The sequence below is a fragment of the Caenorhabditis remanei genome, chromosome I, assembly GCF_010183535.1.
Source record: "Caenorhabditis remanei strain PX506 chromosome I, whole genome shotgun sequence".
Taxonomy (NCBI): Eukaryota; Metazoa; Nematoda; class Chromadorea; order Rhabditida; family Rhabditidae; genus Caenorhabditis; species Caenorhabditis remanei.
Genome location: NC_071328.1, coordinates 1,604,287 through 1,663,730, shown reverse-complemented (window position 1 = coordinate 1,663,730; position 59,444 = coordinate 1,604,287). Strand labels below are relative to the sequence as shown.

Genomic DNA, 59,444 nt, shown 5'->3' with positions numbered 1-59,444 from the left:
AACTACAAAAATGTAGAGGGAGACTTTTTCTATAAAATAATATAAAATTTAAAATTATTAAACAAGTTTGAATAGAGTTACAAGCTTGCGAAATTGGTCATTTTTTGGAGATCCCCGTTTTGAAGTTTGACGGACTTAGCGAGTTTAATGTTTAAAAAAGCGTAAACTACTAATCCAAAGCTTTTAAATTGATCTAAATGATTGACGGAGACCGTAAAATAGCAAACTTTTGCACTTGTACCAGACAAGGCGACAAAATGGAACAAAAAGTGCCAAAAATTAGCGGGGAAGAATCAGAAATCAGAGATAATGAAATGAAGATTAGTGGGAAGTCTTTTCCACCGGTTTCTTAGTGAAGTTTGAGAAAAAAGTTTTTGGCTGAAATTTTTTCTAGTAGCCAAAAAAACTACTACAATAAAGAAGAAGCTAATCGGAAGTGGCAACCGGAAAAGCCTTCATCATCTTCTTTTCTCTTCTTCTCAATATATTTTCTTATTTCGAGTAGTGGTCAGTTGTGTATAATGACACCAAATGCATTTGACAGGTTCTTGTTGGTTAGGGGTCTTGTGGGTGAGTGTGTGTATATGTCTTTTGAATAATATATAAATCATATGGAGAAAAAAGAATAGAGACATGGGGGTAATTGGACATCTCTTCTCCCCCACTCTCTCTCAAAATTTTCAATTTGGCAACATTTGAGACATTTTGAATTCTGGGAAAATATGAATTTGAGCTATAGGTCATAAGAGAGATACATCATTGTGTTCAGAAAAAAAAGTAAAAAATAATAGTCAGTAGAAAGAATTGAACCCCGGATGCAAGATTGGTAGCCAGACTCCTTACCAGGTACACCACGAGTGCGGGCCGGCGGCGCGGAACCGAAGGCGGTGATGAAGGTAGCGGTGGCGCGCGGAAAGGGGGAAGTCGACACCTTTATTACAACCCTCGCCGCCGCGCCGCCTCCTCGCCCATTTGGTGTACCTGGTAAGAGGTCTGGCCACGAGAATAGCATCCGGGGTTCGATTCCGAGTAAGTCCTATTATTTTTTGCTTTTTGTAACGAGCATATTGGTATAAAAATCTTTGAATTTAGACTGAAAATAGCCGTGTTTCAATTGAAAAATTTTGAAAATAATACAATTTTTGTTATTCTTCAAAGTTTTTTGGTCCCTGTTCAAGTTTCATGGGTAAATAGACATCTTTGTAAATTGAAAATATGAAACTCGCCATAGCGCAAAAAAAGAATTCGAGGGGAACACATGGAAACAATAAAAGAGTGCTTTAGCAACCGCTGCTCATTGGCTATGAGAAAAAGGGGGAACTCCACGTCATTAAAATTTAGAAGTATGCACTTAAGCAAACGACTTAGAGATTACTGTAATTGTACTAAAGAAAAAAGAAAAAAAAACCTAAAAAGGGGGGAAATAGCCTCACTTATGTCTACACATACTCTTCTACAATATATAATTCATTTACAACTGAAGGCACTCTCCTCAGAGAAGACGTCGACGTCTTCTGAAGATTCTGAAGGGGAAGAAGAAGAAGACAAATCCGTAATCCCCTTTAGCCCCCTGGCGGAAAAAAGAGGAGGCGCCGCCCGTCGAAAAAGTTTTGTGTGCATAATTATAGAGAAAACGGATTGGTGTGGCTTTTTGACAGCAATGGGCGAGGAGAAAGAGAGCATTAAATTGATTGAGGTTTATTGGGGAGTTTGGACAGAAAAAATAGTTGCTCTATGGCTCATTGGGTTTTTTTGTTGAAGAAATTGTGAAAGTATGGGCGGTACGGAGATAGAGCCGGCTAGGGGATGACGTAAAAGGGGGATTTGAAAAAATTGAAAATTTATTTGGCATTCCTATAATAATACTCATAAACCCATATTTGTCAAGGCCCGAATACCCGGCTTCGAAAAATTTTCAAAAACTTTTTTTGCCATTTTTTCAATTTTTCATTCAGTTCTGAACCATAGTAAAATATTTGACTTTTTTTTGCGAAAAACCAATTATCAGGGATTTTTCTGCCCGGAAATGGTCTAAATTGGTCTCTGCTGGCCGAGTTTTTTGTTTTTGTGTTTCTAGGTCACTGGAAGTTCTTCCAGCCATGATTGTTACATTTTATTTGGTGTTGTCAGCCTAAACAATTATGAAAAAAACGTTAACGTGGCCTAGAAACCCAAAAACTAAAAAGTTCGGCCAGCAGTGACCAATTTAGACTATTTTCGGGATGAAAAGCCCGATTAATTGGCGCCAAAATTCAAATTTTTCGAAATGTTTGAATTTTTTTGCAAAAAAGTCAAAATTTTCGTCTATTTGAAGAAAATCTGAGAAATCATCTAAAATGCTCACATTTTCGAGGAAAAATTGAGAAAATGGTGAACAAAAATTCCAAAAAAAAATTTTTTTGTCTGAAACTCAAAAATACCAAATTTTCAGACAATGCCACCTACTAAAAGGGCACAGTGAGCACCGGAGCAACGAATGGAAAGAGCAGGAAGTTTTGAGGTGAGTTGGGGGGGGGGGAGTTTCTATGGTCTTTCTTCTTTTTTACTTCTTTTTTCTCTTTTTTCGGGTGAGCTGTGCTTCACTGAACTCGAATGACCCCCACCACTATAATTTTCGAGTTTTTACTCTATTTAGGCACTCAAATAGAAAAGAAAAAAGAAAAACAATAGATTTCCTATTGTCTGTTTTTGCTTTATAAGACTTTTAGGGTGTTTTTTTTTCCGTAAGGTGGCCTAGAAACCCAAAACTAGTCCCCCTAAAAAGTTTTTTGAAACAAAAAATACGTTGATGGCCTAAGAAATCAGTTGTTGGGAAACTAGGCTGTCGAAAAGAGATTTCAAAAACAATTTTGCGATTTTGGTGGTTGGTGGCTTAGAAACCCTTAAATCCATACTTGCAACGGGCTGGCCCGAAGGCCCGGCTGAAAAATTTGAAATTTTTTCCCAAAAATGTCGAATTTTTGACAATACTTCAGAATTCAATCAAAAGCTAGTTATGCATCAAAAAATTGAAATTTTTAATGTAAAATTTCAAAAAATTCAAAAAATTTGGTAAAAAATAGGTACCTTTTTTTGAAGTCGGGCCTTGAAAATTTTCTACCGGCCCTGGCCTTCGGGCCGGGCCTTAAATTTGCAAGTATGCTTAAACCCCTGAAACCCTTAGTCCTTCCGTTTTTTTGTTGCTGTGCGGTGGAGCGCGTTTGACAACTTTTCGAAATTAGTTCTTTGTTTTTTACAAAAACTTGTGTTTTCTACACAAGTCACACATATTATCACAGAAAAGATCCAGAAAAACGAGAATAATTATTCAAAATCCGATTCTCCACTTGTCCACGAGGAGTACACGGTGGAAAATTGAGTTTTCATTGTTTTTCGTCGATTTTCAACGATTTTTCGAGAATTTCTGGAATAATAACAGAATTTTCGTGAATTTATATGTTTTAAGCAAAAATCGGAATGTCTGAAAAATTTTCGCTGAAACACAAAAAATTTTCTTGTCCACGAGGAGTACACGGTGGAAAATTGAGTTTTGGACGGTTTTTATTGTATTTTTTGGATAAATACTATATTTCCGTGAATTTACATAAGAAATCGAAAAATCTGGTTTAAAAAAATTCCGAACATTTTTTCTGACTTTTCATAAAAACTTTAAAATTTATGGCCGTGGCCTAGAAAACTCCACGGGCACCGTGATGTGCAGTAGAGCACGTTTTCAATAATAAAAACTTTTTTTCAAAAAATTCTTGTGACCGTGACTTATTAGCTTACCACAGATCTTACAACTGCGCTCCACCGAAATCCTCTTGAAAAATGTATCTTTTTCTCTAAGTCTCTCAATTTCGCACACAATTTTTTTCGATTTCGGTAGAGCGCGGTTGTAAGAAGCGTGTCGTGCTAATAACGGCTCTTTTTTTCCAGAAGCTGCGTGCAAGCGCTCGAGGGTCGATGTTCTCGACGGAGCGAATATGCACACCAACAGAAAATGGCGGTGAAACAGCTAGTCGCGAAAATCGAAGTGATACTACTAAACGAGTTATCCGGTTACGTGGAGCGACGCAATGAACCAGATCGACGACTCATTTCTCGTCTAAATCGAGAATTGATTAATATCGATTCGAAAGATGATCGCCCCTCAATATATCATGTACCCTCACCGTCACGGCCGGCGTGGAAAACGTGGAATCTGGATGTGTCGGATCCGGCGAAGTGAGCTTTTCATGGAAAATTCCAAAATTTTGCAGTTATTTGAGCTAAAAAATGAGAAAAACGGACAGGAAATGAGAAAGTTACAGAGTTTCGAAAATTTTCGAAAATCCAAAAAACTTGAGTTTGATGTTTCTCGCTCAGTTTTGACTTTATTCTTCCAAAAACGACATTATTGAATTCAGCTCGTTGAGAGCTTTCATAAAAGTATAATCATGCCTAGGTTTTACTAAATTTGGGTCTCGACACGAAAACTACAGTAACCCAGCCATAACTCCGAATCGAGGCATGATTATACTTTTCTGAAAGCTCTCGGCGAGCTGATTTCAAAACTGTTATTTTTACTAAAATTGGAACAATCCTGAGAGAGATACCGCTATTTAAAATTTTCAAAAATTTTTGAAAATCCAAAAAACTTGAGTTTGATGTTTCTCGCTCAGTTTTGACTTTATTCTTCCAAAAACGACATTATTGAATTCAACTCGTTGAGAGCTTTCAGAAAAGTATAATCAAGCCTAGGATTCAATAAATTAGGGTCTCGACACGAAAACTACAGTAACCCAGCCATTACTCCGAATCGAGGCATGATTATACTTTTCTGAAAGCTCTCGGCGAGCTGATTTCAAAACTGTTATTTTTATTATGATCAGAGCAAATCTGTGTAATTTTTCAAAAATCCCAAAAAATTGAATTTTACTGTACTTTTCGTGCCGAGACCCAAATTTAGTAAAACATAGCCATGATTATACTTCTCTGAAAGCTCTCGGCGAGCCGAGTTCAAATTTCACTAAAACATCGTCTAAAACTTGTTTGCAGAATGCAAAAAGTGCTGGACATGACAGCAGACATAATGCGTCTACCCCGTCACTCTGTCACCGAATCCGACATTCCCGAGATCAAAAGTTCCTCCGATTGGGACGCCCGTCTCATGAGTCTATTCATTTGTGAGAGTATCGGGATAGTGCCGGTACAAGTGAGCGAGTGAGTTTTTTGTAGTCTTTGTAGTCTTTGTAGTCTCCTAAGTTTCTGTATTTGCAGTGCCCGTAGTGATATAATGTCGGTGACGACAGAAGACAGAAGACGTGGCTGCAGTGTCGACTCGTCGGTTTCGCGCTTTGTTCGAGAAGGACCGTATGTCTCATCGTTCCGCGAAAAATCGATACCGTTGGAGGAGACGCCGAGGCTGGGATCAGTTTCGTCGAGTAGTATATGTACTGTTGATACGAGACCTTCGAATGTCTCTTCCCTTCCGCCACTCACCGATTATAATTCTCATGCAAGCAGTATTTTGGTGAGTTTTTAAGGGAGAACTTGAAATTATAGCGTTTACAGAGAAAAAACCAGTTAAAATCGGTTGAAATCGATCAAAATTGACCTAAAATTGTAAAAATGCCCGTGTAGTCTGCGTGAAATCAAAAAAAACCTTTGTGTATTCTACATGAACAAGTGAAATCATGTTTTTTGAAGTTTTTACCAGAAAAATCGGTTGAAATCCGTTTAAATAGGCTGAAAATTGGCTGAAAATTGTGAAAGTGTCCGTGTAGTCCTCGTGGACAAGTTCAGTGTCAGATTTTGAAATTTCTAGTAAAAAAATCGGTTAGTAGGTCAACACAGTTCTTGCAACTGCGCTCCAAGGGAACACTCGAAATTTTAACGTTGACAGGGAAAGAATCTGTTAAAATCGTGAAAAACGCTAAAAATTTGGTTGTACTCCTCGTGAACAACTCAGAACTGCATCGCGAGGCGTAAGATTGCGGGAACGGGATTTCGCTGCGTAGCGACTTTGCCTTCGCCTAGGGATACTAAGTTGTAAAGCTCAATTTTGCCCGGTTTGTACGGTGAAAACGCGCTCTAATAGAATTCTTACAAACTTTTTCTTTTTAACCACTCAACACGCGCTGGCCGAGGATTTTCTTAAGCTATGGTCAACAAAAATGAAATTTGGTAGAAATTTGAAAAATGGGTCGAAAATCACTTTCTTTGATTCTATGCGAAATCTGAGAACTTGCTGCGTAGCGACCTCGGATACGGAGTTGAAGAGCCGATGCAAGATTCTGATATGTACCAGTTTTGATTTTGGAAATCTCAATTTCCAAAATCTGGAAATCCGGAAATTCAGACATCCGGACACCCTTCAACTTCCATATTTTGCAGAGTTCATCAATCACGCCGACACCGCGTGAAGAAGATGAGACGTCGTCGTTTTGTTTCGGAAAAAGTTACCTGACACGTCCGATTTGTGTCGAGGCATTCAGCACCCAGACGCGCCCCAACAAATTAGCGGTGACGGACAGTTGTGGAGGTATTTGATGGAGAACAAGGAAATTTGAAATTAACTTTGGAAACAACTAATTTGCAGGGGTCTACATAACCAACTCGCGAGGGGAAATCGAACAGAATATACTGATAAAGAACTCGTCGGCTAGCTCGGTTTGTGTCGATGAGAAGAATGAGTTGATGTGAGTTTTGGGTAGGGAATTTAAGGGGGGGGGGGACACCACTATTACAAAATTAAAGATTTTTGATATAAAGTCTTGCAGCTACAGTACCGTTATACAGTTTATCCTTTTCAGTTGAAATGACCAACTTTGAGAGGTTGTTACGGTGTCACTGATAGTAAATTATGCATAAACCATCCAGAACAAAGGTAGAACTCCATTTTTGTAGTTGACAACTTTTTTGTACGGACACTCCCTAGAGAGTTATGGTCATTTTAAGACGATCGCATTATTTTGCACTGAAATTGGTCGATACCTAACTTTCTATGGAGTGTCCGTACAAAAAAGTTGTCAACTACAAAAATGAAGTTCTAATTTTGATCTGTACGGTTTATCCATAATTTACTTTGTGGGACAATACCGTAACACCCTCTGGTCATTTTCAACTCAAAAAGGCGAAATTGTATATCTTACTGTACGGTACTGTATTAAACCAGTATAATTCTGTTTTCGAGATAAAGTGGTACAACTTTTTGAAAATTGGTCATCCCACTAAACAAAATATACTGAAAACAACTAAATGTTCAAAGTTCAGATATTGAGTAAGCGTGTAATTCCATTATGCTAGTCGTAATATCTCAAAATCGGCCTGAAGACATATGAGACTGTCTGATTTTCTGAAAATTCAGTTCTAAGCATACTTGTCAATCGGGCTAAGCTTCAAACACAATGCTTTGACATACCAAAATGCAGATCTCAGCGATTTCTATAGCAGTGACATACTACAGACCGGATGGCTAATCTTTAATGTGTCGTGAGCTGGGAAAAACTGCCTAAAACGCGAAAGTGGTTAAAAAGATCATTCTAGTCCGGCTCCGGTCCGTAGTCGGCCACCGATATAGAACTCGTCGAGATCTACATTTTGGTATATTCTTCAACTCGTAATATTGCGTTTGAAGCGAGTTTCGCACCGATTTACTAATGAAAATACTTTTAATCTAACTAACAAAAATTTGCCGGCCGACTTAACCATAGGTCGCTCAAACAGGAAGTAAAAAACATTCAAAAATAGGTGATCAAAAATCTCATTTAAAAAAAGCGCGAAAATAGAAATGCAAAGATCCAAATCTGTTCGCACTTCAAAGAGCAGAAGGAGATGAGGGGCTTGTCCTCTTTTTCCCTCATCCACTTGAGAAAATGATTGAAAACCGAAAAGAGAAAATGGAAAAGATTGTGAGAACTTGAGAAAAGGAAATAAAGTCTAGAAGCGAATGGTGGCCTAGAATCCGATTAAAGTTGAGCGGAATTCCGTTTTCCGCCGGGGTTTTTATAACAAAACAACACCAAAATTGTCTATCAAAAATGATTTTGGTCAGTGTAACTCACTAACTTACACTGACCGAAACTTACAGTGACCAATCCTTTTTCCTCTAGGTACGTCAGCGTAATGCAATCCAAGGGTCGATCCATCCACGTCTTCGACGTAGCCGCCAATTGTCGTAAAGTCGAAGTGATCGCGTGTCCAAGAGACCCAAAAATCGAGATGAGCAGGACGCGATGGATTACGGTAGGACCGCGTGGCCACCTATTTATGACTTCTGGAGATAATATCAAAAGTGCACTGTGGACGTATATAAGGAGTAAGAAGGCGTGGAAACTTTTGAAGGAATCGAGGAAGTCGAGATATCAGTATTTGACGGTGGCTGAGGATCAGGCGGATTATAAGTGAGTTTCTTATAAGGGAAGTCTTTGGAGACGCGGCTTTCAAACGACCTATAATTTTGCTTATAGGTATTTTCGACCGCGGGGAGTCCATTTCTGCAGTCAAAACCTGCTAAATCATTCTGTGAGTCGAGTTATGAGCTCTCAAACTATTCATATGGTCAAGCTTTTTCACATTGAATTCCAATTCGGCAAATAGTATACGCCACCGCGCCATTCCATTTATGTTCCCCAGCAGTTGACCTGTGCTCGTACGGTGCAAAAATGAGAATATCTTGCTTATACTACTTGTCGATTTGAAATACCATGTGAAAAAGCTTAACCATGTGAAAAGTTTGAGAGCTCATAACTCGGCTCATAGAGACATTTAGCAGGTTTTGACTGCAGAAATGGACTCCCCGCGGTCGAAAATACCTATGACCAAATTTGTAGGTAGTTTGAAAGCCACGTCTCCAAAGACTTCTCTTGTTATTCCAATTCTGAAAATTGTGTAATGGAAATTTTCAGAGCGGTGGTGTTACTGACTTGCGATGCTGCAAACAATCGTCTATTGTTATTTGTGATTGACCATTCCATGAGTCTGATAAATGAATATGACCTCAGTAAGACATATCGATTGAATGAACATGTTCATTCGCCGGCGTCTGCTATTGTTGATAAGGTATTTTTGAATTTTTTTGAAATTTTTTTTTGAAAAACGAGAGCTTTTGAATGGTTAAAAAAATCTTGCTGATCCGACTGAAAGTTATACAGAAAACCAATTTGATACAAAGGTTTGATCAACTCTCAAATCATGCGACTTTTTTTTAAATTAGGTCATATCGATAGAGAAAAACGAGAGCTTTCTGATGGTATAAAAATCTCGCTGATCCGACCAAAATTGGCAAAGTTATAAAGAAATTTTGACTACATATACTACAGAATTCAATGAAAAGGCAGTTTTGCATCAACAAATAGGATTTTTTTAACCACTTTTTTTGACACAAAAATATACTGGTTTGTGTTAAACATTATAATTCTCAAAAACCTTCGAATCCCATAAAAATCAACGAAGTTTTTTCCTGAAATATCTGAAATTTTTCGAAAATTAAAAAAAAAAGTTTTCTGGACCAACCCCTGAATCGTCCTTTTTAAGCCGAATGTCTTTAATACAACCATATTTTAGTCGGTTCCGAAGCGTACCAGCTAATACGGTCGCCTCAAAATCGGACAGTACTACACAGGGGTGCGAGGCGTAAGGTCCGCGTTGCGTGCGCGTCGCGTTTTTTATTAAAAGATACAACAAACACACTCTAAACTTGGATTAGGCACTCCGCCAAGTCGTTTTTTGGCACCGTGCCGAAAAACTGTGCGACATAGCGCGTGTACATATCTGTTTGACCCGTTTTGAAAACAGACATTTCGAAACCAGACGTTCAAAAACCATGACCCCCCATATTTTTGTAGAACGGAAACCTCCTGATCCTCGACTACGCCAGTGGCAAACTATGGATCCTTCTATCCGGCGTCAAAGGTGTCCGTCGGTTGAAACAAGTCAGCCTCCCAGAAATTGTACGACCTCAGGAAGCACTCGGAATTTGTTCAAGGGTAACAAATTATCGATTTTTATTATATTTCCCAAGTTCTTATATTCCAGGGCGACGTACTGTACCTAGCCCTTTTCAATCGTCGTGAAATCTTGTGTACCCGGTATCTAGAAGACGGCGTCTTCAAATCTGCACCCGCTACGTCATCACCAATTCAACAGAGACGCAGTTTGAGTCTACCGAGGACTTAATGGGGGAATCCTCTAATTAGTCTATAATTAACGAGCTTATATTAGGCATCATATTGTTTGTCTCAACGGGGAAAGTATTGAAATTTTTAAATGTTTTAAATTCTTTAATTAAAATGATATTATTGTTAATCACTTTTTATGTGCCTTTTTTTGGAAAAATAAATTATGGAAAACTTTTTTTTGAAAAATTGCTATGAAAGGTTCGCGGCGTACAAAATAGTAAACTGCGAAAATTGGGATTTGATTTTTGTGTGATCTACCAAACCAAACGACACAAGAATTTGGCCTCTGGCACTTTTGAGTCCGTAGATTCCGAATCTGAAATAAAATTCTGAAAAATCATTTTGTGAACCGAGTTTTAGCCCGTCAAACTTTTCTGATGGTTTTGAAGCCGCTCAAATCCCGCCAAACACGTTCACGACAAAATGCAGAGAAATCTTGCTACCGTAATCCTCAAATTTGAAATCTCGCTGAAATTACAGAAAAAAGCCTTAAAACTCGATAAATTAACTAAAATTTAAATTTTTGATAAAATAAACGCGTGGCCTAAAAATTTTTTTTCAAAAAATTTCAAAATTTCGATTTTTCAAAATTTCCAAAAAGTCAATCATTCCTATTCTTATACTTGGTCTATCTTCGTGAAAAATGGCTAATAAAGAAAAGTGAGTCCCCCCGTAAGCTCCGCCCCTCTAAGGACCCGTAAGCTCCGCCCTCCCTTTCAGACTTCCAGAAGAAGACATTAACCTACCGTACTATCATGGAGCACTAATGAATCAAGATGCCGATCAACTTCTTGTGGTACTGTACTTTTTCGATTATCGATTGATTTTATCGATTTTTATCGATTTTGTTGTAGAACGACGGTGACTACATGATAGTGATGAAAATGAGTCCAGAGTTGAACAAAATGCAATTATTTCTGACGGTTCGGCTTAAAAAAGGCATCCGGAGGTATGAGATCAAGCGGACACCGTCGAGCGCCAAATTTGCGGTAGGTCAAATCACAGAAAAATGTTTTGAAACTTTTTTGAAAATTTCAGAACAAAAGTGCGTCAAACATTGGTAAACTGGTGGATATGTTGATAAAGGAGACAGTGGAAGTGAAAGGGGAACGTGTTATACTGAAACGGGCGATTCCGAAAGGCAAATTTCAGCTTATGCATAAGGATGTCGACTTTAAAAAGAAGGTGAGGAGGCGCGCCGCGCCTCGCTAGGTATCCCTTTTATCACCACCTCCGCACCGTTTATTTTTTGGCGGCCGTGTGGCGCAATGCCTGCGCTTTTGCCCAGCGTGCGCACCTACCCGGGTTCGACACCCCGCTCCCTTTATTTTCTGTTTTGCAACCTTTTTCTTTTACCAGCTTGGCTCGGGAGCCTATGGTACAGTATACCGGGGTCGATTAACCAAAACCAACACAAAAATCGCTGTGAAAAAGTTGGATACGGAGGGAAACGACGAGGAAATGTTGGCGGAAATGATGAAGGAGGCGAGAGTGATGCAGTTGTACGACCATCCGAATATTGTGAAATTCTATGGATACATTTTGGATGATATCCCCTATTTATTGGTGTTGGAGTACTGTAACGGTGGTTCTGTGGAGGATCGACTCGTGGAGAAGGGAGCCAAGTTGAGCACACAGACCCGGTCCCTGTATACATACCATGCGGCGTGTGGAATCGATTATTTGCATAAGAAGAAGTGGGTTTTTTTTTCACTAGGAGTTGTTTTATCTGAATAGTACCTGAAATTTCCTTTAAATAGAGGCAAAAATCAAAAAGAATGATTGAAAACTCGCAAAGTTACAGATTTTCGAAAAATTTCGAAAATCCCAAAAATTTGAATTCGATGTTTCTCGATCCGTTTAGACGTTATTTTCACGAGGACTACATTTTTAAATTCAGCTCGGCGAGAGCTTTCAGAAAAGTATAATCATGCCTCGATTCGGAGTTATGACTGGGTTACTGTAGTTTTCGTGTCGAGACCCGAATTTTTTAAAATCTAGGCATGATTATATTTTTCTGAAAGCTCTCAACGAGCTGAATGCAAAAATGTGATCCTTAAGAGAATAGAGTAAAAACTGAGCAAGAAACATCGAATTCAAATTTTTTTGGACTTTCGAAAATTTTTCGAAAATCTGTAAGATCTGTTTTTAGCTTCAAAACATGACATTTTTCCAAGTTTCCTATGCAAAAATCGCTTTTTTCATTCTCAGATGCATCCACCGTGACATCGCCGCGCGTAACTGTCTCATCCACAAGGATATCGTGAAAATCGCGGATTTCGGTATGTGCCGCGCGACGTCGATCTACAAAGTGGACCTGAACAAGCCCACAAACATCCGTTGGTTGGCTCCAGAAGTTTGGGACAACGGAGAGACGCGTGCCAACACTGACATCTACGCGTTCGCCGTGATGATGTGGGAGTTCTACGAGGTACCGTATGACACACCGTACAGCGCGTGGAAGGGTTACGTGGTGAAGGTAAGGGCCTAGGAATCCCCCTGATGAGTTTTCTCTTCCAGCAAAAAACTCGTGGTGGGTACCGTCTCCCGACGCCTGCCGGCATGCCTCCAGAGATTGAGGAGATTATGAAGGAGTGTTGGCACGTGGATCCCAATAAGCGTCCGACGGCTTCTGAATTGAAGCAAAAGCTAGAGGAAGCTATCACCAAAGCGGAGGGCTCGACTGGGCTGGAGAAGAGCAAGAGTCAGACGAGCAATCAAAATTAGAACTCAATTAGAAGATTTTATGGAGCAATAAAAACATTTTCAGTGTCTTTTCATTTTTACAGTTGTACAGACTTGCATAAAAAGAAATGGGTTTTGTCACTAGGAGTTGCTTTATTTGAGGAGTACCTAAAATTTTCTTCGAGTAGAGGCAAAAATCAAGAAGAATGCTTGAAAACTCGCAGAGTTACAGAATTTCGAAAAATTTCGAAAAGTATATGTAGAGCAGAGTTGCGCGGAATTCCGACTTCCGAGCTGTTTTTCACTTCCGACTTCCGGCTTCCAACTTCCGTTTTGAAAATTTTACTTCCGACTTACGTTATCAAAATTTTACTTCCGACTTCCGACTTCCATTTTCGGATGTTTACTTCCGACTTCCGTCATTCCATAATTGTGGGTTTTCGGAAAAGTACATCTCGCAGAAATAGAAGAAAAAATGGTCTAAAAAGACAGAAAATGAGCTTTTCTTCAGCCAAAAACTAATTTTTCACTGATTTTCGCGAATTTTATGAACTTTTTCTAGGAGTTTTTGAATCTTTGCGAAAAAATCTACTTCCGACTTCCGACTTCCGACTTCCGGGCGTTTTTTCACTTCCGTCTTCCGTCTTCCGACTTCCGGATTACGAATTTTACTTCCGACTTCCGACTTCCATGTTAGAAAAAATCACTTCCGCGCAACTCTGATGTAGAGGTCTTCTTTCTCAGAATCACTCTGATTTAATTGAAAATAACTTTTTTGAACTGGTCCTTTGGTCTAGCCTGCGTCAACATTTCTCGAGTTTTTGTGGGATTTCAAATATCCGTTCTTCTTTTTTGTGGTTCCAATTTTCCTCATAGATGACCTTCAGGACGAGTTCTCCTCGGTTGTTGATCCCGTCAGCCACAAGATAGAGGGGACCACCTGTCTAGGTTGAAGAGACCTGGGAGATGGCAGAGTTTTCAGTGTAAAGAAAGCAAACTCGAGGCACATTGTAGACGCAGGCTAAGAAGGCACACATGTGACTTTGAAACCCATTTGTTGAATTATTTTTTTTCTTTATCTTTTCAAGAAAACGAAAAAAAATATGGATGAAAGTTTCACGATTTGACAGAAATATGAGAGATGATTGTTTCAGCAAATCATCTATGCTTCTGAAATTTTCGATACTTCTTTTGCTGCTCACGCCGTTAGCAACATCTAAAGAGAAAGGTATGAGTATTGAAAATATGCATACTTGTCACGGGCCAGGGCCGGCCCGCTCGGCCCGTTTTGGAAATTTTGAATAAAAATTCAAAATTCAATAAAAAGGTAAATAAGTATGATAATTTAAGCATTTTTACTCTAAATTTTCGAAAATTTTCAGAAAAGTATGTTACAAAATGAGTACACATTTTTGAATCCGGGCCAAGAGAAATTTCGACCCGGCCCGATTTTTGACAAGTATGAAAATATGGTATTGTTCTCTTTATTCTTGACCAATAACGATTTGGTGAATTTTTATTGAAAAGATTTACCGAAACGCTCATTTACCGGTCATTCATCTAAAATCGTTCAAACTTTATTATACCTATTTTGGGGTGGCACCGTGCACGGTCTTCCACACTGCGAAAAAGAACTGCAAGTTCTTTTGTTTTTTGCACTGAAAATGCAGTATTTTTCAGGTTTTTAGACGTCGCAATGGATGAAAAAGTGTCCCTTCCATAAGAATTGTGAAAAATTATATTTTCTATTTTATGAGCCAAAAAACGCGAGTTTTGGTCAGAAATTGACTTTTTTGATACAGAAAAACCGGTTTTCAGAAAAATATGTATACCCTTTTGGCAGAAAACTGTTTCAAACGACAATTGCAAATAATGTACTTGAGGAGGCTCTGAAAACGTTAAAATTATCAGAAAATATGTATATTGGCTGAAATTGCTGAAAATCTCATTTTTCTGAAAATCAGTTTTTCTGTATCAAAAAAGTCAATTTCTTACCAAAATTTACGTTTTTTGGCTCATAAGATAGAAAATATAATTTTTCACAATTCTTATGGATGGGACACTTTTTTCATCCATTGCGACGTCTTAAAACCAGAAAAATACTGCATTTTCAGTGCAAAAAACAAAACAATTGAACTAAAACGTGAAAAAATCGGCTTCACGTTCCTTGTAGTTCTTTTTCGCAGAGTGGGAGACCGTGAGAAAAATTGAGCGGATTCAATTTTCACAGAATTGAATGATAAGTCAAGAACAGTGAAAGCAGTGGAATTTATAGAAAGTTGGGGTCTAGAATTTTCAACGGCGCGTTGGAGCAAGTTTGCTCGTCTTGCATTGGACTAAAAATCAAACCAAGTGGTTTCTGAAAAGATCACCGTGTTCACGACTTTCACCTTACACTGTGCAGATCTTTATGTTGTTAAATTTCTAAAAATTATAGTTATCATCGTGAATGATCGCTCAGACCAAACACACTGACCAAAGTACCAGCAATTAGAAAAAAAAACCGCAAAGTTATCAGTTTTCAGTGGGGGTCGAACTCAAATTGTTAACAAATTTATCGGTAAACGGTAATTTTTCAATTTTGCTACTACACCGGTATTAAAAAAGAACTTTTCAAATCATGAAAATACATATTTATCTCTTTTCAGGTGAACATATAGAAGAATTCCTGAAAGCCCTTGTGACAGTGACTACGAGAAGCGATGACGTGTTGCTGACATTCAAACAACTCCCAAATCAATTGGATCATTTGATGAAAGTTGCTGTTCCAATAGGGGCTATGAGAAATGTAAATTCTACGCTAGAGGTGAGCAAATGCTACCTGTAACAAATAACGACAAGAGTAAACAAATTCCAAAAAAAATCATCCGAATGTGCGCCAACAAGTTTCATTCTATTTTTCTGACCCGTCTTTATGAGCTATTCCTTGGCGTATACACCTTACAGGAGGACTGAAGTAATATTTTTTAATTTCAGATTCTCATACTTCAGGAAATTTTGAACAACTTTCATCATTGGAGCATGTGCTAAAAATCGCTCTTAACGCCCTAAATTCACGTTTTCCCGGCTCAAAAGGAGCCTAAATGGGAGAGTTTTCCCACGCAAATTTTTGTCCCGTGTAGTCCTCTCGGACAATTGAATTTATATCGTAAAAAAAGAAGAAAAACAGGAAATTTTGTTGAAAAAAGCAAGACAACGAAGAATCGAGAAATAAAAAGAAATAATATTGTCCGAGAGGACTACACGGGACAAAAATATGCGTGGGAAAATTCTTGCATCTAGGCTCCTTTTGAGCCGGAAAACGGGCATTCGAGGCGTTTAGAGCGATATTTGGCACATGCTCCAATGATGAAAGTTGTTCAGAATTTTCTGAAGTATCAGAATCTGAAATAAAAAAATATGACTTCTGTCCTCCTTTAAAGAGATAAAAAAATTGCACTCAAATTGTACTTGGAATCGCACATTTAAAAATGATATTGCAGAAATCAAGCCAAGAATATAAAGTTCTTATGGATTTACAAAACCGAACGAAAGCAATCTTCCAAGAACGCAATGACAGAGGGACAACTGAGGGAAGGTCACATTTATCGCGAATGTGGCAGCCAAATGTGGCAGTTAAATGGAATTATGAAGAAGTAAGCTCCGTTCCTCCAATTCTTTGAACCGTTGTTGAAATCTCTCATTTCAGGCAGTGACACATCCTTTATTTGAGATGGAGTTCTGGACAGAGAAATACCTTGATCCCGAGTCGTTCAAGGAAGACGGGGATATTAGAAACTACAAAGAAGCTTGTCTCACCAGTAATACGTAAGTGGTTGCTACGCAATTCGTCACACGAATTACGATTTTTCAGGGCCCCAAAAAAGATGTTGAAGGTATGAGTTTGAGTACAAGACCCTTTCCGAATTATTACTGTAAAACTCTTTTTAGCATATAATATATCGATTGGTCACCAGCTGTGGAGCCCCTGTCACGTCAGAGGAGGTCAAACTTCTAACAGACCGTCGTGCATATTTAACGAAGGTGCATCTTAATTTGACCGCTGGGGGTCCTTTTCCAGACCCAAGCCGTTACATGATAGGTACTCGGAAAAAGAATTAAATTAAACATAATTTGACGAATTACAGAATTTTCGTCTCTTTCCCAACAGCTCCTCAACAAAACTGTTCTTAATGAAGAACTTTCCGTTTTCCATAAATATTTCATGGGACATGATGACGCAATGGATGTTTTTCTTCACGAGATAAGCCATCGCCCGTCGATTTATCTAGACCTCTATGAAGAACAGTGAGCGGAACAGTAGTCCATTCAGTGGTACCAACAGTTTCTTCAAAACATTTTCAGCTGCCTTCTCCACGCGTTGATCGCCGTATCCAATTTTAATTATGTCTCGGTTGAGGCGTTTGTATCCAGGCTGATCAATGAAATAACAGACCTGGCAAGTTAAATTTTCTTTTGTAAAATCTGTTCATTTCGATATTCAGACGTACTATGCGGCGATTTGCGCGGATGTTTTACATAACGGAGGCGCTCGTTCCATCGAAGTCTATACTGAGGGAATTATTGAGGATGTGAATCGAATTGTCACATTCGCATTGAATTACATCAACGAGTCTCTTGTACGTTTGTTTAAGCATTTCAAGATTTCAACTTGTCTTTGTAGGTTTCGGCTTGGCCGGTAGTTCATCAAGGAATATTATCAAATTATATTGCACAGTCCTTCAAAGTGATAATCCGCGACAGAGCGCGATTGCGACGATCGCTGGCGCGATTCTCGTTTTTCAGCTTAAAACCGATTATACACCGATTTCTCGAAATTTCAGCATTTTCGCTGGTTCAAAAGTAGTAACAAATGTTCTGCGGACAAAAATACATCGTTTAAGTGTAACCTTCTCTCACATTGTCGAAAAATAAGAGAGTTGAAAGACTTTTAAGAAAATCAACTAAAAAAACCATTTTTTGCCATTTTCAGAAGAAATACGAAAAATTGGAGCGATTTCATTTGTTCTCGTTAAGTAACATTTATGAAGATGACTGTTGCGAACATTTTAAGCCTAAATACGTGTTATAATATTCAGAACTGGAATTATTGAATCAATTTTTAAGTTCAACTTTTTTCAAAAAATTCAGTTTTTTGTTAATTTTTCGGTCTAGAAGTACTTGAAAGGATTCAAAATAGCATAACGGCAACTGGAAATACTTAATTAGCAGGAGAAATGCACTTTTTATTGAAAATTCGAGAGTTTTTTGTTTCTCAAAAAAAAAATAAAACTGACTTTTTGGCGTTGAAAAGCGGTATATCATGGTTTGATGGGCACCTATTCACTTCTACGCCTTTTTTTTCGACGAATTCACTCGTTTTATCATAGATCTCGGCAATTTTGCTCGCATGCTCAATTAATTGAATTTCGGGTTACTGTAGAATTTAAAGGGAGGCGACACAAAACTTTAAAAAACGGGAAGCGCGCCAGCTATGTCTGTTGTGCGCATTATCACTTTGAATGACTGTGTATTGTCCGGACGATGCATGACAACCCCAAATTTACAAAACAAGAGATAATGAAACTAGTGACTAATAATACACGTTCAACACTCCTCCACACAGGAATACCCAAGTCAGTGTTTATCGTTCGACCAGATTTTTTGTTTTTCAGGAAAAGGACTCCTAGACTGAGAAATCAAAATGATAAAAATATTCGTTAAAAGCATACTTGTCCACCGGGCCGACACGGGCCGGCGCATAACTCGCGTCAAATTGAACATTATGAGCTGAAAAATATACAAAAATGTAGATCTCGACGAGTTCTATGTCCGTGACCTACTACGGGTCGGATGTCTATTCGTTGATATGCCGCGGGCCGAGAAAAAGTGCCAAAAAAGCCATTCTAGCCCGACCCGCGGTCCATTAACGAATAGTCATCCGGCCCGTAGTAGGTCACGGACATAGAACTCGTCAAGATCTACATTTTGGTATATTTTTGAACTCATAATATTAAGTTTGAAGCGAGTTACGAGCCGGCCCGGTTGACAAGTATGGCTAAAAGTTTGTAACATTCTTTCAGGTATGAATATGAAATAGCAATGTTCCACCGTGATGAAAAATACCAATTTTACTTTAATTCCACGGAAAATACTGATCACTGCTATTCCAAACAAAACGAGACAGGCTTTGACTTTGTGATTGGACGAATTTCTTACAACGCAACAGATGACACACAAAAACGTAACGATCTTAAAACATTGTACAAAAAATATATTGTTTTTGCAGGTGAAGTTAAAGACAAGATATCTCGTCTGGAAAAATACGTTCAGAAGTTGGACCATATGATTAAGCCCGCAATGGAGTAAGTTTTTCACTAACTAGAAAAATATCAGAATAAAAAAAAGCAGACTTGTCACGGGCCGGGCCGGGCCGAAATCAGGAAAAATTTTGGCCCGACCCAACCCGGCCCGGCCCGCCGGGCCGAACTCAGAAAAAATCTCGGCCCGGCTCTTTTGAAACATTTTCAGTTTTTGATTTTTTTTTCTGGAACTTTTTTGAAATTTTAGGAAAAATGTGAATATGTATGATAATTTAAGCATTTTACTCTATTTTTTCAAAAAATTTCAAATAAAATTTGGTAAAAACGGGTTCCCATTTTTTGAAATCAGGAAAAATTTTGGACCGGCCCGGCCCGATTTTTGACAAGTCTGAAAAAAAGAGAATTTGCAGCGATATGTATGCCGTCAACGATATTAAAGCGGTGGCCGAAACTCTGGAGACGATATTTGCAGATGGATTACTTTCGAAAGACAACTTCCATGGTTGGGCGATTTCCCGTGAATGGTCTTATTGTTCTTGTCCCGAAATAGATTATTATGTGTCATCCTACGATCTCAGCGAGTTAAAAAGTAACTTCTCAATTAACTACCATAACAAAGGCAATATTTTCGAGTATTGTGAAGAATTTAAGTTTTTCTTCTTCATTTAGAAACATCGCCACCTTCCTACTTCTTCACTGTATCATTTTTTGGATTTGTTGTTAATAAAGCTGCACGTTAAGAAAATGGACACAATTTTATTGATAGAAAGGTTTTGAAAAGATTTTTTAACTGTTGAAAAAGTATTCGCTCATAAACTTAATCACCGGATCATTCAGTATCGCCGTGTGGATGTAATCATCGCGATTTGTGCGAGTAGAACTTACTCCAAAACGCATGGAACAATAGACTAGCCACTGATCCGGAGTAGTTCCTAAGGACACGCGTGCGAAGACCTCCCGTAAGAGGATCTCCGACTTTACTTTGCGAACTTGGTTCGCGTATATTCTGTGCGAGTAGAACTTACTCCAAAACGCATGGAACAGTAGACTAGCCACTGATCCGGAGTAGTTCCTAAGGACACGCGTGCGAAGACCTCCCGTAAGAGGATCTCCGACTTTACTTTGCGAACTTGGTTCGCGTATATTCTGTGCGAGTAGAACTTACTCCAAAACGCATGGAACAGTAGACTAGCCACTGATCCGGAGTAGTTCCTAAGGACACGCGTGCGAAGACCTCCCGTAAGAGGATCTCCGACTTTACTTTGCGAACTTGGTTCGCGTATATTCTGTGCGAGTAGAACTTACTCCTAAACGCATGGAACAATAGACTAGCCACTGATCCGGAGTAGTTCCTAAGGACACGCGTGCGAAGACCTCCCGTAAGAGGATCTTCGGCATCAAAAAAGCTAGAGCGATTGTTGTAGACACTCATCATGGCCTTTTTCTTCAAGTTTTCGAGAACTATGTGACGTCGGTTCTGAAAAATGTGAATGTCATGAGAGATTTTGGAAAGAAACAAGAAGGATGATGAGAAAAGACTCGAAGAAAGTAGTGAAAACGGATTTCAGCGAAAAACATTTTATAGAAAACAAAGAAACTTTTGGATGAGTAGGAAATCAGAGTGTGACAGAGTTTTGAAGTATTTATTACAGCAAAACGCAACAATACAGGTAGCGAGAATAGGATTTTGACAAAAAAAACTGTAAACTGTAGAAAACGGTAGGCAGCTGTTGACAAGAGAAAATCTAAAATAATTTTGTATTCTGCAGCTTAGAAAATGAGTTAAACAACCGCTATTCGAAAGAAAACTCGAAAATTCGTGAGAGCACGATTAGAAGCAACGGAGAAGTAGCAAAAAAGTAATAATCAATATTTTGAAGTTCTCTAACTATACTCAATATCTCTGAAAATGAGCATTATAATCATAAAAAGCAACGGAGAAGCAGCGGACAGAGTTATCTTTCAAAATAGTTATTTTTACGATCGGAAAGAGCGAAAATAAATTAGTGAACAAAATGCACAATAAGCGTCAAATTTGGCATTATTTTCAGTAAATTTCAACAAAAACTCTCAAAAAATATCAAGTTTTCAATTTTTGAAGTCAACATGTATTATATCTTACGACAGCTTCTCATTGTTTTCTGTTTCTACTCCTAAAAATGATCAATATCTCAAAAAATGAGCATTATGGTTATAAAAAGCAACGAAGAAACAGCGGACAAAAATTAATATTCAAAAATTTTCTGATCAGCGAAACCTATTTAAAAAACGGTCGCCTAAGCATAAAAATGAGATAACCACGATCGGAAGGAGCGAAAATTAACAAATTTGTGAACATTTTTGTGATCAAATTTGAGATTATTTTCATTAAATTTCAGCGAAAACTCTCAAAAATCATCAAAATTTTGAAGGTCCGCATTTTTGCGTGACGATATTTCCCGCCGTGACGTCACAATGTATCATATCTTACGACAACTTCTCATTGTTTTCTTTTTCTACTCCAAAAAGTGATCAATATCTCTGAAAATGAGCATTATGATCTTTTAAAACAACGGAAAAGGAGCACCCAAGATTTTTTTTTTGAATTCTCTGATTAAAACAGCAAAAACTATTTTAAAAAACGGCCGTTTCTATTCTACAAGTGATACATATCTCTAAAAATGAGTATTATGATTATAAAAAGCAACGGAAAGAATAAAAGATATACTTGGGAAAAAATTTGGAAAACTTTTGAAAAAAAATCATTGAAAAAAAAAATTCTAGTGAAAAAAATTCAAATCCGGGCCGACCGGGCCGGGCCGGAATTTTGCAAGTATGGTAAAAATCAAAATAAAATGCTGAAAATGAAAGAAAATGATGCGAACTGATGAGGAACTAAGCAAAAACTCTATAATTCACAGAGGAAATGACGTAAATTGATTTTTCAACAATTTTAAGCTCAGATGAAGAACTATTCGCTGAAATATGTCGAAAACAGCTGAAATATGACACTAGGGCCGTGAAAAATGTTTTTATCGATAAAAAATCCCGGAAAACGGTCGCAAACTCACTATTTCTGACATGTTTTTTGTAAAAAAAAAACAAAAAATCGATTAATTTTTTAGTTTGAAAATTCGAAAATATCGATTTTTGCAGAAAATCGAGACGATTTTGCTGGAAACAGAGACAGAGGGAAAACTGAACGAAGAGGCCACGGAAAAAACAAAAAAAACTGGAATTGACGAAGAAATGATGATAAATCAATTATTGATTAAAATAATGGCTCAGATGATGAAATAATTGCAAAAATAAATTGAAAACTGCTGAAATAGAGAATTAAAGCTTAAAAAATTATATTTTTGACAAAAAATCCAGCTTTTTTAAGCCATTTTCTCGTTGATTCTTTTCAAATGCACCGCCTTTTGAAAGGTCCGCATTTTTACGTGACGGTGTTTGCGGTCAATGCAGCAGATCTGACGACAGAGCCATTACAGACAAATCCAAGCGAAGAAAATTAAATTTTGCAAAAATTTTCATAGAATTGTAATTTTTTTTCAATTGTTCAAGCTATTTTTAATCTAATTGTCAGCATTTTCAGCCTATTCTTCTCTCCGCTGACTACGGTAGAAATTTTTCTGTGCATTTTGACGTGACAGTGTTTGCGTCGTGTCGATTTACGGGGAGCCTTGAAAATTGAGAATTTTTTTATTTTTCAGTGATTTCCCGAAGAAAAATGGCATCGACAGTGATTTCAGTGGCTAGTTTCGATATAAAAAAGTTGAAAACTTATTATTTGAAGGTTTTTCTGCCAAAAAATCGATAAAAATCACAAATTTTCCTTCAGGTCGACATGGAATTCGACAATCGGAAGAACGCCGCGCTGGCGATTCTCAATAAATTATGCAGAGACTTTTTGAAGGTCGCCGAGCAATTTGGCGGGTGTCTAGCCCTCCCCCGACGCGATTTTTGCACAATTTTGGTGATTTTATCGCCGGAATTTATGAAAAATGAGAAAATTATCGATTTTCTGGAAAAACAGCATTTGACAGTGAGGAAAATTGGTTTTAAAATGAAATTTTTTTCATTTTTTTGCAGATTAAGCTGGAATGCGAGTGTGACTCATCGGTTATCGAGGAATCCCTCCCATTCGCTGTTTTTTGGTTTATGGAGAGAGTAAAATGGTTTCGGGTACAATATTTTAGGCCAAAAATAGCCAAAAATAGAATATTTTTTATATTTTTCATTCAGATCGGCGACTGCTTCGTTCAGGACGGTTTTCTATGGTGGAAACAGACAAATTTGCCGAGAATTCGTAATAAATTATTATTTTTTTTGACATTTTTCAGTTTTTATCAATTTTTTTCTAGAAATCAAGACGCATTGCTCTGAAACTGGCAATATATACATAAAATTCACCGCGGAACACATCAGAATCCACCCTTTTGAGCACTGGATTCTCGATGCCGATGAACGATTTTCCGATTTGACCAGCGGTCCGATTACCCGCCAAATCCGTCCGAGATGGGTGACTTGTCTGCCGAAATTAGGAAAAGGACAAATTGTGAAAATTCATCGGAAAATTCCGGAAGACGCGCCGTTTGAGAATTATGAACAGATGATGTCGTATTGGAAGAAATCGGTTGGTGGGGCAAGATCAACAAAAAAATCGGTCAAAATGAAAAAAAAAACCTTAGAAAATGTAGAAATCAACGGTTTTTAGTCATCGAAAAACCCCGTAAAACGAAAAAATGTCGTTTTTTTAACATAAATTTCAAAATGTCTGTTGAAAACCCATGTATTTTCCAATTTTTCGAAAAAAAAACGTTGGAAAGTTATCTATTCACCATTCCAAACGATATTTATGCTTTTTTCGGATGTCATCTTCAAAAATTCACATTTTTGATGCGAAATTCCTAAAAAATCCGTAAAAATCTAGGGTAAACCTTAAAACTCAAAGAAATAAAAAAAGGACTTGTCCACGAGGAGTACACAGAGCATTTTTACAGTTTTTTCTTGTTTTTTTTGTCTGAAAATCAATGAAATCTCTCCAAAACTTGCCCTCGAAATGTACACAGACATTTCGGTAGAGCGCACTTGTCTATTAGCAACCCACCCGTCTTACAACTGCGCTCCATCGCAAAACGAGAGAGTATTGGCGAGAGAGACGCAGAGTTTCACATTTTTTGCACATTTTTACGAAAAATGGCAGAAAAGGTCAGAAACTGTGAAAATTTGTGTTGTCGCGCGAACAACAAAAACTCTGCGTCTCTCTCGCCAATACTCTCTCGTTTTGCGATGGAGCGCAGTTGTAAGACGAGCGGGTTGCTAATAGACAAGTGCGCTCTGCCGAAATGTCTGTGTACATTTCGAGGGCAAGTTTGGGAGAGATTTCATTGATTTTCAGAAAAAAAAACAAGAAAAAACTGTAAAAATGCTCCGTGTACTCCTCGTGGACAAGTCTTTTATTTTTATTTTTTTGAGGTTTACCTTGGATTTTTACGGATTTTTTTAGGAATTTCGCATCAAAATTGTGAATTTTTGAAGATGACATCCGAAAAAAGCATAAATATCGTTTGGAATGGTGAATAGATAACTTTCCAACGTTTTTTTTCGAAAAATTGGAAAATACATGGGTTTTCAACAGACATTTTGAAATTTATGTTAAAAAACGACATTTTCTCGTTTTACGGGGTTTTTCGATGAGAAATTCTCTAAAAACCGTTGAATTCTGCATTTTCTAAGGTTTTTTCATAATATTAACTGTTTCTAATAGAAAAATTAATGAAAATCACAAGAAATCGTCAATTTTCAACTCAAAATTCATATTTTTGTGTCCAAAACTCAAAAATTTGGAGAAAATTAACATCAAACATCAAAAATCTCGATTTTGACCTGTTTTTGATCGATTTTAGACAAAAAATCGACTCAAAATTAATTTTCGAAATGTCTTTCTCAACCCTGTCCGCGAGGAGTACACAACGGAGTGCGGTAGAGCGCGTTTGTTCGAGGACTCTCATTTTTCCTTGTCACCACTACTGCGCTCTACCGAAACCGCGAGAAAATTGTGTGCGGAATTGAGAGGCGCAGAGAAAAAGAGACATTTTTCAAGGGGATTTCGGTGGAGCGCACTTGTAAGAACTGTGCCCCGAGAAAATCGACTCCAAATCTCAAAACCCTCATTCCCAACTTGTCCACGAGGAGTACACGACACAGTTCGGTAGAGCGCGTTTGTAATTTTCATTTTTCAGTACGGCTACGACCTTCCCCCCACGGAACCAGAAGTCTACTACGATATTCTATTCCATAATGGTCAAACAATGCTCTATCCGTTGTATTGTGTCCTGACGGGACCCCCAGACGTCCTTCCACTTCGATCCAATTCGAAAGTCGCCAAAGAGTCGTTGGAGACGTTTTTGAGAGCGTTTAGAGAGGCAGATATTGAGATTTTGGGGCAGAAATTTAATGGTGAGATTGGGGAGAAAATTAGGAAAATTAGGTTGAAAATTCGTATTTTCTTGAAAAAAGCAGGAAAAGGCTCGAATAGCGTCAAAGGTGCGCCAGATCATCTGAAAAATCGGCTAAAAATGACAAAAAATTGGTTCAAAATGCGTCAAAGGTGCGCCAGATCGGCTAAAAACGCTGAAAAACTACAATTTTTCTAGTTCAAAATTTAAGTTTTCAGCTTTAAAATCGATCTGGCGTACCTTTGACGCGTTTTGTTGAAACCGTGTTGAAATGTCTTATTTTCTTGAAAAAAAACACAGCAATGCGAGATCGTGAAAACGCGCTCCGTCGCACAACGACTTGGCATGGTGCCAAATTCGATTTCAACATTTATTCGTCGTTTATTTCAGTATAAACCGCTACGCGCACGCAGCGCGATCTAAAAAGCGAATTTTTCACCTAAAAATTCAAGATTTTCATCTGAAAATTCGAGTTTTTCACCTAAAAATATGGATTTTTCATCTAAAATTGCTATTTTTACTTAAAAATTTGAGTTTTTCATTTAAAAATTCTAGTTTTTTACCTAGAAATTCAAGTTTTCTGTATTTTTGACCTAACAATTCAAAGTTTTCAGCTGAAAATTCAAGTTTTTCACCTAAAAATTCGAATTTTTCACCTAAATATTTGAGTTTTTCTCCTAAAATGCTGAGTTTCCCACCTAAAAATTTGAATTTTTCACCTCAAAATATAGATTTTTCACCTAAAAATTCAAGATTTTCATCTGAAAATTCAAGTTTTCCATCTAAAAATTTGAATTTTTCACCTCAAAATATGAATTTTTCACCTAAAAATAGAGTTTTTTTACCTGAAAATTCGAGTTTTTTGCATTTTTCACCTAAAATTTTAATTTTTCACCTAAAAATTCGATTTTTCCATTTAAAAATTTGAGTTTTTTATCTAAAAATTCGAGTTTTTTTGTATTTTTCACCTAAAAATTCAAGTTTTCCACCTAAAAATTTGAATTTTTGACCTCAAAATATGGATTTTTCACCTCAAAATATGGATTTTTCACCTAAAAATTATAGTTTTCCTTTAAAAATTCAAGTTTTTAACCTAAAAATTGAGTTTTTACCTAAAAATTCAAGGTTTTCACCTAAAAATTCGACTTTTTCACCTAAATTTCAAATTTTCCCTTCAGCGGGCACCGAACAAGACTGCCAAGCGGCCAAATGTTATATGGAAGTGATGTCAATGCGTCCGAATTCGAAACTTCCAAAAGAGGAGAAGGTCGTCCGAAAGAATTCCGAAGAAATGCCACAAATTCGTAAAATTTATCCAAAAATTCCGATTGGAGTGAAACGATCCATCTCCTCCTCGACGGAACCGCCCGTTAAGAGAGAACGACGCGGTTTTTCGATTCCTGTTGAATAAATTCAATTTCTGTGTATTTGGTGGCCTAGAAATCGCAAAAATGCAAAAATTCGGCCACCACCTGTATTTTGTTGTATTAATTAATAATTGTTGTAATTATAGTTAATTATAGCTTTTATTGTATTCTCTTGTTTTCCATCAAATTGTTTTTCTAATTAATACCCGTTAATTAGTGTCAATTAGACATTAATAATTGGATTCGCCGATAGGTTAGCCGGCCGGTACTGTAGATCGATGGGACTTCGCGTGTCGTAGAGCGTGGGAGCCTGGAAATGCGCAATTTTTTGTTATTTTTCAATTTTTATTTGAATTTTCAGAAAATTATATTTTTTTGGTTTTTTGCGGTTTTTTTCTCAAAAAATCGGCAATTTTTAGCTGATTTTGAAAGTTTTCAGCGTTCAAAACGCGCTCTACCGGAATTTAGACGAATTTTTGAGAATCAGATCGTGGCCTAGAAATTTCTCGGCCACCGGCTCTTGTGGCCTAGAAGGGTTTTCTAGGCCACGCCTGTTAAAAATTCGAAAAAAGATTTGATTTTCAATTTATTTTTGTCAAAAATCTTGCCTAAAATTTGATTTTTGAGAGTAGAATGCGAATTTCCCGGTTTTTTTAAACTGTAACTCAAAAACATTCTATTTTTAGGCGGAAAAAGGTAATTTTTGGACAAAAAAAGATGATTTTTACGTTAAAATCTCAAAAAATCAATCGTTTTCGGTCCAAAAACGATTTTTACTCAATTTTCGATATTTCTGCAAATTGTCGTACGGTGTTTGCACACAATCTGGACTACAGTGACCCGGAGCCAATTTTCTGGCTGGAAATACTGGAATTAGTCGATTTTGCCCGATTTTAACAAATTTTACTATTTGTAATGATTTCAAACGCGCTCTACCGGATTTTTGAAAGATTTTTCAGAAAAATCGGGAAAAAGACGAGTCCTGGTGGTTGAGGACAGCCAAAATTATGTTTTTTTATTTAAATTTACGTTAGAGCGTGTTTACGAAATACTCAAATTTTAGCCCCGCCCCTAAAACAGGAGTACTCTTGTTTTGGGGGCGGGGCTGAAATTCGAGTAAATATTTAGAGTATGCAAACGCGCTCTAACGAAAATTTTCAAAAAACCTGAAATTTGGTAGTCTTCGGCCTCCGAAACTGGTCTTGTCCCGGTTTTCCCGAAAGTTCTGTATGAAATCCAGTAGAGCGCGTTTGAAACCATTAAAAATTGGCAACATTGGGTAAAATCGGTCAAAATCGTAAAATTCCAGTATTTTTAGCCAGAAACCCGGCTCCGGGTTACTGTAGTTTAGATTGTGTGCAAACACCGTACGACAATTTGCAGAAATTTTGAAAATTGAGTTAAAACATCGTTTTTGGATCGAAAACGATTGATTTTTCGAGTTTTTAAGTAAAAATCACCCTTATTAGGCCAAAAATTACCTTTTTCCGCCTAAAAATGGAATTTTTTGAGTTGGAGTCCAAAAACCAAGAAATTCGCATTTTACTCTCAAAAACCAATTTTTAAGCACGTTTTTCGAAAAAAAATTGAAAATCAAATATTTTTTCGAATTTTTAACAGGCGTGGCCTAGAAAACCGTCTAGGCCAAAAGAGCCGGTGGCCGAGAAATTTCTAGGCCCCGGCCACCAAAATAGCTTCGTAAAGTCTGGTAGAGCGCGTTTTGTGCCAAAAATTACCCTTTCCGGCGGATAAAATTTAAATTTTGCCTGAAACCATTCGCGCTCCTCTGCAATCCAATTAGAGCGCACTTACTTACCCTCAACAAAATGATAACCGTTCCCACAAAACAAGCGATTGAAAAAATCAATAAAAACAATCGATCCAACACCATAGCCACGTATTTCCAGTCCTCATCAATCTTATCGTCTCGATCCTTCTTTTTCAGCAATTCGGCAATAAAACAAATATTTTCGAACGCTTTCACCACTGGCGGCGAGTAGTACATCTTCTGAATAGTGTCATCGATCGTCGCATTTTTCAATTTGTGTCCGACGTCTTTCGACACTCGATGCGCATGCACGTTCAACGCGATTTTCCCGTCTTTCGGCTTCTTTTTCTCGTCGAATTTCTCCTCGTAATCATCGATTGGTCGCCGCATGAAGAGGAGTTTAGGGAGCCACTTTAGGAACACCTTCTTTACCCAATTTGGCATCAAATGGGTTGTTGGAGTACGGAAATGCAAATTGAGAGCTGAAAAATTGGAGTTTTACGGTGGAAAAACACAAAAAACTGTGAAATTTCGAAAATTTTGAAATGTCTCGTCCACGAGGAGTACACGAGTTGTTTTTCAGTTTTTTGAGACTTAAGAAAAAAACTTGAAAAAGCTGAATTTTTCAAAAAACTCAAAATCTTCTTGTCCACGAGGAGTACACGGAGAGATTTCGGTTTTTTTTTCAGTTTTTCGGTGGAAAAACACAAAAAAACTGTAAAATTTTTGAATTTTTTAAATTAGTTTTGCCTGCGAGGAGTACAAGAGACTTTTTAGAAAAAAACTCGAAATCGTCTTGTCCACGAGGAGTACACGACGGCTTTATAGAAATTTCGGTTTTTGAGTTTTCTGTTGGAAAAAACAACAAAAAAAACTCTAAAATTTCGAAAATTTTGAATTTTCTTGTCCACGAGGAGTACACGAGATTTTTAAGGAAACAACTCGAAAAATCACATTTTTTCAAAAAACTCAAAATCTTCTTGTCCACGAGGAGTACGCGACGGCTTTGCAGATTTTTGTGAATTTATGTATTTTTTCAACAATTTAACTCAAAAAACGAAAAGATTTACAAAAATTCAAAAAATTAATTTAAACTTGTCCACGAGGAGTACACGAGGAGATTTCGGGTTTTTTGAGGATTTCGGTGATTTTTATGATTTTTTCCCGATTTTTAAAAACATAAGTTTTTTTTTCCGCTTTTTCCCACGATTTACCAATCAAAATGGTGAAAAATTGATCAAAAACCTTTGAAATCACTAAAAAACTCAAAAAATCCGAAATCTCTTTGTGTACTCCTCGTGGACAAGATATTTTTTTTTTAAGTTTTTCAAAAAATGTAATTTTTGGTTTTTTTTTCTTAAGAGTCTTGAATAGTGCTATTTTCGAATGCTTTTCCCCAAATTTTCAACAAAAAAAAACTCACAAACTACAGTAACCACGACTGACAGTGTCACCATCACCATAGTGAACAGTAGGTACTTTCCGATGAGTGGCAAAGTGATGGAAGTGGCCGGAATGATTTCAGTGAGAAGCAAGAAAAAGATAGTCAAAGCGACAAGAATCGAGATACACAGAGTGACTTTTTCTCCGGAATCTGATGGGAGATAGAATACGAGAATAGTTAGAAACGAGATTCCGACGCATGGGAAGACGAGGTTGACGGTGTAGAATAGGGGTTTGCGGCGGAGTTGTAGGTAGTACTGTAAGGTAGATCAAATTTAGGACTACATTTTTCTAGATGACAACTTTTTGATAGCTTTGCACGGTTTTGAGATATGCGCCTTTAAAAATTGGGAGGCGAAAGAGCGTGGGAAGAAAGAGCGCGCTCTTTATAGGTGCATATCTCAGAAGTGGGCGGAGCTATCAAAAAGTTGTCAACTAGAAAAATGAAGATCTAGATTTGATCTACATGATTATAGTGAAATTAATAAAATTGGACGAAAAAATAACGCTGTGACAGCGCCATAAAAATAATCAAATTTCACTAAAATTTGAAACTTTCGAGAAATTTGCAGAAGTGTCACTGTGTGAGTTGTGTTTCATTTTTTTCAAATTTATATTTTTCTTGTAAAACAACTCAAGATCTCTATTTTTGTAGTTGTCAACTTTTTGATAGCTCCGCCCACTTTTGAGGTATGCGCCTTTAAACTTTAGAAAGTAGCTTCTCTACTTCAAAGGCGCACAGCTCAAAAGCGTGAAGAGCTATCAAAACGTTGTTAACTAGAAAATGAAGATCTGCGTTTGATCTACCAAACCCATTTAAATTTGAAAAAATTGGACCATAAATAACACTGTAACACTTCTCGAAAGTTCTGAAAATCTTGAAATTTTCGTTAAATTTAGACAAATTTCAAAAACTTGCTATGGTGTTAGTTCTTATCCGATTCGTGAAAATTTTACATAATTAGACACACTAAATGTAGCTGTACATTTTTGTAGTTGACAACTTTTTGATAGCTCCGCCCACTTTTGAGATATGCGCCTTTAAAGATAGCGTACTTCCAAAGCGCGCGCAGAGAGAGAGGGAGAGAGACACCCTCCTCTTTTCGCACGCTCTCTCGCCTTCTTTTAGGACGCTAGCTTTGACCCGCCGTATCTCTAAAACGTGAATAGCTATCAAAAAGTTGTCAACTGCAAAAATGTAGAGCTAGATTTGATCTACCTAAAAATAGTAAAATCTTTAAAACTGAACCATTCTGGAGGTCATGACGGGATCTCAAAAGTTAGAAAAACCCACCGTCACATCAATATAAGCGTTTTGCGGACAGCAACTCGGATAATTCTTGGCTCGTCTCTTGGCGACTCTCGACATAATATCCCATTCCACAGACGGATAGTAGTCAGATAAATCGATACCGTCATCAGCAACAGTCACATTATCCACTATTCCCTTATCATCAATCTCTTCCTCGAATCGGAGTGAAGGCTCGTTGAGTTCCACGGAGAGCAAGTTTTCTGAGAATGTCCAGGAGCCGAACTGCAAAAAATTTGGGTTTTGAAGCTCAAATAGTTAATGAGAATCTGACGAGCTGGCGCGCCTCCGGCGCGCAGTCCACTTTTGAAAACCACCACCTTTATCACCACCACCTCACCCTGCTTTTCTTTGAGCGCGCGTGGCGCAACCGGGTAAGCAGTCGTCGTCACCCAAAGGGTCAAGGGTTCGAGTTTTGCCCCCAACCAAAACTTTTTTGTCTTTTCTATTTTTTGAAAATTTTGAAATTTTAAGCAAACCAACCTTCAAATGACACTGTTGCTCGTCGAACGGGAACCATCTGACATCGATTTGACACATACTCTTAAAAATCGCTGGTGGCTCCCAAGTGACCTCTCCGGTATAGTGAAGTGTGGCCTTGGTGGAGATGGTGATGTTGTAGTTGCTATCGGCGCTGAAAATTTGGAGATTTTGAATTTTTCGGCCATATTTTTTTCAAACCGTACTTATTATAAAGCACAATATCGGGCACCCAAATCATTTCATACGGCACGTAGAGCACATTCACGCCACCGTAGTTCACCGGGTCCCATGAGAGCTTACGATCGATCCATGTCTGTTTAAGCCATACGGAGCATGTCATGATTTGGTCGATTTCGTGCTGGAAATGAGAGAAAAATAGGCAAAAAAAATTTTCAAAAAAACATTTTTTTTGGACTGACCATTTTTCGCCTGAAATTAAAAAAAAAGCTCTTACCACATCAATAATCTGACTAAGACGAAGCTTCAACTTGATCGTCAGCGGCTTGTTTGGTGATGTGGACGGTCTGAAATTTAAGTCTTGAGGGGATTTTTTCGGCCCAGAAGTTCAGTACTAAAAAAATTCAAAAAAATGTTTTACGAACGATTTTTGTAGGTTTCAAAGGTTTTTAAGGGATGTAATTGAGGAAAACTGTAGAAAAGTTTCAAATGTTTCAAAAATTCAGACTCATGATTTTTGTGCAAAGTTTGTTTCCTGAAAACGGGAAAAAACTCGGTATCCTTTTTCAATGTTATAAAATCTAAATTGGTTGCGCAGCGGCTCAGGCGCTCCACTGACCCGGTGTTTTGCTTTTTTTTTCGATTTTGGCGATGTACATTTTTAGCTTTTTTTTAACGCTGCAGTTCAGTAGAGCGCGTTTTACACACACTACTCGACATATAGAGTCGCTACGCAGTCAATTCGTATATTTTTTAATTGGTCAAAATAACAAGCAACCGTATTCGAAAAATGTGTGCAATTTTTAAAAATTTTTTCACAAAATTAGAAAAAATGTTTTATTTTTAAATTTTTCATCGAAAATGTGAACATCTTTGACAATTTTTCAGAAATTTGACTTTTTCGCGAAAAAACTCGAAAAACTTCGAATAATTCAAAAAAAAAGTGAATTTTGGCGCCAAGTGCCCCGGGCCTTGACAAATAAGCTTTGAATCACAAAACTTGAACGACTTTAAAGAAGAGCGCCTAAGGCACGCCAGCCTCAACTCACAAAATTTGACGATACACACAAATGGTGGCGCAACTTCGACGCTTTTTGAAAAAAAAAATATCGAAAAAAATTTGAAATTTGGCGCCAAGTACTCACTAGTGAAGGCCCTCGACTCGGTCTGGAGTTATGGGACGTGACCTATATCATTGGAAAGCTGAGAAAACGCTGATTCCAAATATATATTCAGTTTTTGCCCTCGAGGTCTGGTATTCGAGAAAAACAAGGTCAAATTTAGAAAAAAAGACACATTAATGCTTTTTTTTCTAACTTTGACCTTGTTTTTCTCGAATACCAGACGTCGAGGGCAAAAACTGAATATATATTTGAAATCAGCGTTTTTTCAGCTTTCCAATGATATAAGTCGCGTCCCATAACTCCCGACCGAGTCGAGGACCTTCCCTAGTGAGTACTTGGCGCCAAATTTCAAATTTTCGATATTTTTTTCAAAAAGCGTCGAAGGTGCGCCACCATTTGTGTGTATCGTCAAATTTTGTGAGTTGAGGCTGGCGGCGCTCTTCTTTAAAGTAGTTGGCCGGGCTTTGACAAGTATGCAGTTTTTGTACTCCGCTTTGGGCCAGGCCAAATCTGAAAAAAAAACGGATTTCTCACCTCCTATGCCGATTATAATTAACCATAAGGTCATCGTATAACCTCTTCGCATCCTCATTAGACTCCACAAATTGAATAATTGAAGTATATGTCGATAGGAATAAAAGAACACAACAATATATAAGAGTTTTCATATTTCAGGGAACCAGGGGGTCCAGTGGAGAAAGAAAAAGAAGAGAAGGGGGGAAGAGTGTGTAAAATAAAAGATCGATAAGAAGAGAGGAGGGAAAGAAGAAAGAAGAAATACTCTTTCTTCTTCTCCTCAAGAATGTCCCCCCCCCCCCCCCCCCGCTGGGGACCAACCGAAAAATACTTTTTTGAGAGACGCAGGGGGGATTAGAAATTGAGGAGGAGCAGGAAGGGGAGAGAATGGAGAAGACGAATACGCAATTATAAATTTCATTTCATATTCTTGATGACCTTTTTTTTCCTAATTTTTTTTCGAAATTTTTTCAATTTTTTATCGAAAATGTGACCATTTTTACTATTTTTCAGATTTTCTTCTAATTCTGAATCATACTGTCGAAAAAATAAAGTTTCGACAAGAATTTTCAAAAAAAAATTCGCGCGCTGAAACGCGCAAGCGCATAAAGTTGTGGGCGGAGCTTAAACTGCAAGCGGCGCGGTTCTTAATTTGGGAAAAACAACTGGAATTAGAACCGCGCCGCTTATTTAAGCTTGCAGTTTAAGCTCCGCCCACAACTTTATGCGCTTGCGCGTTTCAGCGCGCGAATTTTTTTTTGAAAATTCTTGTCGAAACTTTATTTTTTCGACAGTAGTCGAAAATTTGACTTTTTCGCGAAAAAATTCAAAAAATTCAAAAAAATTTGAAAAATTTGAAAATTTGACTTTCGCGCCAATTTGCCCGGGCCTTGACAACTATGTGGGGAATAGAAGAAGAATTGGGAGAAAAAAAATGATAGGTCTGAAAATGTTCAGCTTTTTTTTTTGAGAATCATGAATGAACCGACTTCCGACCTCCGACTTCTGGGCATTTTTTCCATTCCGACTTCCGACTTCCGAGTTCCGGATAAGGAATTTTACTTCCGACTTCCGTCATTCCATAACTGTGGATTTGGAAAAGTAAATTTCGCAGAAATACATGGAAAAATGATCTATTTTTCCACTGATTTTCGGCAATTTTATGATTTTTCTCTTGGAGTTTTTGAAAATTTGAGAAAAATTTAATTCCGACTTCCGACTTCCGGGAGTTTTTTCACTTCCGGCTTCTGACTTCCGACTTCCGGATAAGAAATTTTCTCTACGATGCAACTCTGGTGAAGACCTCCAGGTGATCGTGGAGTTTGCGAAAAATGCAAAAAAAAGCAAAAATGTTTCGCATGTCAAAAAGGTAAAAAATTTTCCATTTCTCGGAACTTTGATCTTGTTTTTCTCGAATACCAGGCCTCGATGGCAAAAACTGAATATATATTTGGAATCAGCGTTTTCTCAGCTTTCAAATGATATAGGTCACGACTCAAAACTCCAGACCGAGTCGAGGACCTTCCCTAGCGAAGTGTCATATTTTTCATTGCATGTTCATGCTTTAATTTTGAGTCGCTACGCAGTCAAATATGGAGGAAAATGCTGAGGGAAATGGTTTATCCTGAAAAAGCCGAAACTTGAAAAATTGAATAGTTTCAAACAAAATCCAATTTTTCTTAAACGCAATATTTATCGATTTCCATTTCCTTTAAGGATGACTGATGCCATATTTTATATCGAGCTGCAATCTTTAAAGGCGCATATCTCAAAAGTGGGTGGAGCTATCAAAAAGTTGTCAACTACAAAAATATAGCGCTATACTTGTTCTACAAGGTTTATATAAATTTAAAAAATTTGGGACAAAACGTGACACCAAGGGGACATGTCAAAGTCGACCAATCCTTACTGTTCTTTTTGCATGCTATCTTTAAATGCGCATATCTCAAAAGTGGGCGGAGCAATAAAAACGTTGCCAACTACGAAACTGTAGCCCTATATTTGTTCTGCAAGAAAAATATAAATTTGGGACACCTGGGACAAAAACGACACCAAGGGGGGGGGGGGGGGGGGGGGGAAATGTCAAAGTTGATCAACTTTCACTTGTTTTTGCATGAAATCTTCAAAAGCGCGTATCTCAAAAGTGGGTGGAGCTATTGAAAAATGGTCAACTACAAAAATATAGCTCTAGATTTGATCTACCAAACGTTTGTAAATTCAATAAAATACAACTATTCCGGAGGTCGTGACGGAATCTCAAAGGTTACCGATATTTTCGAACCTCGGTGGAATAGCAATTAAAATGATGTTAACAACTAAAATGTAGCCCTTAACTTGATCTACAAGAAAAATATAAATTTGGGACACTTGGGACAAAAAGTGACACCAAGGGGACATTGACTAATTTTTTGACGTTTTTTTTTTGCAACCGTAGGATTTTTGAACGTGAATTTTAAAAATCCCACATTTTCGCGCCACGTGGTTTTTTTCCGCGCGATAAAAACCCGTTTTAAAATCCAAAAATTTTTAATCATTTTCACAAAAACGCGGTGTTTATTGAACGAGAAAGGAGAAATCGAAATAGAAAAATTATGAGCGGCACTACTGGCGATGAGCATAAAAAGGTGAGCACAGTTACTACAAGTGCGCTCCACCGAAATCCTGCGTCTCTCAATTTCGCACACTATTTTCTCAGGTTTCGGTAGAGCGCGGTTGCAAGAACAGTCCCGGGATAATAACTATAAAAAATTTCCAGTTGAATACATGGCTCGAGTCGATTATCTTCCGCTATTTTCATATTTGGTCACCGGTCAATTGTCAGGAATTGATCAAGAGATACGAGATTTATGAGTTGTGTCTTCGAGCCAGAGAGCTCTTCTGGTCACAGCCACTCTATCGTCATGTAGGTCAATTTTTTGATTTTGAAATTATATTGGTTGTGTAGATCAAGTTGTTGGCTACATTTTTGTAGTTGACAACTTTTTGATAGCTCCGCCCACTTTTGATATATGCGCCTTTAAAGATGGTGAGGCGAGAGAGCGTGCGAAAAGAGGAGGGCGTCTCGCTTCTCTGCGTCTCTCACCCTCTCCCCGCGCACGCCTTGGAAGTAGCCAATCTTTAAAGGTGCATATCTCAAAAGTGGGGGGAGCTATCAAAAAGTTGTCAACTAGAAAAATGTAGCCCTTGATTTGATCTACAAGATAAATATAAATTTGAAACAGTTGGAGCAAAAAATTACACCAAGGGGGCATGTCAAAGTTGATCAATTTTTACTAGCATGCAATCTTTAAAGGTGCGTATCTCAAAAGTGGGTGATGCTATCAAAAAATGGTCAACTACAAAAATGAAGATCTAGGTTTGATCTACCGAACTGAATCTCAAACTTTGCAGGTGGAAGTTCCTGTCACCATAGTCGGCGACATCCACGGTCAATTCGAGGATCTGAAAATGATGATGGACATGAACGGATGGCCATTCAGCGAGGACGAGGCGAAAGAGATGTGTCGAAATATGTTGACAAAAAACGGGAAAGATATGAAAGTGACACTTCCGGCGACACTCGGATCGGGTACCGACCGTCAGAAGGGTCCAAAAAACTATCTTTTCCTGGGCGACTACGTTGACAGAGGTTCTCATTCGATTGAAGTCGTGTTGATGTTATTCGCAATGCACTTGAGATGGCCTGACCGCGTGACACTTCTTCGCGGGAATCATGAGTCACGACCGGTTAATAGGGCATATGGATTTTATGGAGAATGCTCGAGAAGATATAGTGATAAGTGAGTGGGCGGGGTGCGGTCGGAGCGGTCGGAGCGGCTGAGGCGGTCGGTGGCGGTCTGAAAGCGGATAGAGGTCATAGGATAGGGCGCTCTGAGATACGATCGTCCCGGTCACACAGTGCGGTCGGCGGGTGGCGGTCAATGCGGTCAATGCGGTCGGTGCGGTCGGTGCGGTCTGAAAGCGGATAGACCGGGCGAGGCTGTCGAACAGAATTCATGAATCGTACTGAGCCGTTAGACCGTGCGATGCGGTCGGCGGTCGACAAGGGTTGTGCTCGAGAATTGGCAAGAGATGGCACGGGGGCGAAGCGGTCAATGCGGTCGGCAGAGGTCGGTGGCGATCGGCGGCCGAAATGCCGAAGGATCCTGCATCTCGTCGATATCGATGCGGTCTGAGGTTACGAGCGTCCCTGTCAGACAGTGCGGTCGGCGGGTGGCGGTCGGCGGGTGGCAGTCGGCGGGTGGCGGTCGGCGGTCAATGCGGTCGATGGCCGGCGGTCTAAAAACGGTGGAGCCGTGCGTTGCGGTCGGCGGTTTAAACACGGATAGATCGTACAAAGCGGACTGATCGTGCAAGGCTTGGCGCTAATTATCCGGGCCCGAATCAATTATCGTACGAAATTACAGGAATTTGTCTCCTAGAACCTTTGAAACTCTCTAAATCTGTCCCAAATTCACGAACATCGAAAAACCAAAAAACGCAAAAAACGATTCTCCCCGGCCGGGAATTGAACCCGGGTCTCGCATGTGACAGACGCGGATACTCACCACTATACTACACAGGTGAACCGCTGTGGATCCTATATGTGATCGCGCGGTGGCGTATATGCAGCTAGAAAGAATCAGCGTTGTGTCCTATATGTGTCCATATGGATCCACGCGCGGTCGGCCGAAAACGTGTGCCGCATATGGATCGTATATGGATCGCATATCAGGATTAATTCTACCAACCGTATTTGGTTGATTATTGTGTATGAAACACTAGAAAGGCCTAATTCATTGTTGTGATTGTTATATAATGCTATAATGTTGTTTTACTTTTCCTTTTTCAACTTGTTCACTTTCCATTTCTCGGACTTGTACATTTTCTCCATTTTTCTCGAAGTTCTTTCTTTTTATAGCAGATAATGGCAATACTTCGTGAAAAATTTAAAACTCCACACGATTTATATAAAAAATGATAAGTTAGTTTGACGGTTGTAAAACGATTTTCGAGCTTTTCTTGAACTTTGAAAGAAGCTATACCCGTCGATGACATTCGAAGTCCGATATTTTGACTTTACTTCGGTATGGCAAATACTTACCTTCTTACCTTTAATTCCATCTGAAAAATATAATTTCTTATCATACCGAAGTAAAGAAAAACACAAGAACCGAACTTCTCAACAAAAAGTATATCCCAAAGTTTCTTGAGAAAACGACAAGTTTTCTATTGAAAAAAGAAATTTCCGCAAATTTAAATATCTTTATTTTTACTTTTAAAGTTTGCCATTATCTGTTTTCAGCAAAAAGAATGAAGAAATTCGCTGAAAAACTTCGAGAAACGAAGAAAATGGGCCCGGACTTATAGAAAAAAATGTCGCGTCGATTTACGGTAAACAACACGCCCACGTGTAATTCCGGAGTGTCGTTGCGGCGGCCGGCCGCTAGGCTCAAATATGGACCATATATGGAACGTATATGGATGCTATATGGATGCACGCGCGGCCAGTACAAGGAAAAGACGACCGCACATATACGCCACACGCGCGGTCCACGTTTCATTTAGGGACACATATAGGACGCTATATGCACACTTTCACATATAGGATCCATCGCGGTTCACCTGTGCTACCGAGGACACACCGGAGAGACGACGGGGAGGGCGTATAAGAAAGCGGCGGGGGAAACGGGAAGGGAGGCGAGGGAAAGGTCGAGGGGCGCTCAATTATGGGGGACTAGTTTTTCTCAGAATTTGGAATTCTAGGCCACCAATTTTTTCCCAATTAGTTATCTAATTCCAGAATCTATGAGGTCTTCCAATTGGCGTTCAACACGATGCCACTCACCGCCATCGTCAATAAACGTATCATGTGTATGCATGGTGGGATTTCAGAGGAACTTTACGACTTGAAGCAGGTACTGCGGATACACAGACACACAGACACACAGATTTTCAGCTCGACTCGATAAAACGTCCCATCGACACTCCGGACATTGGAATCATCGCCGATTTGACATGGGCGGACCCGGAGATGGACATTGATCTGTACAAGGAGTCGCCACGTGGCGCGGGAAAGATTTTTGGCGCGAAAGCGGTCGAAGACTTCTGCAAACACTTTGGCCTGGACCTGATCGTGAGAGCGCATCAAGTCGTCCAGGAGGGATATGAGTTTTTTGCCGATCGCCGATTGGTCACTATTTTCTCGGCGCCGTTCTATTGTGGACAAACGAATAATGTGGCGTCGATGCTGAATATTGATAGTGATATGGTATAGTTACAGATTTTCGAAAATTTTTGAAAATTTTTTCAAAAATATGCAAATTCGATGTTTCTTGCTCAGTTTTGACTCTATTCTTCTGAAAATAACATTTTTGAATTCAGCTCGTTGAGAGCTTTCAGAAAAGTATAATCATGGCATGGTTTGCAGTAGGTTGGGTCTCGCCGCGAAAACTACAGTAACCCTGGAGTCGACAGATTTCGTGGCGAGACCCAAACTGCTGCAAAATATGACATGATTATACTCATTCAAACCGTCTCGACGAGCTAAATCTGGATATAACATTGAAAATCATGAAAAATGAGTCTCTAAGCAGAAATTGGCATTTTTTCCGAAATGAGGAATTTTTGCTTCCAGACTTGAATTATGCACAATATAACACTCAGAATTGAAATCAGCAAGTTGAGAGCTTCCAGAAAAGTATAATCATGCCATGGTTTGCGGTAAGTTGGGTCTCGCCGCGAAAACCACAGTAACCCGAGGGTCGGCCGATTTCGCGGCGAGACCCAAACTTCTTCAAACCATGACATGATTATACTTTTCTGAAAGCTCTCGACGAGCTGAATTCAAAAATCTTAGTTTCCACAGTTCGAAATCAAAACTATCCTTTTTTTCAGGTCGCCTCCTTCATGCTCGTCAGACCAGTGTCGGAGATCAATAGGGAGATGAATGTGGGAGAGAAGGCCGAGGAAGAATAAATTTTTTTTAAAGAAACGGTGTTTTGTGTGGTAGTGGTAATAAAAATGAGTTTGAATGTAAAAATGTTTATTATTTCCCCAGATTTCAAAATTTTTCACAAATGTCTTCTGATTTTTTTGGTGACGTCGATGACCTCGAGGAGAGTGAACCCTAGGGAACACACGTCGGATGCCTTAGTTGGCTTAGAAGACGTCAGGAATGGTCCGTTAGCCAATTGTGTGTTGTCTGTATATGGTTACTGATTAATAAATTCTTTATTGCAAATACCGAACCATAAAAAAACCAAAATCAATAATTTCACCCCTTCACAATCAACTTATGAAGGTTCACTTTAGTCTTCTTATTCCCGGTCATATATTCTCCGAAATCGGTGGCCCGGACCTTCTTCACAATCAACGCCTTCTTATTCTTGTTGTACGTGGTGGCGCCCGATGCGACTTTCTTCTTGGTCTGAAAACTCAGTTTTTAGTAGCTAGGAATGATAAGGATGGTCGGAACAAAAAGCAAAAAAGAATTGGTGGAGGTGGGTGTCGAACCCTGGATGCAATTTTGGTGGCCCGCGTTGTTACCAGGTAGACTACAGGGGGAGAGAGGCGGCGCGGCGGCGAGGGTGGTGATAAGCGCGCTGTGCGCCGCGTCACCGTCGCCGCCGCCTTCCCATGCACCAATAGCTCAGTGGTAGAATTTTTGTCTCTTGTTCTGAGGGTCCCGAGTTCAATTCCCACAGAGGCTAAATATTTTTTGCAAACTGTTCTGAGTATCCTAAAACTTACTAAAAGAACACAAGACTCTTTTAATCGGGTTTTTTTACAAAAATTTTTTTGACCTACCTTCACATTCTCCCAAAATCCACATGTCTTCTTGTTTTTTCCATTACACACTCGATACAAGTGCTCTTCATCTTCATAATTAGCGTTCTGGACGATTCTCCGGTAATTAGCAGAAGCAGGTAATGGGAGGGTAGCGTTCCCATCGAGCTGAAAAACAAATTGGAAAATTTATTTGACTACAGTAACCCGGGGCAAGCTTACCTTCACCAGAACAAAATTGTCCTCTTGGGTGGATAATGAGGACTTGAGGAAAATAAAAAGGATAGCGAGTACCAGTAGGCGAATCATTTTACACAATTTTCTGTGTTCAAAATGGAAAAAATGAATGAGGGAAAATTTGAGGGGAAAAAAGTACACAAATCGAAAAACTAATTCCATCGTAGGGATTATCTTCTTTGAATTGGGTGTTTAAAGGGACGTGAGAGTTCAAAAGAATCGTATTTCGAAAGTTTGATCTACCACGTGTCGCATAACGCAAAAGTGGAAGGAATGGAACTTGCCAAGTTTTGACGGTATTAAAATGGTTTTCAGATATGTTATAGAACAAGTCAAAAGCTACATTTTTGTAGTCGACAACTTTTCCGGGCGGGACCTTCCTAGCGAGATATAGGGTTTTGAAGGACGTGACACTTGTAACGTGTTTGGGTGTCGATGGCATAACTTGCAAAAGGGAGTTCAGGGAAAAAATTGTGAGCTACAAAAATGAAGATTCGGATTTGATTTACAAAATAAACACACATTCGAAACAATAGGATCAGATGCTACACCGTGGGACACTCTCGCAGTTTAACCTATTTTCACTCGTCCCGAATGTTTTAAGGAGTTTTGATATTGCGCTCACAGGTTCTGTTTCTGCCACAAAATTCTGAACGCAAAGATATTGACTCTAAGAGCATAAACAACAATGAAACTGTTACAAACGCTCCGTTTGTATTCTCTGAATGTGTAATTTCTTCAAGATTACACGCATTATATTATTTCATGTTTTCCATTGACCTTACCTTTCTATCATGCCATGCCAAGGTCAATGTTATTCTGAACTTTACTAAAAACTTTATTTCCTTTTCCTTTCAATCTCCGCGTGCTGTAACAAATGTCGGAGCCAACAACGGAGTCAGACGTTTCCGGATCGATCTCAAGAAAAGAGGACGGATTCAAGGTAAGGGAATTGAATAATTATTTCCACAGGGGTCAGTGAGAAATATGAAAGATGCGCAATCTTCACTAACTAGGGAAGGTCCTCGACTCGGTCTGGAGATAAGGGATGTGACATATATCATTGGAAAGCTGAAATCACGCAGATTCCAAATATATATTTAGTTTTAGCCCTCGAGGCCTGGTATTCGAGAAAAACGAGGTCAAAGTTAGAAAAAATGACAAATTATTGCCTTTTTAACACGGAAAATTTTTTGCGATTTTCGCGTATTAAAAAGGCAATAATTTGTCATTTTTTTCAACTTTGACCTTGTTTTTCTCGAATATCAGGCCTCGAGGGCAAAAACTGAATATATATTTGGAACTTGCGTGATTTCAGCTTTCCAATGATATAGGTCACGTCCCTTATCTCCAGACCGAGTCGAGGGCCTTCCCTAGTAAGTAAAAACTAAATTTTGTGTGTTTCCTAAGAGTTTCTTAAAATTCAGATATTCGACAAATGCGACGCCCTGGGTATGATGAATGACATGATTGCAAAAATCAGTCGGATTGGAAATGTGTCACGTGAAGAATCACAAACTCTACTCGGCCATTACAACTGGAAAGACGATCTCCTGTTGACCATGTTGAATGATGCTGACAAGTCTCTCATTCAAAAAATCTGTACTGTTGGCTCTTCCGTATACAAAACGGGAGAATGCGCCGTATGTTCCGAGCAAAAATATGTCACTGGATTCGGCTGTAGCCACTTTGCCTGCTGTGATTGTTGGAAACTAAACTTTTCTACGAGAATCGATGAAGGATCTTCAGAAATTGAATGCGTTGGATGTCAAACTGTCTGTAGTCTAGATGTGGTCAAACACTTTTCAAATGAGAATTCGTTTCAAAAGTTTGAGGAGAATGGCTTCCAAAATTTTCTGGAATGCGTCGATATTAAAAAGTGTCCGTCTGAAAAATGTCCAAAGTATTGGAAAAGAAAAACCCATCTGAGTAACCGAGTTATCTGTCAATACAACATATATCACTGTCCGATGACATGTCGCCAACTTGCCATGTGGAATATGAATAAAGAGGTAGACGAAGAATCTAGTAAATGGTTGGATGAAAATTCAAAACAATGCCCCAAGTGTTCTGTTTCAATCGAAAAGGCTAGCGGATGTAATCACATGAAATGCCTAAAATGTAAACACTCGTTTTGCTATATATGTTTATTAAACTACTCGAAAGATCATAATGGATGCTCTACGTGAGTGTATTTTCAACTTAAAGTAAAAATAAGAACAACATTTTACAGCCTGAAAAACATTCGAAAGAAATGGAACGACCTACAAAACAAGAAAGACTTCTTTGAATTTTGTATGGGCGAGTTCAAAAAATTTGAACATATCGAAAAGGATTTGAAAGGTGCTCAACTCCTAGAGCATATCGAGTATCTGAGATATTGCAAATATTCTGCGGCGTCGGTATCATTCATGAAGTTGTCGATTTCACGTTCGAAAATCACACGACTCCTCCAAAACTTGTACAAATCTTTTGACGGGAATGTGAGTGGATTTGGATTTCAGTTGTTATTGTCACGTTTTTAATTTCAATATTCAGGATATGGAATCTGTAGGAAAATTGAGCAAAGATCTCGAAATTGAAATAAAATCGGCGTTGAGAGAATCGAACAACTGGGACTACGTATGAAAAAAATTTCGAGACTACCACTCAATCCATGGACAAACTATAACTTCTTTTTTTTGTATTCATAGATTTGAAAATAAAATGCCGGCAAATATCATAGACAAGTATAATTTATTTCAGACCTGTCAAAATTCAGACCGAACTTTTTCTCGGACTTTCTCTCGGCCCGGACTCAAAAGTTGGTACTCATTTTTATCAAAATGTCGGAAGTCGGAAGTCGTAAGTAAAATTTTGGAAACGGAAGTCGGAAGTGAAAAAACGCCCGGAAGTCGGAAGTTAGAAGTCGGAAGTCGGAAGTCGGAAGTAGATTTTTTCGCAAAGATTCAAAAACTCTTAGAAAAAGTTTCTAAAATTCGCGAAAATCAGTGGAAAATTAGTTTTTGGCTGAAGAAAAGCTCATTTTCTGTCTTTTTAGACCATTTTTCCTTCTATTTCTGCGGAAGTCGGAAGTGAAAATTTGAAAACGGAAGTCGGAAGTCGGAAGTCGGAAGTGATTTTTCTTATCCGGAAGTCGGAAGTCGGAAGTCTGAAGTGAAAAACAGCCCGGAAGTCGGAAGTCGGAATTCCGCGCGACTGTCATGCATATTCACCTTTTGATTGAATTTTAAATTTTTAGTCAAAAACTATACTTTTTTCAAAGAAAATTTCAAAAAAATTTCAAAACATTTTAATTTCGGCCCGGCCCGTGGCAAGCCTGATTTGTTTGAAATATTATATCGGAATAATATCTCAATGAAACCGTGTGGCCTGGCACTCTGCAAACATTCCCAGAGTACAATTATTGATTTTTGGTTTCTTGCGCATTTCATGTGTCTGTGTTCACTTCATTAGTAAAGATGGCTAAGCCGTTAACTTACGAATGTTTGAAGTCAGTGTTGCTGTATTTAAATGCTAATTTGAGGTTAGTTGTTTTATCTGTCAAATATGTTTTGAACTTGTTTCTATATTCAGATTCCACCTGTTCAACAGATGTGCTTCTTTGAAACTCACCGAAAAAATTGTTCCGCTGCGGATCGATAGTTTAAAACTCGATCAGAGGCTGATTACAGTGAACAAAACCACCTATTTATTCGGAATTTATCGAGATTATCATACTAAATGTGATATTCCAAGATGTATTCAACACAAAAATAATACTGGTGGACTTGGAAACGATTTAGATCAATATGGTCTACCAGATTACTCGATTGATCATGTTGTGACTTCTGGAGATTTGGTGATTAAAGAAAATGGTTGGCAGGAGCATATCGATCAGACGAGAAATAGAAGTATGCAACAACTAGAGGAAAATGTGGAAAGTTCGAAAGGAAGTTCGGAAAAGCATGACGAATGGTCGTTGGAATTTTACCTTGCTGAGTTACAACCTCACTACTATAAGCGGGACAATGTATCGCCTCCATACGATCCTTTTATTCAGGTAAATATTTTATTTTCGGTTAAAAATGTGTTTGCGCAAAAAATATGAAAATGATCGAAATGCAGTACCGGACAAAAATACCGTAAAAACTGTATTTGAGGTGCATGCAACTCTATTGTTCAAATGGTCCGTCGTAGTGCAACTCTATTAGAGGGGCAATTCAAATAGAGGGTGCACCTCTATTTTTCGTCGACGAATTCGCCTCTCCTCGATACCCAACTATCTCTTGAATTTGCTTGATTTCAATAGTTTTTATGCCGAATTCATCGAACTTTCACTTAAAAAACGGAAAAAATTCTGAATTTTTATGGCAAACCACGTTTTCAACATTAAAAATGCTGAAATAATGATGTGAGAGAACAGCCACCTCAAACGGTCCGTCGGGCACTTTGTTCAAACGGTCCGTCGGAGGGCACTACTATTAGAGGGGCACTTCAAATTGAGGGGTAACTCAAATACAGTTTTTACGATATATCAACTTTTGCCTTTTTCAATGGAAAATGCCCAACTTTGAGTGTGTGTCATATTAATACTGACTGTCGCATCAAATAGATTTTAAGTGTAACGTACCAGAACAAAGGTAGACCTTCATTTTTGTAGTTGACAACTTTTTTGTACGGACACTCCCTAGAGAGTTATGGTCATTTTAAGGAGACAGCTCAAAAATCACACTATTTTGCACTGGTCGATTTGAGGAAGAAATTACTTTGGCAATATGTAACTTGCTAGGGAGTGTCCGTACAAAAAAGTTGTCAACTACAAAAATGGAGCTCTATTTTTGTTTTGTATGATTCATTAAAAGTTTTCATGGTGTGACATTCAGAATTACTATGGTGCACTCTCAAAGTTGGGCATTTCCCACTGAAAAATGCAAAAGTTGATACCTTTTTGTCCGGTACTGTAGGTCTTTGCTGGCCAGAAAACCTCAAAATTCAATTTTTAAAATTAAAAATTTTTTGTGAAAAAGCCAAATTGTTGATTATGATTCAGAAATATAAGAATGATTCTGAAAAAATCAGGCTTCTTTCCAGTTGAGCTAGAGTGCTTTAACTGTTTGAGTGTTTTCAGAAGGTACTTTTTAAGACGGTCTTTTTTTTAATTCAAAAAAAAGTTCAAAAACTTTCAGTTTTTCTAGTTTTGGACCGAAAATAACCTCTAATAAATATCTGTTTTTACGAATAAAAATGAACATATCGACAACATTTTTCTGCTGTTTTTTCGACGGCGTTTGTGGTTTAAGGACCAATAAGTTTTTCTTATTAAAAGTTTAATTTTTTAGTGGTTCTACAAGTTTTCCTGTTCTTTTTTTATGAAGGGCTTTAAAATTTTGAATTTTAAGGTCAAAGCAAAAAAATTGAGTAAGCAATCAAAAAACATTTCCAGCTAACAATAAAACATGAAGACGAAACAAAAACAATTCACCGAACAAAGTATACCATGAAACTACACGAAGCAATCAAAAAATTCAACACACTTTTATTTGGAGGACGTAGATCAACGATTCACGTGAAACGTCTCAAAGTTTCCAATCATCACTTGATTATCAGACTTCCAATCGATGTGAAATTCCGAATTCAAGAATTGAAATTCACTGGAACTGTGGAGATAGCATATGGAGAATTGAAGAAAGTGGTGGTGAATATAGATGAGCCATTGGAAGAGTTATTCGTGGACACAATTGCAGATTTGCCGCAAAATTTTGAGCATTCATTGATTGCCAATTCCAAGTCGTTGATTATTCGAAAATACGCGCAACGGCTTATCGGAGATTATTTGAAACTGAAAAACCGACGTGTTCATATGCGATTTGAGGATTGTCTTTTCTATGAGAGGGACCATATTCTCTTGATTCGAAATTGGTTGGAAACGAATAGAGACGTTGGATATTGCTATACTTTTGCGTTTGATAAGAAGGAAACTGTTGTGAGACGATTGGAATTAATCAAGACGGAATTCGATGGAGATATGAATGATCAGGGGTAAGTCAGGGAAATCACGCTCTACTGATAATGGTCAGAGTTGAGCATACTTGCAAACCGGGCCGGCTCGTAACTCGCTTCAAACTCAATATTATGAGCTGAAAAATATACCAAAATGTAGATCTCAGCGAGTTCTATGACCCTAATCTGCTACGGGCCGGATGGCTATTCGGTAATGTGCTGCGGGCCGGGCTAAATGGGGGAATGGCTTTTTTGGCCATTTTTGGGTTTTTTGGTACTTTTTCCCGGCCCGCGGCACATCACCGAAAAGCCATCCGGCCCGTAATAGGTCAGTGTCATAGAAATCGTTGAGACCTACATTTTGGTATATTTTTCAGCTCATAATATTGAGTTTGAGGGGAGTTACGCTCCGGCCCGGGTCGGCCCGTTTCGGCCCGGTTTGCAAGTATGAAGTTGAGCGAACTTCGGTTTTTGAAATAGCGGAAAACGGTGGAATTTCAAAAAAAAGTCATTTTTAAAAGCGATTTCTGAAAAAAATGGAAAAATCTTAATTCAGCTCAACAATGGTACCCCAGTTTAAGTGCATTTTTATTGGGCTGGCGTGCCTTCGACGCGTTCAAGATAATTTCTAAACGTTGTAACTAGCGTAATTAAGGAAGGAATATGATGAATTTTTGTGGGGTGTGAAAAAGTGTTGAGTTGATTTTTATTTTTTTTCAAGGACTGGTTGCACAGTATGTGTGAGGCTTTGGCTCCGGGACATTTCGCCACTAGACGTTTCGCCACCGGACGTTTCGCCACCAAAAAATGGAGAATTTCCGAAGCTTTATAGGGAAAAAAGCACATGACTTTAATTAGCATAATCAATGCGTACTAGTGGTATGTTTTTTTCCCTATAAAGCTTCGGAAATTCTCCATTTTTTGGTGGCGAAACGTCCGGTGGCGAAACGTCTAGTGGCGAAATGTCCCGGAGCCGAGGCTTTGGGGTGTTTCAGATTTCAAAAAAAAAAACACTTTGAAAGTGTTTCTTTCAATAAAAAGTAGTTTTGAAACAGTTTTAAAAAATTCCGAATAATGTTTTTCCAAATTTTGAAAAAAACATAGTTGTCAAGGCCCGGAAAGTTTCCGCCAAATTCAAAAATTCAAATTTTTTCGAATATTTGAATTTTTTCGCGAAAAAGTCAAATTTTCGACTATCACTCAGAATTAGAAGAAATTCTGAAAAAGCATCAAAAATTGAAAAAATTTCAAAAAAAAATTAGGAAAAAAGGATCATATTTTGAAGGAGGCCTTGAAAATTTTCTCTATGGAAAAAAACTAAGTTACATATAAAAAAACGCCTTTTAAAGTTTTCATGCCCAAAACCATTTAAAGTTTGCAATTTTGGAAAATTTGAAGTTTTAAGCTTTAAAGGTTTACCTAGAATTTCATATTTTTGTAAAAATAGTGAATCTGTTTTTTTAATTTCTTGTATGAAAACTACATAAATTGATTACAGATCAGTCACCATTCCCATGAGAAATAATCCTTCCAACCAGTTGTGTGTCTCCTGCGTACCGACAACTTATCACAATACCGGATATAATGAACCCCAATGGTTTTTGAAAATCGAAGTTTTGCATGTTGACTAATTTTTAATAATTTTTTTGGAGTTTTCAAAAAACTTTAATAATAAAAATTTTTATAACGCAGAAGACGTATGTGATTATTACAACAAGAGACCAATATATTTACTATCCCATCTAATCACATCACACTTTACACACAGCCATCACCACCGACTGATAAGGTGTAATCCATGAAAAAAAATAATTAAAAAGTCTGCCTTATCCAGTTTATTATACACCCCAACACCCTTTGTAGCACTACTTAAACCTCTCTTCATCGTCCCAAATTTTCAGTTTCCTCTCTCAATCACTATGACAGGTAACACCACCACTATCCTATATGGTTGTACCATATTCTCCTCGGTAGCCATCTTGGCTTCTCTTCTATTCACCACCTTCATGTACAATGATTTGTATGATTTTCATAGTGAGGTCGAAGTTGAGCTTTATGGATTCAAGGTGAGTAAATTTTGATTCCGAAAGGCGCCCAAGGTGGCCCAAAATTTTAAAAGATTTCAAAATTTCGAAAAATTTGAAAAGGCGGGGTCTAACCCCTTTCCCGTTAAGCCTTAAGTGCGCTGGCTTCCGGGATTCGTTGTTCGGATTTAAGGATCAATTTTTTGTCAAAAATTCTATTCAACATTTTAAAATGTTTGAAAATTGCAACAATATTAGCCTAAAATTTGACTTTTCGCAAAAATTTTTTTTAAAAATTCGAAAAATTCGAAAAACTAAAATTTTGAATTTTGGCGCCAATTATTCGGGCCTTAATTTTGCTGACAAGTATGAAGAAGTATATTGTAAAAAACGCGCTCGAGGCGCCCCAATCAAAATTTTGAGAAAAAATTCCAACAAAATTGGTCTTCGTGGCTGCGGTCATGGTCCATTCCTCAAAGTGCGCTGGCGCGCCGTCGGCGCGTTTTGAAAATTTTCAAACGGCTGTAACTACCGTAGTTTTAGAGGAAATGAGCTGATTTTTTGTGGGGGCACCAATTTTGAGATGAGAATTAGTATTATAAGGGTAAGAGAAGTATTTTCAAAAAAATTTTTTTAAAGTTTTTTACGCCAGGCTTAAAAATTTTTTCGAAAAATGTTTTAATTTTTTTTCCAAAATTCTGAACTTTAGGCAAAAAAATGATCCAGATATTGTTTATGACCTAAAATAGCCTAAATACCGTTTAAACAAACTTTTTCGAAGTTTTTTCCTTAAAGTGGGCGGAGCCTAAAATCAGACATTCGCCATTTATGCCCAGTATAACTCATTTTTTATCCTTTCCTCGTCTGTCTGTACTTCTTCACATCCGGATGTCCAATTTACGTTTTTATGCTTCTCCGTACCAAAGTACCAGACCTAACGCCATGAGAAAACTCAAAAAAGTAGAGATCAAAAAGTGGGCGGAGCCTCATATCTCATTTTTTATTTAAGCTTAGTCTGTGCGTCTAGATGTCCGAAGGTCTACCAGAATCTCAATTTTTAGCAAAAAATTATCTTGGGGCGTCCCAGTGCCCTCTCACAGAAAAATGCGCCAAAAAAATGCGCCAAAAAAATCCGCAAAAAAAAGTGGGCGGAGCCTAATCTCCCAAAGTTTCCAGGACATCTACAACGACGCGTGGTTCCTGATGACCGCCTCGTCCTCCAACAAATTCTCCTCGTCCCCCGACGTCAACCGTATCTTTAAACGACAATCCGACGCTTGCAACTGCGGTCAAAAAGCCGCGAATTGCCCGCGCGGACCACCAGGACCGCCAGGACACCCTGGAGACGACGGCACCGACGGTCAAGCCGGTCCAGACGGTCGAGACGGTCACACGCCGTCAGACGAGTACGGTAGCAGCTCCACGGATACTGTATCGTGTCCAGCTGGACCGCCCGGGGAGCCTGGACCGGACGGGCGGCCTGGAGAGCCTGGAAGAGATGGAAATCCAGGAATGGATGGGCAGGCGGGTAACGAGGGACCGACTGGACCACGTGGACCACTTGGAAATAAGGGACGTGATGGGACACCGGGAAGAGATGGGAATCCTGGGAGACCTGGACGGGATGGACAACGTGGAGTCGGTCAACCTGGGAACCCGGGACCTATCGGGTCCAGGGGACCCGAGGGACCACGTGGAGCACCTGGAAATAATGGAAGACCTGGAGATCATGGAGATTCGGGACCGGCTGGACAACCAGGAATGGATGGGGAGCAGGGACCTGATGGAGTCGTGGGAATGTAAGTGCGCTCTACGTAAAATATGTAAAATGTTGTACGGTACCCTTAAAAGTTACCATAGCGTCGATACGCAGCAAAAATTTTCAAAAAAACGCGTTTTAAGTTTTTTGGATTTTTTGAAGTGCGCTACGTTATACCATAAGTTAACTTGAGTCGCTACGCAGCGAATTAGAAAAAGTGTTTACGTTCAAAATTTTTGAATTTTTTGGCAGAAAATGCTCCAGGTCTTCCTTCAGACCGAGAATAACTTAAAAACTTGTTTTTTACAAAAAAAATTTTTTCGACGGTGTGCAGCGCATTTTTCAGAATATCCGGGTGCCCATCATGTTTTTTTTGTCAAAAACTCAAAATTTTGGGTTTTTGACCGTTTTTACATGTTTCACTGGTCTTTTTAAGACAGGCTTTAAAATATGTCAAAAAATTCCAACAAAAAAAAGGTTTTTAAAATATTTTGATATTTTAGGCAAAAAAAGTTTTACCCCATTAAAATTTATTGAGCCGTTTTTTAAGACGTACCTTCAATTTTTTTTCTAAAATCTACGTTTTTTTTGTGTTGCGAATGCGCCCTAAATCCATTCCCCCTTCAAAACTCTATTTTTCTATTTCAGCCCCGGAGAGCCAGGTCTCCCAGGTGGTGACGCCGCCTACTGTCAATGTCCCGACCGTACGCCGACCGCGACCGAAACGCCCGCCGGCGGCTACAAAGTTGTCCGAAGACGTCTTATGGTCAAACATGCAAACTGAGATTGAGATTCTTTTTCGGAGAAATAAATGTTCTTTGTCTCTTCTTCTTCGTGTGTGTTTCAATGTGTTGATTGGCTCCAGATGTGTCACCCTCCGGAGAGGAGGAGGAGAATAATGGGATGGGGGAGGAATGGGGAAAGAGAAATGTAACAAGAAGAATCATGTTTTAATTTTATATAAATACACACACACATTGGTGACCTAGGAAATGGAATTGGTGCAAAGTTAGTCCATTTTTTACATTGTTTATTCCCGGGTCTAATTTTTTTGGAGTTAAAAATAGCTGGTTTAGGACACATTTTATAGTTCATTATTGCAAAAATTAAAGAAAAAAAATTTATTCAATTTTAGTAGTAAAACTCCTCCTGCGGGTCCAAATGTCTCGAAAAAAAATGGGAATCAAAAATTTTTGAGTGAAAAAAATTAGAAAAATTATTTTTCTTAAAAATGTAACTTTTTGATGTTTGTTTGTAGAAATGCTTAAGACACATCTTTTGGTACATGTTTCGACTAATTTGGAGCATTTTTTGATGAGTTATGATGATTTTCCCGAGGGCGCCACTTTTGACTTCTGGAGCTGTGGCACGATGCTTAGGGTTTCAGAAACCAATTCAACATAATTTTTTGTTTATTTGAGTGTTTTGCAACATTTTGACATCAAAAACTCAATAACTCCAAGAGAAAAATAAAAAGTTTTTTTTTTCGAATTTTCAAATCACGATCAGGAAAAATCGATTATCAAAAAAAATCAGAATTGGAACTATTTCAAAAAACTGATTTTCGTATTGCTAAATGTTTCAGCTATCTTTGAAAAAAAGTTTATGCAAAACTGACTTATTTCAGCTGAGATGCATATGAAAGTATGCAGGTGTACTCACCAGAGTTGCGCGGAATTCCGACTTCCGACTTCCGGGTTGTTTTTCACTTCCGACTTCCGGCTTCCGACTTCCGTTTTGAAAATTTTACTTCCGGCTTCCGACTTCCGACTTCCGTTTTCAAAATTTTACTTCCGACTTCCGTGTTCGGATGTTTACTTCCGACTTCCGTCATTCCATAATTGTGGAATTTCCGAAAAGTAAATTTCGCAGAAATACATGGAAAAATGGTCTAAAAGGACAGAAATTAGGCTTTTCTTCAGCCAAAAACTAATTTTTCACTGATTTTCGCGAATTTTATGAACTTTTTCTAGGAATTTTTGAATCTTTGCGAAAAAATCTACTTCCGACTTCCGACTTCCGGGCGTTTTTTCACTTTCGACTTCCGTTTTCAAAATTTTACTTCCGGCTTCCGGATTAGAAATTTTACTTCCTACTTCCGACTTCCGACTTCCGCTTTAGAAAAAATCACTTCCGCGCAACTCTTCCGTGGACTAAAGACCCCTTCCCGCACTCTTGCGTTCTTTTTTTTTTCAAATTTTTGAAAATCCTGGTCTAACTTCCTATAAGCGAAATGCAGTTCTTACAACTGCGCTCCACCGAAATCTCTTTGAGAAATGTCTATTTTTCTCTGCGTCTCTCAATTTCGCACACAATTTTCTGTGGTTTCTCTAGAAAGCAGTTGTAAGAACCGTGCCGTGCTAATATGGTTCTTGTGTTTTTCTAAATTTGCTTCCAGAAACAAATTCAAATTAAAACGATCATTTCCACACCAATGTCAAGTTGTTTCAAGTTCAATTTCAAGTCAAACTTATGATCGATTTGCCCCTAACTACTTACCTCTCTTTGTTGTTACCTTTACACCTTCAAAAAATCAAGATAACATTTCTCTCTTTTCACTTTCTTTTCACTGTTTTTTTTGTATTCTAACAACGTCTTCTTGTTTCATTTCTTACCCAGTCGGGGCGTCAGGATCATAACACTCCGTATGATTATATTGCATTGCTATTAAAACTATATGTGTAAATGATCCAGAAGACGTTGTCAACGCCTTCTGACGATTCTGTTTTTATTTTATTTTCGTGTTCCGTCTAAATCTCTTCTCTCTCTTTTTTTCCGTTGGTGTTTGACTAATTAAATTCAGTACGTATGTACGTAGGGGGTGTTGAAATTAGATTCTGATAGAGGGATACCAAATTTCCCTTGAAAATTTGATAAACATTTGTTTATTCACGGAAGGAGCATTAGGGATATTGGAATTTCGGATTTTTTGGATTTTTTCAGTAAATTTTAGTTGTGACTAGCGTTGAATCATTGAAATCACATTTGGTATAATTGAAGTAATACTTGCAAACCGGGCCGGCGCGTAACTCGCGTCAAACTCAATATTATGAGCTCAAAAATATACCAAAATGTAGATCTCAACGTGTACTACTACGGGCCGGGAAAAAGTGCCAAAAACGCGAAAATGGCCAAAAAAGCCATTCTAGCTCGGCCCGCGGCACATTAATGAATAGCCATCCGGCCCGTAGTAGGTCACGGACATAGAACTCGTTGAGATTTACATTTTGGTATATTTTTCAGCTCATAATATTGAGTTTGACGCGAGTTACTCGCCGGCCCGGTTTGCAAGTATGATTTAAGAGTTCTATGCTGGTTTTGTCAAATTTTTTGAATGTGATCCATAAAATTTTGTCTAGGAGCAGCTGTACAGATTCGGCTATAAAAATTCAAATACTATGGGTGAGACCGTGAAATTAGAGAGGGTGGCTAGATATTTTAAAACTGCGGATAAGAATTTAACATATTAAAATCTTTGCAGAACTGAAATTGTAAGAATTCCAAATATGCTTTTATATTTTTTCTAGTATTTAATTAGACCTAGATACAAGGGTTCAAAGTCAGGAACTAAATTTTTATCACGGCACTGACTAAAATCGTTGTAACTCTGCTAGTTTTGGACATAAATTAGTTTTGAAAACATAATTGGAATACTCACGCTTTTAGCTTTGCAGGGATATACAATTTAGTGACCTTACTTCTTAGCCGTTTGGTTTATTAGGCCATTTTCGTAGTTCTAGACCTCGAATTTTCAGGTTTTTTCTTAATTGTTAGGGTTCTAGGCCACCGTTTATGAGAAAATATCAATCACCTGATGATTGGTACATATTACATTCAAATATTTTTCTCAGTATAAATGATACGAATTTTTTTTGTTTTTGGTTGTTGGCAAACAGCAAGAAAAAAATGTAAATTTGTTATATCTAACTAGTAATTATTGGAATTTTTCATTTAGTTTTGCTGTTTTTCGTACAATCAAATTTTCGAGGAGCTTAGTTCTTCGTTAACTTTTGAAAATGGATTATGTAAATGCGCTCTATAGACTACCTACAAACAATGGATATTAGAGGTTATCAATAGAGCGTATGTACCAAATCTTGTAATTTTTTCTTTGCTTTTTCCCATAAGACTATACACATATGTCTTATTTTTGGTTATATGTATATATGCGTATAGTCAGAATGATTGAAATCTCAGAATAACAAAAACAGGCATAGAGGGGGAGAGCGCATAAGTGAAAAACAAGAAATTACGCTTCGAAAAAATTTTTTGATCCAAAAATTTTTTTGTCCCAGCATAGTTGTCAAGGCCCGGCCCGGCCCGGGCAAATTGGCGCGAAAGTCAAATTTTCTGAATTTTTTTGAATTTTTTCGAGAAAAAGTCAAATTTTCGACATTCAGAATTAGAAAAAATTTTGAAAAATAGTCAAAAATGGTCACATTTTTGATGAAAAATTAAAAAAAAGGGTCTTTTTTTGAAGCCGGGCCTTGAAATTTTTCTACCGGGCCTTGATAACTATGTGCCCCAGATTAAACAAAACAATAAAATTTACATGATTGGAACTGCACTTACAACACAAAAAAATTTGAAAAAAAAAAGAAAAATGTTAATTTTGGGAGTCTGCTCATTTTTGCACTGAGAAGGCACAAAAACGCGAATAACTTTTTTTACGAAATCGTTTAGCAAAATTGGAATGCAGATTTAAAATCAGCGCAAAATTTCGGTTCTAGTGATATATATCTCGACATGTAACTCCATCTTGACTCGGGATCCTTCCCTGGTTAGTTGAAAATGCCTCATTTTAGTGAGATTTTTCACGTTCAGTTCCAAAGTGTCATGGTTTCAAAAAATCTGGTTTCAAAACGTCTTTTTCTGCCTCAACCTTCAAATTTCCAATCCGTCATCCATCATGTACCTACAAATTTCTTCTCATTGCTACTTCTTCTTCTTCTTTTTCACTTTTCCCCGCTTCTCGATCTAAATCATAATGTTTTGAGTCAGCTGTCAAAGTATCACCTTTCTTCCTTCATCTCAGTGGGGGCCGCCGGTGAGAAAGTGATGAATGAGAGTATTTGAAATCGAAACCTTGAGCATTTTTGAGAATGATGCACTTTTATAAAATATTAGTTTAAAATGTTGAAACCAAAACAGTTTTTGAGCGGAATTCCGCCTTCCTCTTTCCGCCGAACGTTTGTTATTCCCCTGCTTTAGTAAACTTTGAAAGAGGTTCATTTTTCTGAAAAAAAAACTGTGTAATTTACGTTTTTCTGAAAATTTTTAAATTTTTAAAGGTATCATTTTCGGCATAGATTTTATTTAATCTTAAAACTTAAAAGTGTTAAAAATTGTCAACGTTAGGTGGTTTTATTCCCAATTAAACTTAAAAGACGCTCATTTTTCTAATTTTTTTAATTTTTTTTAAAGAAAGCTATGTAATTTACGTTTTTCTGAAAAATGAAAACTTTGAAAAAAAAAAAAAAAAAATGAAAACTTTGAAAAAAAAAATCACTTACATTTTTTTGTGGAATTGTTCGAAATTTTTAAATACCTCTTCAAAATTACTTTTTTGATTAAATAATTTTAAATCTCATATTTCCAGAAAGTTTTTTAACAAACTGAAATAGCGGAAGCCTTAATCACGGTGAATTGTGCCTAAAATGCGTTGAAAAAATAAAAAAATCACCTCAAATAGTATTTTTTCCAAAAAACTTTAATAATCCAATTTCCCACCCTACAAATAATCTCTCTACAAAAATTCAGCTCATTCCCTTCAAAAGTACACTAGTTACAACGTTTTGAAGTTTCTTTAACGCGTCGAAGGCACGCCAGACCAACGAAATTCCTTTAAAAAAGGTATTTACCACAGGTACATCCGAATTTTTTCAAACAAAAAATGGAAATTTGAAAGTTTCCAAAAAGCGTCGAAGGTGCGCCAGAGCCCGCTTCCAAATTTGTACCTCGAAGTCTGTTTTCGCTGCTTTTTTTTGACTTACCTCAAATTTTGAGAGTTAAAGCTGGCGTGCCTGAGGCGCTCTTTCTTAAAGTCGTTTAAAGTCCGTATCCCCTTTTTTCCATACTAAATAAAAGGAACAAGTGTCCCCCCTGTCATAAATGATTCCGATTTGGTTGGATTGTTCCTTTTTATTCCTCTACGCCTCCAATTAAAAGTTACGCTTCAATTGGTAACACCAATCTGTTCATCTGCTTTCATCATTTAACAAAGATACATATGTCACTTTTGACTGTCTCGGTCTGTGTGTCGGGTGTGTCATGTCCGAATGTCCCAATTTCTTCATTGACAGTTTTTCGACAGCTCCACCCAATTTTGAGCCTCGAAGGACTCGAAGGATTTAGTTGAAGGATTTGAAGGCGCATATCTCAAAAATGGGCGGAGCTATCAAAAAGTTGTCAACTACAAAAATGTAGCCCTTAACTTGTTCTATTAAATGATACAAATTAATAAATTTTGAGATTTTGGGGTTTTATACCTTCAATAGCTTCAAAATTGCAAAAAAAAAGTGTTTAATTTTTTTGAAAAATGTTCCAACTTCCAACTTTGAGATCCCGTCACAATTTATATTTCAGTACCAGTGCTCTAAATTTTTGTTATGTTATAGATTAATATTTGGTTACTATTTTTGTAGTTGACAAATTTTTGATAGCTCCTGCCATTTTTGAGATATGCGCTTTTAAAGGTGACGATTTAAAAAGAGGGGCTGCTCTCTCGTCTCCAACGTTTAATGGCGCATATCTCAAAAGTGGGCGTGGCTATCAAAAAGTTGTCCACTAGAAAAATAGAGACCTAGGTTTGATCTACCTAATAATTATAAATTGATAGTTTTTCACGCTTTTGAGATATCGGTCTATTGACTTAAAAATTGTAATTAAAACATTTTAGAAAATTTTTTGTCCCAACTTTGAGACCCTGTCACTCTCTCAATTTTAGTACCAGTGTTTTGAGTTTTTGATATGTTTAAGACTAAGATGTGATCTCTATTTTTGTAGTTGACAACTTTTTGATAGCTCCGCCCACTTTTGAGATATGCGTTTTAAAGGTGACGGCTTATTGACGCCGCCCTTTGTAAGTTGGCTATCTTTAAAGGCGCATATCTGAAAAGTGGGCGGAGCTATCATAAAGTTGTCAACTAGAAAAATAAAGATTTAGATATGTTTTACCTAAAAATGTACATTGCTAGTTTTTCAATAACTTTAAAATTGCAAAAAAATTGATTTTTTTTTCTGATTGTCCCAAATTTTGAATGTCCCCAATAGATCCCGTCACGCTATCAATCTCAATTTTTCAAAAACTCTTTGTGCTTCATATTTTTTTGCAAAACTTTTTGAATATGCAAAAAGTCGTTACTTTAGGAGGGAGGGGGGGGGGCAATAAAAGTACACTCCATGTAACACTATCACCAATTTTATGGAACTGAATGTAATCTTTTTATATTACTTTTCTCTTCCTCTTTTTTCCTTCCTCAATAAACTATAAACATTTGGAAAAGGCAAAAAGAATCCTCGATTTGTTTATATTTTTCGTATATAGCAGACGTCCCCCCCCCCCTCCAGAGGGCAGGGGGTAGGGGGGCTTCTCGGATGGATTCCTCACTTTTTTTGTACTTTTAATAGAATCTTAGTCATTATATCAGAAACTTGTAGCAGGAGATTCACTTTTTTTGAGTTTCAAAACATATGAGTTTGAAAAAAAATTTTAAGGTAAAATTTTGGGCACCGAATTTTGGGAAGATCTTAAAACTTAAAAGTGTCCGAATTTTTACTACAGGCAAACTTTAGGTGATTTTCGGTTAGTTTTCGTTTTTTTTTTTCTAAAAAAAACTATCATTTACGTTTTTCTGAAAATTCTAATAAAAATAAGTTTTCGATTTTTTTAAATTTTAAAAAACCGCTTTAAAATA

The 59,444-nt window shown here is 37.9% G+C and overlaps 10 protein-coding genes across 10 annotated transcripts; 8 read left to right on the top strand and 2 right to left on the bottom strand.

Moving 5' to 3' along the window:
- Nucleotides 1–3,982: 3,982 nt before the first annotated feature.
- On the top strand, nt 3,983–10,140 carry GCK72_000229 (uncharacterized protein; the record flags this gene model as incomplete). The annotated part of the gene is made up of 9 exons (XM_053722349.1): nt 3,983–4,206; nt 5,020–5,184; nt 5,242–5,494; nt 6,358–6,505; nt 6,563–6,662; nt 8,076–8,366; nt 8,871–9,024; nt 9,810–9,950; nt 10,000–10,140. The coding sequence occupies 9 exons, from the start codon at nt 3,983–3,985 to the stop codon at nt 10,138–10,140; spliced, it is 1,617 nt and encodes a 538-aa protein (XP_053590994.1).
- Nucleotides 10,141–10,785: 645 nt separating this feature from the next.
- GCK72_000228 (uncharacterized protein) lies at nt 10,786–12,869 on the top strand (the record flags this gene model as incomplete). Its single annotated transcript, XM_053722348.1, has 7 exons — nt 10,786–10,802; nt 10,863–10,938; nt 10,997–11,131; nt 11,181–11,327; nt 11,502–11,839; nt 12,354–12,573; nt 12,663–12,869. The coding sequence occupies 7 exons, from the start codon at nt 10,786–10,788 to the stop codon at nt 12,867–12,869; spliced, it is 1,140 nt and encodes a 379-aa protein (XP_053590993.1).
- A 1,122-nt stretch (nt 12,870–13,991) lies between these two features.
- Nucleotides 13,992–19,869, top strand: GCK72_000227 (uncharacterized protein; the record flags this gene model as incomplete). Its single annotated transcript, XM_053722347.1, has 14 exons — nt 13,992–14,055; nt 15,476–15,633; nt 16,310–16,462; nt 16,516–16,634; nt 16,681–16,702; nt 16,758–16,908; nt 16,955–17,114; nt 17,172–17,265; nt 17,312–17,446; nt 17,491–17,543; nt 18,890–19,050; nt 19,096–19,171; nt 19,540–19,718; nt 19,799–19,869. The coding sequence occupies 14 exons, from the start codon at nt 13,992–13,994 to the stop codon at nt 19,867–19,869; spliced, it is 1,596 nt and encodes a 531-aa protein (XP_053590992.1).
- A 2,972-nt stretch (nt 19,870–22,841) lies between these two features.
- GCK72_000226 (uncharacterized protein) lies at nt 22,842–26,983 on the top strand (the record flags this gene model as incomplete). The annotated part of the gene is made up of 7 exons (XM_003091701.2): nt 22,842–22,907; nt 22,953–23,156; nt 23,204–23,296; nt 23,357–23,420; nt 23,476–23,747; nt 25,357–25,573; nt 26,751–26,983. 7 exons carry the CDS (start codon nt 22,842–22,844, stop codon nt 26,981–26,983), a joined length of 1,149 nt encoding a protein of 382 aa, XP_003091749.2.
- Nucleotides 26,984–27,162: 179 nt separating this feature from the next.
- On the bottom strand, nt 27,163–33,911 carry GCK72_000225 (uncharacterized protein; the record flags this gene model as incomplete). Its single annotated transcript, XM_053722346.1, has 8 exons — nt 27,163–27,249; nt 28,756–29,189; nt 30,131–30,407; nt 31,445–31,684; nt 31,943–32,093; nt 32,146–32,300; nt 32,397–32,466; nt 33,778–33,911. The coding sequence occupies 8 exons, from the start codon at nt 33,909–33,911 to the stop codon at nt 27,163–27,165; spliced, it is 1,548 nt and encodes a 515-aa protein (XP_053590991.1).
- Nucleotides 33,912–36,350: 2,439 nt separating this feature from the next.
- Nucleotides 36,351–40,716, top strand: GCK72_000224 (uncharacterized protein; the record flags this gene model as incomplete). The annotated part of the gene is made up of 6 exons (XM_053722345.1): nt 36,351–36,383; nt 36,515–36,661; nt 37,150–37,538; nt 39,542–39,656; nt 39,899–40,009; nt 40,636–40,716. 6 exons carry the CDS (start codon nt 36,351–36,353, stop codon nt 40,714–40,716), a joined length of 876 nt encoding a protein of 291 aa, XP_053590990.1.
- A 298-nt stretch (nt 40,717–41,014) lies between these two features.
- GCK72_000223 (uncharacterized protein) lies at nt 41,015–41,835 on the bottom strand (the record flags this gene model as incomplete). The annotated part of the gene is made up of 3 exons (XM_003092290.2): nt 41,015–41,167; nt 41,548–41,694; nt 41,749–41,835. 3 exons carry the CDS (start codon nt 41,833–41,835, stop codon nt 41,015–41,017), a joined length of 387 nt encoding a protein of 128 aa, XP_003092338.2.
- Nucleotides 41,836–42,640: 805 nt separating this feature from the next.
- GCK72_000222 (uncharacterized protein) lies at nt 42,641–44,391 on the top strand (the record flags this gene model as incomplete). The annotated part of the gene is made up of 4 exons (XM_053722344.1): nt 42,641–42,706; nt 43,191–43,948; nt 43,997–44,246; nt 44,302–44,391. The coding sequence occupies 4 exons, from the start codon at nt 42,641–42,643 to the stop codon at nt 44,389–44,391; spliced, it is 1,164 nt and encodes a 387-aa protein (XP_053590989.1).
- An 833-nt stretch (nt 44,392–45,224) lies between these two features.
- On the top strand, nt 45,225–47,788 carry GCK72_000221 (uncharacterized protein; the record flags this gene model as incomplete). Its single annotated transcript, XM_003092289.2, has 3 exons — nt 45,225–45,289; nt 45,340–45,805; nt 47,189–47,788. 3 exons carry the CDS (start codon nt 45,225–45,227, stop codon nt 47,786–47,788), a joined length of 1,131 nt encoding a protein of 376 aa, XP_003092337.2.
- Nucleotides 47,789–49,664: 1,876 nt separating this feature from the next.
- Nucleotides 49,665–52,312, top strand: GCK72_000220 (uncharacterized protein; the record flags this gene model as incomplete). The annotated part of the gene is made up of 3 exons (XM_003092291.2): nt 49,665–49,811; nt 50,946–51,568; nt 52,177–52,312. The coding sequence occupies 3 exons, from the start codon at nt 49,665–49,667 to the stop codon at nt 52,310–52,312; spliced, it is 906 nt and encodes a 301-aa protein (XP_003092339.2).
- Between the last annotated feature and the right edge of the window lie 7,132 nt (nt 52,313–59,444).